Genomic DNA, 60948 nt, shown 5'->3' with positions numbered 1-60948 from the left:
TATCAGAATTGAGAATCTGATCAAACTTTATCGATAAAAATGCTGAAACTTGAGAAATCTAAAACGATCGAAAAAATTATATTTTAATTAAACTTTACTGAAAGCAATTTGAATTCTGAATTTAGGTTTTTATTTCAAATAGATACAAACATGTACCAGTTCATTTCAAAGTACAAATTAAGAATAAGTAAAGACAGTATTTTATAATTCAATTCCATTTATTTAAAATTCTTTCAATAACAAAAAATAAAATTTTTCTTTCAATTTATTAATCTATTGATTAACAACCATCATGGTCTTGTTTTTGAACCCAATTCAATGAAACTCCACATTGTTCAACCTTTTCGTTTATTTCATTGACTAATGTTTGAGCAGGAAATTCTGACTTTGTATAAATATAGAGGTACACTGAAAATAAGCATGTAAGTACATTTTTAAGATTCTCATTTTTTAAGCTTACGTCCAGCTCCTTGGTGTGTGAAAAATCCACAATCTAAGCAAGTCAACATTATTAAATAGTCAGGTGTGATTTTGATGATATCGTATGGGATTGGAATTTTTACTGCAAAAAAATTTTAAAACTATATATTTTCTTTTTATATCCCTATTTAAAAATACTAACGATCTGACACTAATGTTATGACTTTTCCTTTAATAGTAAAGTTACCAAATCCATCGTAAGCTCTATCGTGTCCAGAACTATAGAAAAAGATTCATGCTTATTTTTACAAAGAAAAATTAAATGCATCGAAAATACCTGATTACGACTTGAGTTGTGTTCACGTAAAAATAATCCGTGGATAAAGCCATGACGTTAACTTTAGTACATTTTGTATCTGCATCAAAAAAGTGTGAAATTCCACCATAAAGGTACCATATTCCCGTCATCTTTAAAATAGCTACTTAGTGAAATCTTATATTTTTTAGTTAATTTTATTTTTAACTTACCTTCTCGACAGGTAGAGGGTTAAATTCGTCTTTACAGCAATCAAAGGATGGACAGCCACCTTCAATTGATATTTGAGCTAAACTCAAATTAATCAAATAACTTAATGTTACAAGTTGTAAAAATTTCCCTATCATTGCGTTTGAATTAAAATAGAATTATTAGCTGTAAAACTTTACAAAATGTCACTATAAATAAAATTAATTTGCAATTAGCAAAACCTTTTATAGACTTTTATTGGGCTCAAACTTTTAATTCAAAGTCACGAATTTCAATAAAATTATTTTTATATATCCAAGGATAATTGCTTTATTGATAATTTTTATCGTTTTATTTAACACAATTTAAGTATTAAAATAAAATCGAAAACATTTTTCGCCCAAATATTGTAAACAATTCTAAACACAGTTCGATCTAAAAATGAACAAAAAGTTTAATTGCCCTTATTTACTTAAATAGACCATTATGATTTTGAATAAACGCACAAATTAAATATTTATATGCCACGGACTGATACCACAATCATGATTGATGCACGTTTGATTTAATTTAGACATCATCCCTTCCACAATTATCCCATTCAATATTCATTGTTTACTATAAGCTTAGTACTTTAGCTATTTGTATATATTTTGAAAAATAAGAAAGATTCAAATGAACCTAATTGAAATATTTAATGACATTTATTAATCAAAATAGAATGAAATTTTAAAAAATGATTTATTTAAAAAGGATTCTAATTTTAAATCTTTCTAGATAGAAAACAACCACATATGGCAATTGTATAAAGCAAATTTTTAATGAAAAGTAAACATAACAGTACGAAAGAAGTTCAAATCAATTTTTCATTCTCATTTTGTCATTGAGTTTAATAAATTTTAAATGAAATGATTTCCATTGAGAATTCACTTCTTTGTCTTAAGAGGCAAATAACATAAAATCCGCAAAATGGTAAACAGAAACTTCTTCGTCTCCACTTTTCCTCATTCCAACTCAAACGACATAATCGAGATTCGAAAAATATCAGAAACAATAAAGCATTATCTAACCACTCAAGAAATTTTCCTTCCTTAGTCACCCCTCATGTAAGACAACTTCTTTTTTCGTCACAGATTTGTCACTCGCTTTTGACAAGTTGAAAAAAATCGTTCCAGTGACGCTTTTTTTAATTCACATTTGATGGGATTTGAAATTATTGAAAATCATCCAGACAAAGTTTTGATAAATATATCTTTTTACTAAAAAATGTGCAATAAAAAGCGCAAAGTCAATAACATTTTATTGTCATGATATTTACTTATCTGCTTGTCTTTTTCTTTCTTATTCTCCTTCATAACAATGATGTTAGACACTCTTTATTGAAACAGTGGAGAAAACAGAAAGAATTGATAGATGAAAAAGTTTTATGTCGTTGAGATGTTATCAAATAATAGAAAAATAGTTTTTTATTGATATCTCATAAAAAATGAACAAAGTTTAGGATTTTTTTTTTTGCTTTGATAATGGAAATAGACATAATTTATTGATGCAGTTATTAAATGCATTTTCTTTTAATTAAATTCTCTTTTTATTCGCTTCATGTAATTACAGGTAATTGATTAATGGAAATTCAACCCCAATTATAGAATATTATAGTAAATTTCAAAGAACAACAAATGAAAATGACAGCTCATAAACGCTCTGTTTGCTTTTAATTAATATTATTGATTATGAATCCTTTTTCAATTGCTGTCTTTCATAGAATGAAAAGAATAAATTTCATGCTGATTTTACAAATCACTGAATATAATCGACAAAATTGAATGAAACAAAAAGTGAAAAAAGTTAATTTTAATGACTAAAGGTACATGATGTTTACAGTTCCACCTCCCTATTTTTATCATGAAAAAAAAAAATCTTGTTCTGCCTTTTGTTTTTCATTGTTGTGAAAAAAATCGTGGTTCTCTTTTATAAAAAAAAACTCGAGAATAATAGACGCACGCTTATCTGTGGTCACATTTCAAACACACAAACATTTGCTCTCGTTTATTGAGCTTCGTTGGCATTTTAAAAAAATTCTTTTCCAACAGCGAGTAAAAGAATTGAATTTTATAATTAAAATAATTTTTTTCGGCGAAATTGAGGGTGATTTTTTCAGTTTGCTTAATGATAAGGGCTTCAATTGAATGGTTTTATAAAATGTAATTAAAATATAACTTCGCATGTGTCCAATCTTTTTAATTTTAAAACTATAACTTACGAAAGAGATATGTAAGCTCGGCTACAATAATTAGCATACGAAATAACACTTAGCAATCGTTATAATTTACAATTTTATTCTCATTGAAATAATGACATAATCCATTTAACACAAGCATGCTCATCCGTGTATTAGCAATGAGTTTTATCAGCAAACACAGCAGGAAGTTTAAGAGACAGAAAAATGTCGAGTAATTTATTCACTGCGTAACAAAGAAATGGGAAATGGTCAAAATGATATGAAAAGAGAACTACAGAATAAGAGGAAAGAACCGAAACCCATATCATAAAGTCATTTAATTTACACTCAACAAAAAATGAGAAAGTTTAAAAAGGAAATTAAACGGAACAAAATTTTCCACTGTAAATTTTTAAAACAACACTCCCATTACCGGATGTGTCTCATGTATAAATATTTTCCTACGAGTGTCTAACGACAAACATTTTTTCTGAGATTGTGAAAAATGAATTTTTTTGAGGATAATAAATTTAACTCGTCCAGTCATACATGGTTTGCTGTAGCATTTTGTGTACGAGCAGTTAAGGGGATTATCGTGCGAAAAAATTGTTGCTGAATATTCAAATTTTTTATTCCTTTCCTCTTTTGCAATGTATCACCATGTGTAGCTACTGTTTAGCAAAAAAGTAAATATAAAGGCATTTACATTGAGCGGTCAAAAAATGCTTTAGGGGATCCCCAATGCCATTAATAATTTAAATTGAGTTTTATAAAATCATGGAACTTAATTGCCTTAAAAAGCAATTAATTTTTCCAAATAAATATTTCTCTTAGGTCATTTTGGTAACTCTTTTTTAGATTCGTGTGATATATTCGTTGACATAATATAACAAAGAATATCTTCATTTGATGCTTATATCTATTACTTAGTAGAGTTAAATTAAGTTCTTAAATATGTCTAAAAAATCTTCAAAAATAACTAAAATTCATTCGAAAATTCAGTGAAAATATCAGCAAATATCATTTCTCTAATTACTCCCAGTGGAATAATTTCATGTGGACTAACGATTAACTGCTACATCATCTAATTTCGTTTCCAACAAAACCCTTATACAATTCCACAAATACTTTTATATTATTGCAAACATAAGGAACTGAACAGTATGAAACAGTTCACCTGCTCACGCAATATCAATAAAGTTTTATGATATTGGAAAGTTCATGCCATTTTCTAGAAAATTACATCATCAATTTTCTTTTCTATCATCAACTGTGACCTTAACGCTAGTAACCAACAAAATTACTTTTTTCATCCTACATACAGTAATCTTTTCATCTACAAAATGCCCATGTAGTGACAAAATCATCGAAGCACCTGATCCAATAATTTTCTGTACTCATTCGTTGCAATATATCATAAACTAAACTCCCATACATCATAACATGTGTCTTTACAAACACAAAATCAAATGAACATTCATTCCAGACTAACTAAGCCTCTCAAATTGTAACAAATTGTCAACATTGTTACAAGCCATAAATTCTTCTAATGTCTCAACAATCATAATCATTTATTTCTATTTATTTTAACGTCCCCTCTATATGTGGAGCAGTAAGATCCAACAGAGAATAAATGAAAATCTTGATTAACTGTCAGGATTATCGAAACAAGAAATAAAATAACTAAAAAACCTTTACTTTAGAAATGTAAAGAGCAAATAAAGTTTAAATAGACACGTCAAAGAACTATTGAAAATATCAAAAGAAAGTAAGGTAGTCAATTGACATTAATTATGCATTCAATAAAAGTTTTATAAGAAAAGAAAATTCTCCTTTCTCCCTTTTTTAATTGATAAATTGACTTAAGTGATAATGGCAATTTCATGTAACATGAAACTTTTGTATCCTTTAAAATTTAATCATATAACCACATTGCATGTCCTTTTATTATCCACCACTCAAGATTGTCTTGACACTAGAAAAAGGGTCATAAGAAATTGAAAAAGAAATTAATTCTTATTAAAATGTAGGAGCATCATCAGCATTTATCCTTTTTCAGCTCATACAAATCCTTTCAGTATAAAGTAGTTAAATTTTAAATAGCCAAGTGAACCATTAAATCTGCATTAATTTTTTTCCTTTCTTTTTGTCTTATTTAAAATAACAATAAATCTTAATAAGTTCATAAATTAATGTCAGTTTGGGGAATGGCCCTTTTCTCATTTTTAATTCAATGCAGTTTTATTCCCTAATTGCGCATTAAAAATTGCGGAAAGTAAATAAGAAGACCGATGGAATCATCAGCAACAGTTTGAATTATTAAAATGATGAGGAGGTGGATGGAGAAAAGAAAGCAAAAGCAGCTCATTTACATAATCTGTTTTGAAGGATGATTTCATTAATAAATTTTTTAATGAATCTTTCCTTGAGGCTATTTAAAAGGTTAAGGATGTGCTTTATTTAGTATTTTAAGAATTTACCAATATATGGACAATAACTTAAGACTAAATCTTAAGCTGAATGAAATTTATTGAAGGTATTGTAGAAATTACTTAAATTTGTAAAAAATTTTATTTCACAGCACCACCTTTATGTCATTTTATGAAACTCAAGAGCAAGTTTTTAATAAACGTTAAACATATGTATCTATGTGAAACCCAAAATATTTCTATTTTTCCTTCAAGTTGAAATTCTATTGATTTTTGAATATAGTAACAAATGCTAAATTTGGAATTGGACATTGATAATCGAAAGCCAGCGATAGGGTCAGTTGTAGACGGTATCTGAAGAAGACCATGGATCAAAATTGACCTGTACGGCCATCGAAGTGAGTAAGAAAATGTTAAATTGGCATTCAAAATTCTTATAAACATAAAGATCAACATTGCATCCAATATTGTATTATATAAGTTATTTTTAAAAATAAACAGCCCATTAATAACAATTGTTAAAGAATAATATTCGATATGTTTAAATCATCTCTGCCCTTCATTATCACTCGATTTATTGTTGCATCTCTCATGTTCTACATAATCCCAAACATAAAAATAATATATTAGGAGATCTTTGCAACACATGTTGGACATTGTATGTATTTTTTTGTTCTCCTGCTCGACGCATGGTTAAAAATCACAACATGTGATGCCATATGAGTACCAACATGATCCAGACATTAAAATTTTCTATTTCTGCTAGTAAACTTTTTTTTCAGATTATTCTCTTCGTAAACAATAAAAAAGAATTCTTCAGTACAATGAAAGTAAACATAAAATTCTCATTGGATATGTTTTGTCTGTGATTTTTCAAAAATTGGTAACAAAAAAAGATAATTTACGATCGATGAGACATTTTTTTTTGTTTTACGTTGTCGACTCAAAGACTCGTCACTTAAGACAGCAAGAAAATAAAGTTATTGAGACATAATATTTTTGGCGCGAATACTCAATGAGTGTTCTGTCTACAAGTATGCAATTAAAATTTTCTCAAATCATCATTTTTATTTTATGTTCATATTTATTGCCTGCAATTGAGACAATAAAACTCATTCATTAAAAATTTTCTCTATTTAATTTAATTTGCAGTAATAAGAACAATCAATTTATTGTTACTTGTAGGATCATCTGAGAGAATGATGTGTGCGAGTAAGAGATATGATAATATGCTGACATTTGAGAATTTTTAGAGCAACTATTACGGTATTGAGTTTTTAAGCTAAAGAGATTATTGGACAGATAAAATTGATTTAATCATTCTAGATACCTTTATCAGGAATAATTATTAGAGAAACTCAGTTGTTATATTTTAGAGAAAGAAGAGAACATATTCACATGTGTGTTTAAGACTACCCGAATGCAACTCGAAAACTTTTGTTTACACTCTTTTTCCTTCTACATACATACAAACTTTTATACTGCCTCTTTTTTCTACTCACAAATTTTTTCAGTTTATAAAAGAAATTGAAATCGAATGGACGTATTTTTTCGATGTACATGTGTACACCGATCACTCATTGTTCGTAAGAAATAAAAATATAATTTTTTGTGTAAAAATAAAAAATTACAAAAGTACTCGTTCTTATCGAGTTACTTCAGCGCATTTTTGTCCCAGCGATCAGTAATTGATTTTTAAATCAGTTCCCTGTCTATAAAACAAGATCCAGTAGGATCCTTATAACTCCCAGATCCACAAAAACAAGATCCAGTAGGATCCAGGTTACTTCCAGATTCACAAAACAAGATCCAGTAGGATCCAGGTCACTTCCAGATCCACAAAAACAAGATCCAGTAGGATCCAGGTCACTTCCAGACCAATACAACAAGATCCAGTAGGATCCAGGTTACTTCCAGATTCACAAAACAAGATCCAGTAGGATCCAGGTCACTTCCAGATCCACAAAAACAAGATCCAGTAGGATCCAGGTCACTTCCAGACCAACAAAACAAGATCCAGTTAATTCTAAGTCACCATACTTGGAATTTAGGAATTTCATCATTTAACGAATTTTCATAATTTAAACCACATAACGGTCCAAAAAAATTCAAACATTGTTCAGCAAACACTGATAAAACATCGACAAACATTGAAAAACACTGTAAAACAATGAAAAAACGTGTTGTTGTTTTTGTTGTTGTTGTATATGAAAATGAAAAATTGTTAATTATAGTATTTATGCTTTGATTTGAAACTTTTAAATGCCCGGGGCGCCAATAACTTTATGGAACTGATCTTTTAAAACCATTCCGAGCTCTCTACGATGTCTAGTTTCCGAGATCTCGCGTTCCAGCCGACCGACCGACCGACCGACCGACCGACCGACCGAACAAAGTGTCTTATTAAGCTACCTTTTTGAAAAAAATTTCAAAAATGCGCTAAAAATTTAAACACTTGTCAAGCTGGATGAGACAAATCGTTGATTATCTTTCTGAAAAATACGCACAAAAATAATTCTTTTTTCAAAAGAGATTTTTGACATATATTGACGGTACAGTAAATCGCATCATCCCCATCGACAGTGTATTTAGTGACAAATTGCTTTTGCAAAAATTAAAAACATCTTGTGACAAAATTTTCCACTTCTTGAATAAAAAATTGACGTGAAAATCATTGTACAAAAAAAATTCAAATTAAATTTTAAGGTAAACATGAATAGTAAATGCTAAAGTATGGTGAAAATAGAAATAAATATTTAAAAAGAAACTACCTTTGAATTAAGTAAAGAAAAATGATTATAATACACCTTAAGGAACAGTTTATAAGTTGATAACACAAAATGCCATGAAAATTATTTATGTGAATACTTTGGAATATAAATTGGATACTGAAACCATGGATGAATGTGAAAAATGCATGAAAAATGTAAGTATTAAATAAATTTACTTATTTTGTCCTGGAAAAATATTCAAAATTATGATTGTCCAAACAATTTATGTTTGTTCTTCACACCTGAATTGCTCTTAAGTGATTTCTTATTAGTGATGCACATATTTTGGTTCGCGGTAAATAAACGTTCTATCAGAACATGTCAGGTTTTCCATCTTAAAAAGATCGAAACATTTTTGAGGCATTGCCTTCAAACTGTTTAGAAAATTTAAATTGATATAAAAAGGCATCGTGAGAAAGTACTAATTTTGCTCTCTTAATGTTACTTAATGTTTTTTTTTAAAAAAAATTACAACTGATAGTATAAATCATATGATTAAACGTAGGGTTTCTGAAAAACGGCATTTTTAAAAAACGGCCGTTTCCGTTTTTTTCTGAAAAACGGCCGTTAACGGGTCCGTTTTTTTAATGTAAGGGAAACAATACGTTGTATTCAAATTAAAGTCCTTTTTGATTTGCCAAAATATGTACATGAAAAATTTACTTCTAAAAGTATACCGCAGGCCCAAAAAATTGACGAATATTAATTTTCTTAGTTTAAATTATTATTTAAAAATTTTTTTGAGTCGAAAAAATAATAAAATTTTTGAAAATTTTCCAAAAATTCAGAGAAAAAGTCATATTAAAAAACGGAAAAACGGCTAGCAAAAAACGGCCGTTTTCCGTTTTTATTTTTTCGAAAAAACGGCCCGTTTTCCGTTTTCGTTAACGGCATCAGAAACCCTAATTTAAACGTAAACAAAATATTTTGGCTGATAGCTTTGAATCATTAATGATTAAAATAAAATAGATGATAATTCCACAAAACTCAAGTTCATAATTTCAAAGACTAAGTACTTATGAAGAAAAAGGTTTGAAAAAAATTGTTATTCAAGCAAAGTGAATGAGCATAATATAAAAAGTAATTGATGAATAAATGGATAGAATTACAAATGACTAAAGAAATTAATCAATAAAACATTTTTGAATAAATTACCGCTTCCTGTTCATTTCTTTTATCATTATTTAATATTGTAATTTTGCTGTTTTAAGCTAATGATTTCTTTAATTAATTTCAGAACGCAAAAGATTATGAAAATTCAAGTCACCAAAGATATCGAAAAGATAATCATCGTATCTATTGTCATCCTAGATTAGTTAAAGTTCTTTTAGTATTATTAGTTTTATCGTCAATTCCATTAACATTAGCAAATTCAATATGTAGACATCACGAATATTGGGACTCAAATTTAGATGAGTGTGTACCATGTACAAAATGTAATCGACATCAAATTGTCATCCGTCCATGTCAACGACATTTAGATACTATTTGTAGACCAATTAATTCAGTAGATATTGATTGGAATAAATCGTTGATCATTGCTACTGATAAGACAATAGCAAAAAAGGAGCATCATAGAATAATGAGTACAATGGAATCTCTATCAGCATCAGATGATGATGCATCACGAGATAAAGAAATGCTTTTGTGGGATTGGCAGTTAATAACTCTGATTTTAGCAATTACTGCATGTTTTCTATTTTTTGCTGTGACTGCAATCATTTCCATTAACTATGTTCGACAATGGCGAAAGATTAAGAAGCAATTCGATACTGGTGAGTTAAAATCTAAATTCTTTGTTGCATTGATTTTCTCATTTTATCTGTCAAAGCTACTGCATCAGTAAAATATATTTCTGTTAACTTGCTAAACGTGTTCCTCATCTTATTGTTTTCTTTGCTGATGCTTCTGATTTTTTTTCATCCTTCCACATGTTTTCAATTAACCATAAAAGGCCAAAAATGAAAATCTTTTTGTGGCTTTAATTTATTAAGAACTAAAAAATTTGGCAAAAATGTTAGCTTCTCAAATATCACGGAACGGATCAATTTACGCTCAAATAACATAAGCATTAAAAAAAGGTTTTACGATTTCTTTTCTTTTTCAGATATTGAGCAATTATCACAACAACTTATGTCAAGATTGGCAGTTCCTCCAACAGAGAGTTCCACAATTTTTATTGATGATCCGACGACAAGAAACAGCCGTTTTGGTGCTAGGCAAATCGAAGTACGTTGTGTTTATTTAGATGATATTTTAGGTAAGATTTTTGTGGTTTTGTGCGTCTAACTCATTTACAATAACCATTTCCTTTCAACTAGTCACTTTACATGCATAATTAATATTTCTTTTTCCCTTTATGCCTGCATGCTCGTTTGAATTTAATTTATGTGACAGAAATTCCAATAATGATCATAAATTGATAAACGAGGAATGATTTACTCCCTTATTCTATGCACGAATTACACACTTGCTATCTTCTTCCTTTACATCATTTTTTCACTTTTGTACTGTTTGACTCATGTTTAAGTGTAAATAATCGACACTTAACCAATCCATTCATAATTTAATTTAAGTTAACTAATATTTGAGTGGGGGACATTCCATTTAAACAATAGAAATTACGTATAAAGTGAACAGTCCCTTATGAGATTGACCATGCTCCTATTATTTATCAAGTTAAATAATTATAGAGCTTAAAGTGCTGAACTTGTCTATAAAGATTTTAAAATTGGTGTGAATTTGAAAATTAGATTGAAAATCATGAGATCACCAAATTTGATATTAACTTTTATTGTTCATTCTAAAAAAAGAAACTAAACAAAAAAAGATCTTTTTTACGATCTGTTTTAAGAAATTGCAAATGAATATTATAAGAAAAGTGTTTCAGTACTGTTTACATTTTTCTTAATACACATTTATTCATTTTCTTTTCTTTTTTCGCAAACTGTTCACTACGAACGGATGTTAATGGTTGTTGGTGCTATATTTGAATGAGAAATACGAAGGAGGGAAAATTGTTATTTTAAGTACAACAAAATCTTCTTCAATTTATCTCCTTGAAATAATTTCCTGGCAATTTAAAATAAAGAATACAGAAGATATATTAAAAAAATTACGTTTTTTATGGAATAAAAGATGTATGTAGATATTAGGAAGTATAGCAAATTAATTATCGTAAAAATTATTCATAGCTTACGGATCAGTTTCCTTGTTTTCAGAGCTCGAAGTCGAGTCGAGTCGACTCGAGTCGACAAGAAAAAACGAACTCGACTTCGAGTCGACTCAAGTCGAGTTCATTTTTTTTAGACGACTTCGAGTCGACTCGAGTCGAGTGTTTTTTTTCAAGTCGACTCGAAGTCGACTCCGAGTCGACTTCAATTCTCCAAGAAAAATAATTTTTTCTTAATCAAACTCATTTCTGTTTGCGCTTGTGAAGTATATATTTACATATAAAAAGATTGCAAAATCTACTTTTTTTGAAATTTTTAATTCTTTTCTGATTCTCTATGCAAGATACTTTCAAAAAATTAATGAAATATGAATTTCTCCAGCTTTTTACAGAAAGAAATTTAAAAAAGCTTATAAATCTCTTAATTTATTTTTTATTTGTTATTTTTATTATAATGTTTTAAAATTAAACAAGATAATCAATTAATGACTATTAGTTATTTATTTTTTGAAAGTGTTTTGCATGAAAAAAATCAAAAAAGAATAAATGAACTCGGAAAAATTTAATTTGGTAATTTTTTTGCATGTAAATATATACTTCACAAGCGCAAAAAGAAATGAGTTTGGTTAAGAAAAAATTATTTTTCTTGGAGACTTGAAGTCGACTCGGAGTCGACTTCGAGTCGACTTGAAAAAAAACACTCGACTTCGAGTCGACTTGAAAAAAAACACTCGACTCGAGTCGACTCGAAGTCGATTAAAAAAAATAAACTCGACTTGAGTCGACTTGAAGTTTAGCGTTTTTGAGTCGAGTCGAGTCGACTCAAGTCGACTTCAACCATATCGACTTCGAGCTCTGCTTGTTTTATAATAAACATATGGATCAATATTTTATATAAAGTTCAAAAAGTTTTCAGACATATTGCGTATTATTCGCAAAATTTGAGGCAAAATTGATTTTGATGAGTCAGTACAGATATTACGGATTTTTCGAGAATGAACAAATTTACAAAAGATTTAATGAATTTATCGATTCTTCGTGCGTCATTAAAAGGAGAGAAATAAATTTTTGAGTTTTTGGCTAAAGTCGATAGCTTATATAGTAATATGATGTCAAATCAAATGTGCCAAATTAAGGTGTCACTAAAAGGTCTTACTTTGATAGTGTGAATGCATATGGGATTTGTTTTTATATTTGCATGAGGCATTGGAAATAATTTGAATAGTAAAATATGCTAAATTTGGAAATGGAATTCAATTCAAATGAATTTTGTTTATTGATAATATATTTATTTACAGCTGGAAAGGAATCACTAAACAATTCAGTGGGGAAAAAGCAACCAACGATAAAAAATATGCCGACTGGAAATGTGTACATAGAGGAATAGATGATTTGGAACATATTAACTTTAAATAAAAGTTCTCAGGAAAAAGAAGAGTTATCGATATGCAATAAATTAGTGATTGTTGAAGTCTATGCATCTAGTAGCTTAATTAAAAAATTTCCATATAACAATCAGAATGCTTAAGTAGTGTGTCACCAAAAATTTGTAAATATTTCATTTTGTTAAATATGTGTCTAATTTATAAATGCGCTTCTTAATGTTCAGAAATATAATTTGGTTTCATTATAGTAAAAAAATAAAAATCAAAGAAGCAGATTAGATAAATCGATTTTTTAATTCGGGTTTAAGGATATATCAGAGCTTGAAGTCGACTCGATTTTTATATGTATTTGAGTCAACTCAATCCGGGTTTTCAATGTAAAATACGTGTCTACTCTAGGATATGTTGTAAATGAAATAAAATTTCCTTAGTTGTAAAGCTCTACTCTAATCATTAGCCAATCTTTCATTTAGTTTGTTAAATTAATGATATTTTGCAAACGGGTTAAAATCGGTCCAAAAAGAATATTATATTTTAATTTTTTTAAAAAAATTTGTTTTTCATTTTGAACTGTTTTTAGCTTAATTTTACTTAAATTTTAATTTTTTTCTCTTCTCGTTAACATCTGGGTTTTATTTTTCAGGCAAACATTGTTTAGAAACAAAAAACAATAAAAAAAAAAAACAGAAAAATGAAATAAAAATAGAAAGACATGGATACAGTGCATCATTATGGTGTTTTGATTTAATTTTTCTGTACATTTAATTACACGCAAAATTATGAAAAAACCTCATAACAGGCTAGGAAAATAAGATAATTAATTTTCTAACATACCTACCTAGCTGCTCATATTATCTGTTCATTATTAACTTTTAATTCAAAAAGAAATAATTATGGCAGAGATAGATCTAAATAAGTTTGAAGCAAATAGAATCATACATTATATAAATATATATTAGTCATTGAATTTTATTTTTTGATAACAAAACATCCCACTTGAGACTAATTCCTTAGAAATTCTCTCAAGAGAACTTTGGAGTATAAGAAAATATTCTTAAGAAAGCAACAAATATTCGAATCTGTTTTCAGATGAAAGCGGCAAACTTGTCGGTAGTTTTCAAAAAGCGACGATCATTTCAATTCAATTTAATGATGAGAACTCATAATTTTTATTACTGTTATTCTTTGATCTACTTATTTTACCTAAAAATATTACTCTGATTTTCATGTGAAGGTTTTTATGACTCATTGGTCATAAACATTTGTACATTGTAATAACTTTAATGTTTATAGATCAGATAAAAGTTAAATCGAATTTAAAAAACAATTTAATTTTCAGTTCTTATATCAGTTGGTTTTTAAAACTGCGTCACACTTGAGCAACTATCACACAACGCACAAACACAGGTTGCTCATCACTGAAAATGTTTTGTCTCGTGTTCAAAGCTAACTTCGTTTTTTTCAATCCATTAATATTTGATCAATTCAAGAATATCATGTATGTGAATGTTAACTTATTTGAATTGAATTGCTTTAAATTACGTGTGCTTAAGTCTTAAAAATCACAAAATGTGCTGAAAAGCTAAAAACCGTTAAAAAATATTTGAAATTCCGTCGACTCCTAAAAAACGGTCGAAAAATTTCAAAATGGTATAATTCAAATTTAAAAATAATAACAACAACTAAAATCATAATTTCTAAAACAATTTAATTTAGCTAACAAATATGTCAGACTTGTAAGTAAAATAGCACTCATCATTTTCCTAATTATTTTTCCTTTACCTGATTTAATAATATCATTTTAGTTCATCAATTTTGCCGAATAATCAAAAAGTTTTCGAAAGAGACGATAAATGGAGGAAAATATTTGAAAAATATGAAAATTGTGGAGATTGTGAAGATGATGGCTATGATATCCGCGATTTAATTGCATGTGGAGAGGTCGAAGATGAAGAATTAGAGGACTTATTTGTAAATGAAGATGAAGCCATAGAAAGTAGCGATGAGCATAGTAATTTTAAAGAAAATGACCGAGAACTGATGGCTTACAGCAGTAAACCCAAAACGCTTCAAGATTTGGAAAGAATTTATGATCCTGAATTCATACAAGGTCTTAAAAGAGCCTTTAATAAACGATGTACAGAATTAGATGAAATGAATTTGACTTTTTGGAAACGGTAAGTTGTCATTCATCTTAAAAATTATTCATAACTAAATAGATTTATATATTTAGTTCGAAAACTCATGAAGGATTCAATGAAAGCAACATAAGGACACCAAATTTTGAAGCATCATCGAGGAGTTTTTTTCGTTCATCAGAACAAGTTTGTGAAAGTGGTAAAAAATCAAGTCCAAATCTTTTTAAGATGCCACATCCAAGAACTTTCAATGGCAACAATTTTCAATTTGGAAACTTTGCACAAAATATGGACCAAACAAGTAATTTTGAGACAAGCCAACAGTTTCCTTTTCAAATTAATGATCTAATGAATGGAAGTCAAAAAATCAATATAAGGATTCGTGAAATGCATTACGATCTTTCTGTTGATGGCAGGGATATAACTGAATTTTTTATTCCGAATTGTAACAGCACATATAAAAATGCTATACCTGCTCTAGGAAATTTAACAATCAATAGTACACTTAATAACGCTGAAAGCTTACAGAAAACGGAAGTGCTTCGTCCAGCAATCAGGTACGATGTTGATGTAATAAGACCTGAATCCACTCAAAAAGTAGTGGAGACTCCTGAATTGGATTTATCAAATGCTGATTCTTTAAACAGTTCAGTAATCGATAATTTTGAAGGAATTAATCTTAGTAATTCTTCTCGTGAGCGATATCCATCAAAAGCAAAGAAAACGAGTAAAAGAAAAACAAACAGAAAAAAGCCAAAAAATAGAAGACACAAGTCGAAACATATAGATGTTAAATCCGAAAGTAATCACAAGGAAACTGCAATCATTGATAAATTGATTCCAGTCTCAGAAAAATTAGAACTATCTTATTCGGATGTTGTTAAGCTGTCACCAAAAAATGATTTAAAGCAAACAAAAAATATTAAGACTAAATATGATTCGAAAAATCAAATTGAACCACTAAAGACTAGGAAAAATAATCACATTGTTATTGATCAAGATACATCAACAGAAGACTTACCTTCTTATGAAGCAGCAAAAGAAAAAAGTCAAAAACCTAAAGATTTGACAGTGACAGAAAGTTTGGTAAAAAGTCAAGAAAATGATAAGTTAAAAAATAGGAAAAAAATTAAAGACGAGCCTCAAATATCAGAGAAATCTAAAAAATCCTCTAAATCAAAGACTTTAAATAAAAAAGCAGTGGAATTGATAAATAACGAGATTCCTAATAATAATCAAGTTGATAGTCGTGAGAAACAGAAAGTTCAACAAAAATCAAAAGACATTGATAAAGTCAAAGAGAACAAAAAGGAACAGCAACATAAAGCATCAAGCAAAACTGAAAGTAAAACGACTAAGGAACTTAGGAGTGAAAAACAAAGAAATGAATCTGATCTTCAATATGATAAAAATGGAGTTCCCTTCCGAAATATTGGAGGTTTTATTGTACATTATGAAGAAAATGACAGTGACAGTAATTCATCAGAAGATGATACCGAATTTTTTAGGCGTATTCATGCAGAAATTCGTGAGAAGAAAAATTGTAAAAAGTAAGTTATTATGTATATGTTTTTGATTACTATAAGTCTGGACACTAAAATATTTTTAGGAAGTTTATTTCACTTAATTTTAAAAGCATGAAAAAAAAAAATAAAACTTAATGTACGTTTAATTTAAAAAATCTTAAAAACCTGAAAGAATCTTGTAAACCAGCAAATATTAATCTCTAGTATATTTTAATTTAGTGAATTTATTTAACATCATTGTTAGTTCACAAAGTATGGTTTAACGTACTCCACCAGGCCATAGAATATTCTGTGGACAAAAAATTATATAGTTAATACACTGCAGTTTTCTCAGATTTTAATTCAATATTTTACATGCAGAAGTTCATGCAACTACATCTACGTGATTCCATTTTTTTGGAATCCAAATTTATAAGTTCTATTGCCATTTAAAAACCTTGCGATCATGACTGTAGGTCCTAAACATCCACTAACTCCATATTCAGTTTCTAAATTATCAAAAGGCATATAACCAGGTTTGCATTGACATTTGATAGATCCAGGTCCTTTGTGATCTTTATCTCGTTCCAGCCATTGACCATTTCCACATGGTCCTCTCGAATAAAGCTTAAAGCATCCACCTTTAAACTCTACAAAAGGCGACTCACACATTGATTTAGGAGAATCATCTTCTTTTAGACATGATTGATCTAAAGTTTTAATTATGCCAGAACATCCACACATGCCATTATGAGATACTCCATCTAAACTGACTTTAACTGTAAAGTCAAAAACAACAACTTGTTGAGGCGAACAGGGTCCTTTTGACCCAATCCGATAGCATGTTTGTTCTTGTGGGAAATAAAGGAAATTCTTTTCACAAGGATTTTTTATGCATTCATTTTCGTTTGATACAACCTCGCCATCAACACATGGACCCTTAGTCCATTTTCTATAGCATAAACCATCTTGCATTTTTACATATCCTGATTTACATTGACAAGTCGCATATCTTTCATTTTGAGAATTTAAAGTAAACTCAAATCCATGATTTGGACACGGCCCTAAATAGAAAGAGCATTTATAATAAATATTGGTTGATATATGGTAATTAAGTTTTGTACCTGATGATCCGAGTTCATAACATTGATTTGTTTCATTATGATATTGAACTAGTGAAGATTCGCAACCACAAGATTGTGTAGGCAAGAATAAACTTCCAATTGGACAATTTCCTTTTGAAAAATGTTTATGGCACGTTTTGGTTTCACGGTTATAAAATTTGGCAAGCGCACCTTTTGATGAGCACTGCGAAGATATATATGTACAATTTGCAGTTATGGATATAAAAAAGATTGTTACCATGCACTTTGGAATAGAGTTTTCATCAGTGTATAACAGCTTTCCGTTGAGGCACGGTCCTTGAGTTAATGCATCATGGCACTCATTTTTCTCTGGATAAAATAGCTGATTTGGCGGACAGGATTTTAATTTCTTACATTCACCATAGCGTTGACTAGTTCTGATAAATCATTAATTAAGTACTTAACTTTCTTTTTAATTATTGATACTTACTTGAAATTTTTATCGTTGGTTATCGGGTTTACATAATGACCCTCATCGCACGGACCACGATCAAATATTTTGTAACATGGTGAGGATGAGTTATTATTTAATTGTACTGTACCTGGAGGGCAAGAGCATTCGCCATAACCTGTCATTCCATTCTTTATAGGACTTAATTCCATTGTTTCAGGACATGGAAATCCTAAAGTGAATATTTTGAAACAACCTTTAAGAGGAGAATAATAAAGATGTTGCCATCCATTTGACATTCGCGCACAAGGATTTACATTTGGATCGGACCAACTAGGAGGTGATATTGCGAGTCCATTGACTGACCTTCTTTGGTAAATAGTTGCTATTAATAATATCAATTTTAAACATGTATGCATCACAGATCTGCAATAAAATATTAATTAATGAATAAAGCAATTTCCCGGAATGTTCTGAATTTCATATAAAAGAAAATGTCCAAGACATATCGTGAATATGTTATAAATACATAACATTGAAACAGAAAACGAGTTATCCAAGGTAATGTTTGATCAATGAAACGCACTGCTAACCCAGTTCGAACAGCTTCACTTTTTTTTTCATACCTCATTCTTCGTTTTCTTTTAACCATGCGAAACCATAATGCAGACAATTTTTATTTATTTTTTTTTTCTCCATTCAACTGCTGCTTTTATGTGATGCAGCTACGCATTGGATAAATAAATTTTGGTAATTTCTGTAGAATGAACTTAATATGATTGTTGATACTTTTTGAAATCTCATGCAGATTATGTTGCAATTCAAAGTATTCATAATGATTTCAAGAGTCAACAATCATAAATAAATATGTTGAAATGAATCTCAAGCTTTGTTACGCATTAAATTGAGTTTAATTGAGAAAGTGATTTCTTTGAAAGAAGAGGAAAAGACAATGCACAATTTGTGACATAATTGCTATTATGAAATATCACAGATCATTAAATATATTTTGTTTGAATGCTGCATGAAAAATTTAGAATGATCAACCATAAATCATTTTAGGATCACTAAGAATGTAAAAATTGCAAGAAGATCTTAAGATTAATCTTTTTGACTGTTATTCTCATATTAACAAAACTGCGTAACAATTTTGCCTTTCTCACATTAATTTCTTTCTCGGTCTCTGTGGCATTGAGTCGTTGCAAAAAGAAGAAACCCAATGAAGCGTAAATTAAAACAAAAGAAAAACATTTATAAAGAATTGAAGGTCAAAGAGTGAGGACAAAAAGTACGATTCTATTGCATAATGTAATTTTTATGTTGCAAAAAAATTAAATGTGTTAAATCAATTGCACAACTCATCTTTTTAACACTGTTCAAGGAGAATTAAATTTTTAACAACTGTACAGTGCCGTGACTTTAAAATGAATCATTTTATTGGAAAATTCCAGCTTCCGAGTACAGAACTTATTAAGAAATATTGGTTTTTGTGAATGACAAGTCAACATTTTCAAGGATTGACAGTTTATTTTATAAATGTTAATAGAAATGTTTAGAAACAATTTGGCATTAATCTGTATGCGAAGCACATTTTCAAAGAACTCAAAAAGTTTGTTTTTCAATTCTTTTCCTGTTGATTTTTAAAATTTAATATTTCAATCAGTTTCAATCATTTGAAATAAGATACCTTATGTTTCATTGAACAAAAATCATATGATGCAATCCAATAAAAGTAATGAAATATGGAGAAATGTAAACATTTATTAATTCCACATTTTGCTTGCATCTGTCGATTAAACACTCATTTTATCTCGGAATTAAATTTTAAAAAGAGTTTCTGAGTATTAAGCAAGTAAATTATAAAATCTTTTTGCTTTAAAATTGCAATCTGGCAGAAGATGTTTTAAAACTGCAGGTAGAAATAATTAAAATTGGATAATTTTTAAGCACGTTTGATTGCAACACAAGAGAGTACTGATGAATTGATGGTAAATTAGAAAACTTCCGAAGCTGTATCTTTTAATCCTCTGTTTCAAATATACAGAGTGCATTTTAGTGAATGATAAAGTCACACATAAAACACTAATCAAAAAGAAAAGTTTATTCAAATAAGTTAGTCTTACTGAATGCATTAAGGAAAAGAAAATTTCTCAAATTATCATTGGCAATGTGTTGCTCACTTTTTGATAATTTATTCACTTTCTGCGCCGCTTAGAGCATCCATAACTTATGTAAGAAATTAATCTCTTCGCCAGCTGATTATGACCCGAAAAGAGTGATATTTGACAGCATTGATTATTAAACATTAGTTTTATGTAATTTAATTCATGTTAAAACCAAACAATAGAAATAAAATACACAGAGACTGTGGTCATAAACATCATCATCAATCGCAAAGTCACCATTTTTCAGCTGCATTTTTTATTAGCTCATTATAATAGACTCTCATATATTAGACACTTCGGAAACCATAATAATCTATTACATATGAGCAGCACATCATTGCTAGCTAGTCATTAAACTTTTAAACATTTTTGATGTCTATGTAACTCGAAGCGCCGAAAAATCTTTCAAGCGATAAATCATAAAAATGACATAAAATAAAAAGTAGCATAAACCAGCAATTAATTGCCTCAACATTTAAATGATCTCTTAAATAAATTAGTTAACAGTTTGACAGTTTATGGTTAACTAGACTGTAAATTCACTTTCCATTTTAATATTAATAGACATCACCCGCGCTAATTAATTCTAATAATTCAATAACTTTTGTTCATATTTCACTTTCAATTTAAAATATCACAAACAGTACTACTGTGCAGGCATAAAATAGTATTTGAGAAGTTTGCACGATTTATGTCATTATATAATGTGTTGGGATTGCAAATATATGTTGGCAAAGGTCATGAAGAAAAAAAAAGCAGCAGCACTCACATTTTTCTTTATTATTCGATTCTTTTTTCTCGTCTACTCTTTTATTTACGACATTTGTTCTCACTTCACCATATGAATTACGTTAACAATCGTATTAATTCACTTCTGTCATTGCTAATAAGACTAAATGTTATAGACCTCATGAAAGCAATAATTAGCACACTGTTAAAAGCATTTTGCAATAAAATTCAATTAATATCGCGATCTTCTCTAAAGTTTTCATGAAAATTGAGTCTATAGTCCAATGAAATGGTAACAATACACGACCTAGCGTTTCGACTGGAGGCAAGCAACTAAACTTGAATGGAACTTGTTGATGATCGAATCGTTTGTTGTGATCTAAAATACAGCAAAGAAGAAAGAAAAAAATATATATAGGTATATGAAATACAAAGAGAGATATTTTGTACAGCTGAGAGCAAAATGAGAGACTTAAACTGGTTTATGGCATAATAAATGTAAACTGATTGCATTATGGAGGCGCCAGTCAAAACATAACTACACATACAATCAAAAGCATGCAGCATAAATACCAAGATCAGAGATTATGTTGACAATGTAAAGGTATAAGCTCCATGTGTTCACTTTTGTTTTGTTTTGATTCGCCTTAAGTCTGGTAGTTGGAATATTATGCTTGGCACTCTTCTATCACAAATTAACAGTTACATACTTTGTGCGTATTGACTCTTAATTGGGGTTTTATAAATGAATTGACCAAAAATTAAACAAAATATTTGTTTGGTTTGTTTTTCTTTAGGTATGCCTGCTCAGTTGTATGAATGAAAAATTGCGATGAGAATGTAGAATGAAAATAAAATAAAGTTTTTTATTTGTCCGTCTATTTCCGGCAATTATTGAACATACTTCGTGTCATAATATCATCTGATATTTATATTTGTAATTGTATCGTCTATAATCATGATAATCACGTGAAAAAAGTATATCTTATTTTGCTAGCTCACTCGATCATTTGTTATGTATGAATCGTCATATGCTTTCATGTATCGTTTTTCATATACAATCGAGAAGTCAAGCGATCAACAGGTATTTTTAGTAGTACAACAAAAATTAATAATAGATGTAGCGGTGCTTCTTATTCATGATTTAAATTCAATCTGAACAGTCATTCACCAACAGAACTTCAAAGGTTGAGGTTTAACATTGTGCTTCATCCTGTAAATTCGTAATACAAAAATTAGTGAAAATCAGGTTTAGCAAGTATCTACAGAATAAAATAAACAGTCGTAATGGTGATCACCGGAGAAAATAAAAATGGAACTATAAATAATGATAAGCCACGTACTATAGAAGATTCTTTAAGTCAATTAAGTGATGAAAAGCTTTTGGGAAATTTTGACGACATCTATCAAATGATGCCATTGACCGCAGATACCACTTGTGGAATTTCTTTTCTAAAAGGACCAATACTACAGAAGTAAATAACAAGAAATGCATAAATTAAATATTAAAATTGACTGATTGTGTCTCTGTGTATAATGAATTTAGATTTGCAAATAAGAAAGTCTTGGTGCTTATTTATGGAGTACTTAGTCTAGTCTTTGCATCAGCTGGATCATATTTCAATGCAACTATTACGACAATTGAAAAACGCTATAAAATTCCATCAAAGAATATGGGAATTATTTCTGTAGGTAACGATATTAGTTCCTTGTTTCTTTCGGCTTTTATAGCATATTATGGCGGAAAACGGCACAGACCGCGTTGGATTGCGTTTGGACTTATTGCAATAGTTATTTATTGCATTATGACTGCAGCACCCCATTTTTTATATGGACCTGGAATTGAAAGTTTGTCATTGACTGCTGAATATAGAGGATCAAAAAATCAACAAGAAAACCAAGAGGCATTACTTCTAGAAAATCGTAAAATGTTGTGTCGCAAAAACTGTAAGTGAGTTATAATCCTGTCATGCATGATTAATATGATTCATAAAATTTTACAGCGACTGATGGCATTATTGCAGAGTGTCAAAATGATGGTGGAAATTTAATGCCGCAAATTTTACTTTTTGTTGCACAATTAATAGCCGGTGTAGGTCAAACACTTTGCTCCACTCTGGGTATATCTTATATGGACGATAATATTAAAAAGTCAAAAACTCCGGCGTTAATGAGTAAGTTTGTTCATTAATCTACAGATTGTGCATTGTAATTGCAATCATTATCTTCTCAACAGGTATCTCATTTTTCATGAGATTGTTAGGGCCCGCTATAGGATATTCTCTAGCAAGTTTTTGTTTAAAAATTTACATTGCTCCACATTTGACACCAGTCATTAATAATAAGGATCCTCGATGGATAGGTGCTTGGTTTATTGGATGGATTGTTTTTGCTATTGTACTAATGATTTTTGCACTTGCTGTAAGTATGCTACCAAAAGAATTACCACGAGCTGCTGTACGAAAACGAATTGAAGAAGAAAAAATTAAGCGTGGTTTGAAGCAAGTGGATAAAGCATCTGTTGGAGATACTGAAGCATCCATTAGTGATATGATTGTGACTTTTAAAAGATTGTTCAAAAATAAGGTATTCATGTTAATGAATATTGGTGGAATCCTTCACTTATTTGGGTAATTAAAAATTGCTAACTAAAGTTCATAATTATTGTTAATCATTGCCGTAGCCTTGACCTTGAATGACTTAGATCATTTTACGACAATTAATATGAATATTCATTTGTTTTTAATCCTTAGCTTCCTTCCATTCTGGATTTATACCCCGAAGCTAATAGAAACACTTTATCATCAAACAGCTTCTGCATCAAGTTTTTACACGGGGACATTAGCTATTGTATTTTCTGGTATTGGAGTTCTTATTGGAGGTGTATTTATCTCGAAGTTTAAACCGTCTGCAAGATTTCTTGCCATGTGGCATATTATTGCGGGAACACTTTGTTTTATGGGAATCATTTCATATGCATTTATTGGATGTGAAGAAAGTGAGAAATCAATGAGCATACATCAGAACTCGATAACTCCATCGTGTAATAAAGATTGCAATTGCGAATTTGTAAAATATTCACCAGTTTGTGGAGATGATAAATTGACATATATTTCTGCATGCCATGCAGGTTGCAATCTTGTCAATGTAAAAAATGGCACAAAGCAATTTAGTGAATGTTCATGCGTGAATTCCAGAAAAGAAAGCTTCTACTCACCATTCTCACATAATCTAGATTCATTGAAAGAAGACATAAATGAGCAAAATACAATTCCAGGACCTTGTACTGTAAATTGTCAACAAGAATTATTCATATTTTTGGCTGTTATGTGTGCAATGAAATTCATCGGAGCCACTGGTAGAACAAGCAATTTTTTGGTGTCCATTAGATGTATTGACGAAAAAGATAAATCAGTTGCGATTGGACTTGGAGCGACTTTAGTTCATTTGTTTGCATTCATACCGTCACCTATATTGTTCGGATATTTACTTGACAAGTAAGTGTATATTATGATGAATGGTCACAATTATTTACTAAACTAATTCATAACATTATTAGATCGTGTTTAGTGTTTGGAAAAACGTGTAGTGGAACTGGCAATTGTTGGATTTACGATGGCCAAACGTTGAGATATTTAATGAATTTTTCAGCTGCTCTCTTTATCGGTTTAGGGACTCTCGTTGATGTTGGAGTTTGGCATTATGTCAAAGATTTGAGAATATTTGATGACGACGACGAAGATGAGAAAAATGGAATTACCACAATTAGATTATAATTAGCATACGATTAATTAAATTTAATCTGATTATCACAAAGATCTATTACTAGTTCCTGAATATTTTTAAAGCTTTTAAAGTTAGTAATTAGTGTTTGATAAATTATTATTTTTGCACACTTTAAATCAGAAATTTTCATCTCTATATTGTGTGCATCATTTAGGTGGGAACAGATAAAAAGTGATATTGCTTATCGTCTACATGACAAGCCAATGACAAGTGAAAATTTTCATACAATAATATATTCATAGTTTGTTTTTGTTAAGCAAAAAAATCTTCAAGGTTTTTAATTTAATGATAGTATTATTTTATACTTTTTTACTGCGTTTCTGATAATAAAAGTGCCTAGCTATTCAAGTTTTTGACAATATTAGAAAATAAATCAAATTTAGCTTTTTTATTTACTATCAATTTCCATTCATATTTTGCATGTGATCATCACTCAATTGTATTCAAAACATTCGAAACCAATTATTGAATCAACATGTGACTGACTATATTGATCAACTGTCAATTTTTAAAAAAAAATGTTTTGTTTAAATGCTCTAAGCAAAAACTACATTTTAGTGACCAATCCTTGAACATTTGTGCTTAAAAGAGCTGTCGGCTATAAAAAAGAAATGTTTAAAAAGTTCGATGAAAAAGAGAGTGTTTCAGGCACTACACAACTGAAAAGTTCAGTCCAGAAGGCAATTAGAACAAAGCTAATTGAGACATATCCACACATTGAAGATTATATTGAGAGTATTCTTCCAAAAAAGGATGCTTTCAAAATAGTAAAATGGTAAACAAATGAAACATGTAAAATATTTTAAGTAGAAATTAATAAATCGGAATTATTTTCAGTCATGATCACATTGAGTTGCTGATTAATTCCGCTGGTGAGCAGTTGTTTTTTAGAAGCAGAGAAGGAAACTGGCAAGTATTTTAAAAAATTCACTATTGACAACAGGAACTAAATTTTTTTTTTTTGGCCTCAGGATGCCAACATTACGATTGTTCCACAGATTTCCTGTATTTCTACCAAAGCAACAAGTCGACAAAGGAGCTATTCGTTTTGTCCTTAGCGGTGCTAATATAATGTGTCCTGGATTAACATCAAAAGGAGCTTTTATGACTTCTGTAGATAAAGGAACTGCTGTAGCAATTATGGCCGAAGGAAAAGAAAATTGTTTGGCAATTGGAATTACTACTCTCTCCACTGATGACATGTAAGTTACCACTGTCTTCTTTATGAAGCATATAAGTTATACATTTTTTCATTTACAGAGCCAAAGTCAATAAAGGAATTGGTGTAGAAAATTGTCATTATCTCAATGATGGATTGTGGAATATGAAGCCAGTGAAATAAATAAAACTTGATATATAAAGCATACGTTTCTGAAATAAAATTATGATTTAATTATTTTTTGAAATACCTAATTGAATTGTGAGTTGTAAAATGATAAGGACGAAGATTATTGGATAAAATATTCTTTAATCATTTGAACTAATCTATTGTCCAGCACCTTTATATATATAATTTACAAGATTATCAATATTTAATTTTAAAAGATGCCTTCTTCAACTTCAGTTTCAGATCCCGAATCTTTAGCTGTAGAAGTGTCTGAATCTTCATTGGACGAATTTTCAAAAGACTGAAAATCAGTTAATTCGGATCCGTCACTTCTGATTGTTTCATAAAAACTTGTAATTGTTGCGGTATCTGAAAAAAAATTGTCATCGTCAGTTTTATTTAATTTATCGCTCCAGTTGAGACTTTCAACAGCCGATTTAAACGACGTGACTGAAATTGTGTCATCTTCCTGTTTAATTTTATCCATTACATTAGCCTCGTTCTTGGAGCTTTCTGAGTACAAATTAATTGAAGATTGAACATCCTGAATTATTTTTTCATTTATTCCCGCTACTTCTAAATCTTTTTGATCGATTCGTTGTTCAAGAGCACGAATTCCTAATCTGTTTGCATTATGATTGATATTCCATAGTTTAGGCATAAACTGTGGTTGCATTGTATCCAAAAAATGTTGTCGAAAAATTTTCTCTAGCTCAATAAGTCCATCGTTTTTCTTATAAAAATCAACAACTAACTCTCCATGTGATGTTTTGTGCTCAATTTGTGGTTCGGATTCATTTACTATTTCATTGAGAAAATCTGTCGTTAATGTTTTATCGGGATATGCGGCCTGCACAATTTTTTCTAATTCTGTTCTTCTCTGTTCGGGAATTTTGATCTTTTGATTTAAAAGAGCTCTTGCCGATCGCTGAATATATCTAAATTTCTTTAAATCATCTTCATTATGTGGAAGTTCATAAATTGGTGCGTCACATTTAGCCTCCAACATTCTTTTTATTTTAATATCGCTCATATTTGAAATTTGATGGCAATGAAAGCACAGCAAACAAATGTCATGACTAGATTTTTCCTTCATAACTATTGGAAAGTATCTCCGATATTCGTGTGGTACAACATTCTTTCTGATAAGCTCGTCTTCTCTACCACAAACAACACATTTATTTTCTTTCTTTGCTTGATAATATTCGCCAACTTCACCAACTGGCATTCCAGCTGGTTTAAAATTCAATCGTACTGTAAATGTTGGCTCACTTTCAACTAATGTACCAAGTCCTTTAGAAACATACCTAATATAAATCATATGATTAATTTAATTTTTTTAAAAATAATTTAAGAAATTACCATTCAGCTTTCTTTCGGTCACATGTGCAAAGTAGTGTACTGTCTGGTGCTTGAAGGAAACAATTATCATAGAGATTTGTAGACTTTGTATAAGAACGCTTTAAAACTTTGCTCATCCTGCGAATAAATGTCATTTAAATTTTGCTATCTCTTGTTAATATATTATATTGATCTTACTCTTTCTTTCGATTAAATAATTTCTTTTCAATTCCATTTTCATTTGCTGGATCAAGATTTGATTGTGCCAGTTTGTTTTTGAAGTTGATATCAGTGTATGTGTCGCAGAATTGTGAAATTTTTGATGGATTATTCATATTTGGACGGACAATATTGTATAAATTCTTGAAAATTTCAACAGCAACAAATGAATCCTTGGCTGCATAGTCAATTTGAGCTTTTGAAAGAATTGGACTTTCCCAATCACTGCAAGTTATCCTCCAATTTTTATCCAGCTCAATATTTAATATGGATTTAGACAATTTTGCTAATCCTTCTGCTTTATGATTAGCTAGTAAAGCTAAAAATCTTATATCAAAAGTTCCATTCACTTTTATTGCATAGTCTTGGAACAATTTATTGGAATCATCAACGGATGCAATTCCAACTTTCATGATTTCTGGATCTTGTAAAATCTCTCGTAGCTCTAAAGGAATTTTATTAAATTTGCACACACGAAATAATGCACAAAGTCCTTTATCAGAGCATAATTGGATTAATGCTACTTTTCTTCTTTGATTATTTACAGTCACCCATTCACAATCAAACCCCAAAACATTGAAAGATTTACAGTGCCTACAAATAAAGAGTATTTAAAAAAAATTTAAATAAATATTACATTTAAACTCACTCTTTGAGGATATTGACGATGCCAGCACAATCCTCTGGATCATTTACGATATGTACACTGAAACTCCTTCGTTGTACTTTCGCAATATCATACAAAATTACATCTTTTGCCTTAATCAATTTATTTACAATTGTTTTTCGGTTCTTTATTAACAAAAATGTACAAACTCCAACACCTGCCGCCGTTAATAGTAGCTTAGTCACTTTATCACTCTTATTGGTTGTCATTTTACACCTTTAATTTCATAAGTGTTATTAATTTCAATTTTCTTAGTCAGAGCTTATTTAAGTACCTATCTGAAAATTTTTGTAAACAAACATTTATTTAACCGTTATTTTTATTTCGACTTTCGACGAGCACATGCAATGATAATGCGCACGTGGTACTTGGTGTGAATATTAAAATATCAAAACAATCAAGATTATTTTTGTTTTTGCGGATTATTAAAAATATAATGGCTAAACAAGACATTTTATGTAGAATATGTGTCAAGGAAAAATCACCAATGATACCAATACTTGAGGATAATGCATTGATTATTCAAGAAAAGTTACTTAAACTATTAAAAATAAAGGTACAAAAATAATATTCATAGTATAATCATAAATTAATAATTTTTAATGTTTCTAGGTATCCGAAAGATCTCAATTACCAAATAGAATTTGCCTCGAATGCTTATCCAAGCTTAATAATTTTAATGAGTTTTTCATACAATCAAATGAAAATCAAGTCATTCTACAAGTATTATTTAATGAAAAGCCTGAACCTAGTGAAATAGTTTCTCCAAAAATCACTAATTCCATCACAAAGTCTGAAATATCAACTCAAACTGATCCATCTGAACGATATTTTATTATCGAGGAATTAACATCAGACGATAATGAGCAACGACAAATTTCAATAGTTACAGAAGATGAAGTGTCACAAGAAGTTAGAGACGAGGAGAATTTTGATGTGACAATAGGAACTGACAATTCATTTATAATCAAAGATGAAAATCACATAGTTAAGGATTTAAATATCGACTCTTTAAATACGTCAAAAAAGCGGAATAGATATGATAGATTTGATTGCTATTTGTGTGATCAACAATTGACTGGAAATTTCTTATTTTTAAAGCATTTTGCTAGCAGTCATCCGAAGCAAGAATTACGGTATCAGTGCTTTGTCTGTAAAGCATTTGTTAAGAAATATCGTTCATATACGAGACATCTTGAAAGTCACGATGAAAAGAGATTTGAGTGAGTAATCTTTGATTTTTCAATAAATTAATCATTTGCCTGATTACTGTTTATTCCTACACAGGTGTGACATCTGTAATCTTAAATTTAGCCAAAAAATCACCCTCATCACCCACCTTAGTTCTCATTCTACTGTTAAAAAATTCGAATGTACCGAATGCAACCTTAGCTTTAAACAAAATTCATCATTATTTAAGCACAGAAAGCAAAAGCATTCGAATGAAGTTCCAACATGCGAGCAATGTAATCGATCGTTCGTAAATAAACTGACTTTTGAGCAGCATTTGAAAAGCAAACATAATCAAGAAACAAAAGACGTTGCCTGTGATGATTGCAAAAAGAGATTTGCATCAAAATCTGCTCTTGCTTACCATAAACTTTCAAATCATTCGAAAAATGATCAGGAAATTAAATGTGAAAATTGTTTTGAGGAGTTTAAGAACAAAATTATCCTTGCTCGACATAAAAAGAAATGTGTAAAATAATGCCATAAAAGCAAAAATTATCAAAAAGTTAATTAAATCACATCTTATCAATTAAAAATAACGTTTCAGGAAGCCATGACCGGGTGTTTGAAGAAATACATTGAAACAGCAAAATAGACAAGAATCATCAAAATGCTGATGTAAAGCTTTCAATATGTGAAGGTCGGTTAAATAATGTGTCTCTGATGATTTTATATTTTCATTTAAAATAGAACAAGTTATTGAATATTTGATCAGTTACTTAGATTGACTATCATTGAAAGGATTCCTAAAGCTCTGTAGTGTTAGAAAAAATGAAGCTATTAAGTATCTCATTTTTCTGTTCCATTTTTTTATTATATTCAAATTGCAATGCATCATCTGATGGTCTTTTAGACATCTTGATTGATGTAGGAAAAAAAGTCAATGTGCTATTCTCGTAAGTCTATCTTAAATTTAATTTTTTTTCATATCTTTTTTGAATTATTTATAATTTCACAAAACAGACCGAATGTTTTTGAAGCGTTCAGTTACAAATTGGAAAGCATGGCAGATATTGTTAACCATCCTAAATATCAGAAAGATCGTCCAACTGTTGTCTATATTCATGGATGGTTAGAAAATGGTGAATTTCAAGAAAGTGTTATGGCTGTAAGGAGTGCATATCGCGTAAGAAACGATCATAATATTCTTGTTATTGACTGGAGCCTTTTTTCAAAATGGATGTACCCTGTTCCTTACAAATCATCAATATCTAAACTAAAGAATATTTGCGAAATGATAGGAGAGCAATTGGAACTTATTCGTACACGTGGATGTGATTGTTATAAAAATATTTATCTCGTTGGACATTCACTTGGAGGACAGTGTGCTGGTTTAGTTGGAAGAACTGTTAAAAAATTATCAAAGGGACAATATATTATTCCAAGAATATTTGCACTCGATCCCGCCGGACCAGGATTTGAATTTGATAAAATTGTAGGTGTAAGAGGTTTTGATAGCATAAGTAAAAATGACGCCAAATATGTTCAAGTCATTCATACGAATGGTGGAAATTTAGGAGTTAAAAAATCTGTCGGTCATTGTGATTTTTTCGTCAATGGAGGAAGTAAACAGCCAGGATGTTTGACTCCAATTTGTAATCACCAAAATTCGTGGGTATATTTTCAAGAAAGTGTACGAGACGAACAAAGTTTCATGGCTAGAAAATGCGATGCGTATCATGATTTCTTAAATGGCTACTGTGATAAAAATGATATTCGGTTTATGGGATACTCTAGCAATGAGACTTATCCAATGGGTACATACTGTTTGAGGACTCATCCTAGTAAATACGGTACTTCTTTAGGGAAAGATGCATTATCAAATGCACATTTCACTCTAACATATCAAGATGGAAGTGTCAGTAGCGGATCATTCCCTTTTTCATTTGAGTTTAAGATTTTGAATAATAACGATCTTATCAAGCAAAAGAATTCAATTAATAACAATATATGAAATGTGGCTAAATATTTTTGTAAATCCATTAAATAACATCAATAAATACATTTTAAATGAACATAATATTTTGAACGGCTTTATTTGATTATTTTTTGAACTAACTTTGTGTGCTGATAGAATTTTTTTAAATTAGACTATCGGAATAAATTATCGATAATTTGACACATTTCCTGATTGAAGAAGAAATGGGTTATTTGTTCCAGCAGAAACTTTTATGTTGAAATTATTTTGAACTAGATTTTGATATCCGTACGAACGATTTGGCTGAAAAGGAACCACCTTTTTAAGAGGAGCTGTTGGGATACTTTGAATTAACTGGTGCCTTTACGCTGAATTGACTCAACATTGGACGGCCTTTTATCGCACCATTTTTAGCTACTAGCTTGGGTCCACGAAAGTTCTTAGAGTATTTTTTAACTGTAAGATTTTCCATGTGTGCTGTTGCTTCATTGGCTACTCTTTGGATGAAAACTTGATTGTTAGCATGAACAATCTTTGCAAACCGTTAAAAATTCTTTTACCAAAAAGAATATATTTTAAAAAATTTGAAAACCGTTACACGTGAGTATCCATATGTCTGAGTATCCATCTTAATGGAATCGGGCCGATTACTAAAAAATTGGAGTAGACATTGAGCTTTGTATTAATTGCATATGTGAATAAATTTGAAAAAAGTGTATTTAAGAAAAGTTTTTAGATTAATAGGTTTTAAAAATGATTCCTTTATTTAAGAAAAATCTGATCCTAATTTAAACATTTTCTCTAGGAAGAGCATTAATTCTTCTTTTTAATGTATTCATATTTGAAGAGTTGATCATAGATTTTAATGTTTCGAATTTTTGTGTTCCAAGATGATTATTTTTAAGCATTTGTGTCAAAAGGGCATCTAGTACTTTTTCTTTGTGCATTAAAGATAAATCACTAATATTTACTAAACCCATTACGGCATTAAAATTGCTTTCATCACCACTATAAGTTTTTTCAACTAGTCTTGGTAGAACAGTTGTAAAAGCACCAGGATATGTTTTAGATAATAGCAAAACTTGATCTGAATTTCCCCTTCTCAGCTCTTCTCCCAAGGTTTTCATAGCTTCATTTATGATGGAGTATTGCTCGGTGTTATAATACAGAAATCTTTCAGGAAATTCATCAGTATCTAAGGTAACATCACCATCCTCAACATGATGTTTTATCCAGTATGCAATTTCAACAATTGCTGGATTTCTCATGTCTCGTCTTCTCTTCATTTCATCATATAATGTTGAGAATCCTCGCATCTGATCTGATTTTTGATCAAGGCTCCTTAATAGTTCGACTAATTTAACCATGTTCTTAAAATTGGTATCATAAGCTGATCTGACAATTTCTTCTAATGCTTTAGATTCATTAATTCCTTCAATTAATCTTTTAGCGTCTTCATTTCGGCCGGCTCTAATTAAATCAGCAACAGATCTAATGATTCCATTTAGAGCATTTTCCTTAGCTTTTGCGACTGACACAAATGGCACATAATCGATTTGACGATAATGCTGCAAAACTTGATCGACTCGATCTATTGGAGAGTCATTTTCACTAGAACCTCTCAATTCACTCTCGCTTTCACTTGAATTTTCTAATGATGAAACTAAAGCAATGCAGTATATTATAAATATTATTGCTCGCATTTTGATTTCCAATCTAATTTTATTGTCCAACTGGATTTGAACGACTGACTTAAATTAAATCTTTACTTGATTTTATAAAGCTTACACATTAAATCAGCTACAGGAAATATTATTTTTAAATTTTGCAAAATTTCGCATTATCGCATATTGAACTGTGTTGTCAACAAACAGTTAATCTAGTCATTTTTTTATGCAAATGATGCTGAAATTTATTTATTTTTCAATGATTGTTGTGTTATAGGAAAATAATCTCATTTTATAGGATGAACAAATTTTCTTAATGAACGACGTTTTAAATAATTTTATAAAAATTTTAACGACATAGCCATGTGACAAAACTTGAACCAATTTCAAACTGTCAATTTTTCAAATAGGTTTGGGTTTTTGAAAAGTGGATACAAAGTTGTTAACCCCCTGTTTGATAGGGGAAATCAACATGTTTAAATTCACAAAATTGAAATATTTAAATAATCTTAATAAATCACTTGGAAGTAACAATGAAGTGCTTAAAAATATATCCAGAAGCCTTAAAACGACAAGTACAAAGCATTTTACAAACGGTAAGTAAATGACAAGCATTGAAAATACTTCAATTATCAATTTTAACATATTTTAGATGAAATCAAAACATCAAAATACACAACTTTTGAAGAAATGACTGCAATTAGGAGAATTGAGGCACAGAAGTCACTGCTGGTTCAAGTAAATTCTGAAAATTCACATAAGGAGTTGTGTAGTTATTGCTCACAATTTGGAAAACTAAAATCATCGTTTTATTATAATTTATCAGAAGAACTAAATTTTATATTATTGGAATTTGACGAGATTTCCGGTTGTAATGAAGCATTAAGAAGTTCTAGCTTTAATGAAGACAATCCAGCAATTCCAGTCATATCTCCTTTTTTGTGGTTTAAAGCAAGAGATACAAATAAACCGAAAAGTGTTAATCAAAATAAGGAAATGCCCCATTTGATACATCAAACGATCAAGTGTCTGGACGAGAATAAATTGTATGATATCTTATCATCGGCAGAATCTATTGATGATCAAATATTGATTTTACATAGATTAACACAATTAAATGACCTCGGATTAAGAATAAGATATTTAGCAGGTCATCAGCTTGAAATGGCATTAAATGGAATGTTTCCAAATATTCAGGCTTGTCTGTTTGGATCTTCTGTCAATGGATTTGGTAAATTAGGATGTGATTTGGATTTGATACTACGATTAAATGATAATTATAAAACCATTTCCGGATCAAGATTAATTTATCATACTAAAATGAGTCGATTAAATGGTAGATCCCAAACTCAACGTCAAATGGAAGTAATTGGTGATCTCATGCATATATTTCTTCCTGCAATCAATAATGTTCGAAAAATTTTAAATGCAAGAGTTCCAATTATAAAATATAATCACGAGTGCTTAGATCTTGATATTGATTTTTCAATGAGCAATATGACTGGATTTTATATGAGCGAACTCCTTTATTTGTACGGAGAGATTGATGAACGTGTGAGACCTTTAGTATTTTGCTTGAGAAAATGGGCAAGTCTTGTTGGTCTAACGAATTCTTCGACTCCAGGAAGATGGATTACAAATTTTTCATTGACTGTGATGGTCTTGTTCTTCCTTCAAAATATCAAAAAACCAATATTGCCATCAATGAGTGTATTAATAAAATCAGCAACACCAAATGACATACGAGTAACGGAAGATAACATAAATTGTACATTTTTAAGGGATCTTAACAAATTGTCATTTAAAACTGAGAATGTGGAATCACTTCATCATCTTTTGCTTCAATTTTTTGAGTTTTATTCGACATTTAATTTCCAACAGAATGGTATTTCATTAATCGAAGGACGACCAATAACAAAACCCGATCATTCAGCAATTTGGATCACAAATCCTCTTGAACCATTATTAAATGTTAGTAAAAATGTTAGTTATGAAGAATTAGAAAAGCTTAAAATGGAGACGAGAAATGCAGCGTGGATTTTAGAGTCAACAATTGAAAAAAATAAAGATCCATCGTCATGGGGTTTAATGAGTCTTTTCCAGTCAAAGAAACGAATAGTAAAGCCAGAAATGTTTTTCAAATCAAGACTTGTCGATGTAACAGATTTATTTAAAGATGACAGTATAAAGGATTACGATAAAATATCGTACAAAAATACAGCAATCAAATCAACGGTTAAACAAATTCAAAAAACAACTCAGCGTGAAATTTCAAAATTTATGAAGAATATCTAGTTGCCTATTATAGGTAAAATGTAAATAAAATAGACATCCGATAAAAATAAAAATCATCAAAATGATAACATTCTCATTTTAAATCATTTTTTTTTAAAACAAATGGATGTAGTTGTTTTTCCGACTTTTCCACCAAATTGAAATGTCTGAGATGGAATAACTTCAACTTTGGTAAAGTACTCACAAAAATTTTTTACTAGTTCCTCTTCACAAAAATTACAGGATGTTATGATGAATAGTCCATTATCTTCTAAAAGATTGCTAACATTTTCTGCATAGATTTTTTTCTTGACTGCTGAATCTTCCATTAGTCCAATAGCATCAAAAGTTCCTTTATCATGGCAAATCTTAAAAGTTCCTAAAGATGCTACTTTGTCAGAAAGGAGATCAATGACTTCATATTTTATACAATCGCAGTCTTTATCTTTAGCTATTTGCCTTGCTAGTTCAACACTGTTTTCGCTATAATCACATCCAGTAAGATTCTTAAAATCTTCATCAAACAATTCCAAAAGCATAGCTCCATTTCCTGTACCTAATAATAATAATAATAATAATTATGTAGTTATTAATTTATATAGCAAGCATTAAATCAAACCTAAATCAATGATTGAAGACTCTTTTGGGATATTATGTTTTTTAAGCCACTTAATAATTCTTGTTTGTGAACTTTCATCAAACCAAATCTCGCCTATGTCACCATTATCAGTATAATTCTTAATTTCCGTTTCATATGCTGTATCCCAGTATTCCTTAGTTCCCAATTTGGATGGATTTAAATGACTCGTATCCTCTGCCATGTTAATTGTGGTTTTGTTTACTTTTTACAATACACCAGTGCTTCTCAAACTTGAAATAACAGCCAACCAATCTTGATTTGAAAAATTACTGTTATTAATATCATGATTTTGATATAAATTATAACTTAATAGCAGCTTTGAAGCACTAATGAGCTCTTGCTTAGCATAAATATTATTTAATTAAGTATTAATGCAGAATATGAATTTTTTTTTTGAATCTAGACCACTTTCCATGCAACACACAGAAAAAAACATGCTTAATATTCCCGCTGTATACAGTTTCAGAACCATATTTAGGTTAGTTTTAATGAGAATAAAGAAATGTTTAGTTTCTTTAATAAAAATATAATTAAAGGTTTTAAAGTATGTAAGAATACAGATAGAAGTAAAAAGTATGGAATAGCATCCGATACATTAAAAGTTTTATATGAAAAGATAGAAGTGAAGCTTAAAATTAAAGATTTTCAATTATTTTATGGCGATGCTTTGTTAAATGAAGAATATTTCAAAACTGTCCCAAATCAATCAACCATAATTATAGTTGAAAATGGAGAAACATACAAGACTGGTAAATAAACTAAATTAACATGATCCAGTTAAGAAATTTAATTAAATTTTATATTCATTTCAGAATTTGATGTCATTTTTGATTTATTTCGTAAAACTTATCATGAGACATTTAATGCTCGTGACTTAATCAAAAATTTCATTATTAATCATAAAAATGAAAACTTAATTAAAACTGTGATAAAAGTACAAAATGAAATGGACGAGAAGACAAAAATTTCCGACAGAGAAAAACATCCAGAATGGTTTTCAAATGTAGATAATAAAAAGAATATTACAAAAGAAGCAATTATGAGAACAAAAGCTAAAGATCGTATTAAAGGATATTTCTATAAGACAAAGGATGAACTTACAAAATCGCGAATTTATCAAGTAAATACAGAAGGACGAAAAATCATTGATGATTTATTAACAGATTTCTTTACCTTCCTCTCAGGAGTTGATTTTTTTGAATGCCTTTTCGATCGTACACATCCTGTGAAACTACCTTCTTCAAAAATATCAGATGAAATTGATGCTAAAGCTTTTGTAAAAAGGAGAAAAGTAGATGCGGATACAAAACTGAAGATAAAGAAAAGTAAAATTTTTGAGAAATATCTGGTATCGCTTTGCAATGATGCAGGATTATTTAATTGTCATGGAACGTGGAATTCTGATAATTGCACTTATGAACATAATATAAATCCATATTCTACACGTGAAGCTTTGATTCTCTTCCAAATATTTAATCTTGACCATCAAATTGAGATTTCAAGAAATATATTTCCATCAATTTTAAAGAATATTGAAAAGCTATGTACAGAAAAGAACCTTAAATGTAAGGAACATGCTAAAAACTTTATAAGCATATCCATCATTACATATTTCCTGGAGATTTTCACTGTTAAGAATCTTAAACTGGTACACATAGTATGTCATGACAAAGGCAGTCATGATTTGGAGACAAAAGGAAGACTGTTGTGCCAAGATTGCAACGAAATGAAATTAATTAAAAAAGTTAAAATGAAAATATCATAAACCGTCAAAAAATATTTGAAATTATTATCGGAAAATATTCTTTTTGAAATCCCTGACAAGTCATTTCGTGGGCTGAGCATAAAAAAGCATTTATTCAATCTTATTCCATTTAAGACATTCGTATTGAAAGCTAGTGCATTTAAACTAATTAATAATGGCAAGCATTTTTGATGGAGTTGAGCAAGGTGCACCGATCGAAGTATTTGCATTAAACAAAGGATTTTTGGAGGATTCTTGCAGTGACAAAGTTAATTTAGGAGTAGGAGGTAAATTTAAATTGATTACATCATAATATTATTAATAAGTATTTCAAATAAAAAGTAGTTTAAATGATTTTAATGATCTACATCCTGTAATTATGCTGAAATTAAGCAAATTTTTCGGCGTCTCTTATCTGAAGGTTACATGAAGGTTATAGATTTTTTTTTTTTTCTAAATGATTTCAATGAAATCTCAGAAATTATAATTATTTCATCAATACATATGATTTGACTATAACCATTTTTTACTCTTAATAAGATTAGATAACGCGAATAGATTTTTCCACTTAACAACAAAAACGAATGTGTAACAGATAAATTGTTTTCCATGATTGACGACATTATGAACAATTTACACGATTTCGTTAAATTAAATAATATTATTTGCACGAAACTTTGCAACTTGCATTGATTTCTATCCGATTTCATTTCAACATAACAATCACGAGGAGGATTAAGAAATCTAAATTGAAATGATTAGTGCATTTCCGGTTACAAAGATAATAAACGATCATTGACCTTAACAGATTATTTATTTGAAGTATTTATTTTTATCCATCAAACTTGTGAGATAAAAAAAAAAATTGTTGAGCAAATATGATGATAGAAACCAAACGTGCCAAATTGTAACAATGAATACAATGATTTTATATTGGAATTCCCTGTCTGAATGCTCAACAATAATTTCTTTAGCTTAACTAAATATTATCTATGAATGAAATATCTGATAATACATTTATTTCTTCTTTCGTAGCTTATCGCACTGAGGAAGGCAAACCATGGGTTTTGCCTGTAGTAAAGAAAGCTGAAAAGGCAATTATTGAAGATGCAACTTTAAATCATGAATATTTGCCTGTTCTTGGATTGGATACTTATTCATCAGCTGCAACTGGATTATTACTTGGCGAGGATTCAATTCAAATTAAAAATAAAAATGCTTTTGGTGTACAAACATTGTCAGGAACAGGAGCTTTGCGTTTAGGAGCTGAATTTCTTGCTCAAGTAATGGGTAGACGAACTTTTTATTATTCTAATCCAACATGGGAAAATCATCAAAAAGTGTTCCTTAGTGCTGGATTTACAGATGGACATTATTACAGATATTGGGATGCACAATTACGTGGTATTGATTTTGATGGACTTATATCGGACTTAAAAAAGGCACCTGAGAATTCGGTTATTATCCTTCACGCGTGCGCCCACAATCCCACAGGTAGTGATCCTACCAAGGAACAATGGGTCAAAATCGCTGATGTTATTGAAGAAAAGAAACTATTTCCATTCTTTGACTCAGCTTATCAAGGATTTGCTTCTGGAGATCCGGTACATGATGCTTTTGCTGTTCGATATTTTGTCGAGAGAGGTTTTGAACTTTTCTGTGCACAATCATTTGCTAAAAACTTTGGATTGTATAATGAACGTATTGGAAATTTAACTGTCGTTCAAAGAAATCCAGCAACAACTGCAGCAATTCAATCTCGAATGACTTTACTTGTTCGTTTCATGTATTCAAATCCACCAGCTTTTGGAGGTCGTATTGTTGGAAAAGTACTTAATAATCCAGAATTAAGACAAGAATGGATGGAATCAATAAAATCCATGTCATCAAGAATCAACAAAATGCGCACTTTGTTGAGAAATGAACTTGAAAAATTAGGAACACCAGGAACATGGGAACACATCACAAATCAAATTGGCATGTTTTCTTACACAGGTCTTACAGAAGAACAAGTCAAAATTATGATCGAGAAATATCATATTTATTTACTTGCTAGTGGGCGTATAAATATGTGTGGACTAAATGAAAAAAATGTCAAATATGTTGCAAATGCAATATATGAATCTATTTTGGCTACAAAGCCGTAAATTATTTTAAAAGTTTCAACTGAATAAAAATTTATGAAAAAATTTATTTTATTTTAAAGAATTTCTGTGAATCCCTTACACTTAAATGAATTATATTGAGTTTTAAAAAAATAAATATACTGTATTCCTAAATATATAAAATTTAATAATCTTTGTTAAATAGATGAGACTTAGAATGTTGGCATTTTAGCATATAAATAATAAATAAATCGTTTTTTGAGCAATTATAAATTTAAATTTTATTAATATATTATATATTGCATAAATGTAGGGGGATGTAGGGCTTTACATATTAGTAAATTTAAATTTGATTAATAAATTTAAACTACCTGGCGTAAAACAAATGTGATTTGTCCTCAATTAATGCCATGATATGATTTCTTCATAAAACTTTATGACAATTTGTGGACAAACCACATTTGCTTCACTTGCAGGCACTATGCTTACTTTAAAGCAATCCTGGTATTTCATAAGAAATTTTAGCTGTCCGTCATCCTTCGATGCTCCTATTATTTTTTCTGGAATTAAATTCGTGTCAAATCCTTCTGGCACTTTATTAGGATTATTAATCGATTTTGCTTTTTTGTTCTTTCTTCCTCTTCGTTTTATTGTCTTTTTCTCATCGTCCATTTTCTTCTTAGCTTCTTTTTCCTCATATGCAGCAATTAATTCAGGATCAATATTCTCGACCGGTTCCCAAGTGTTGTCATAATGGGAGTATCCCTTCCATTTTACCCAGTATTCTACCTTAAAATAAATAATGAAAAACATTTTTATACAAATTATTATAAAAATCACTTTTACTTACTCTTTCATTTTGGAAAGTCTTGTCAATTAATTCTTCCATCTCAAAATGGTCATCATTAATCGGGACCATTGAGCCTTCGGTTGTACTATCAGCTTCTTCGCGAATTTCCTCCTTCACTATTACAAAAATAAAAAAAAAATATTTAATTAAGTAAAAGTCAGATTGCTAATTTATACCAAATTATGGAGGGAATGACATGTGATTGAATGAATTTAACGATATCTGTTATGATGCAAAACAAAAAGTGGTGGATTTTCTAAAAAATATCCTTAGTCCTTGATAATTATGTATGAATCATAAATAATTTTAATCTTTATAAAGAATGAAATAAAAGTACTAATAAGAAGATTTATTTTTTGACAGCATCGCCAAGATGTGCACAATGGAAAGAAAAACTCTAATTATATTTTAATATCTATAGAGAGAGATACCCTCCATTTAATGATTGAAAGAAATCTGACAGTCCCCAGACGTAAAAAAATTTATAATTTAATTTTTTATTAAAACTTTTTGCTGCTATTTTGGAGATACATGCCAACAGGATAAATAAATGGAAAATGAATAAACAATTGTAACGGGTGCTGTTAATGGAAAATTAATTTTCTAACTTTAGAAAATTGAAAGCTGATAATTGAACAATTAGGAAGGGATAGTTGTCTTATGAGAGTTAATTAAATATATTTATATCGCACACTAATAGGCAAAATCAATTTAATGCAAATTATTTTAATTTTGAGTTATCATGTAAAGTTAATAGACAATCCTACAGTAAACTCATCATATACTGTATATGACAGCAATCAAATACAATTTTTCTTCTTAGTTGACATGCTTGCTTTACTTTTACATTTTAACAGTTAAAATAATTTTGAAAATTGGACGTACTAGATTTTTTTCTTTATTTGTGTCTTTGCTAAATGTAAAGATAGAAATATAAATATGCTAAATTAAATAAGTGACTTATTTCATGTTTGCTGAAGGGATTGCATTTATTAAATAATTAAAAATATATATGAAGATTTTTGATGAAGCAAGAAAAATCTTTTATGCAAGAAAAACCTTTCAGAATTAAAGTCACAAAAAATCCAGAAAACAAGATCTAAACGACTTCACTTCACGACACAATGAGTAACATCCAGTAAAATTTATGTCATTTTTTTTAACCAAAAAGAAGAATCCGGGAAGATCCATATTACTTCCTAAAGAAGCTTAAATGCCTTAAAGAGGAGAAATAATTTTCTTAATTATTTTACACTATTTAACACTTTTTATTAACTTAATTTATGGATGTCGCATTTTTTTACTTATTTATCATTTCTTTGAATTTTAATTCGCTTAAATTTAATTACTTTATTGATTCAATTGCTTAACCGCTTAGCTATACTTACTCTATTTCTAATCCTTGGTTTCAACTTGTTTAATTACTTTAACTATCAACTGTATAATCTACACGACTATTGATGAAAATTGCAATGAAATGTGACTGCAAAGGGTCTGTAACTATTATTTTTGTTCTCAAAAACTGACAAAATATTTTGTAAATTTCTGCTTCATGTCCATGTCCGTCCATGTTACTTTAATCCTCAATTTTTCAAGTTATATTTCAATACTTTTAAAGTTAATTTAATCAAAGAAATATGAATTTACATCACAATTTTAACTGACCAGGCATAAACTATTTTTGATAAGCTTTACTAAAGATTAAAAATTGATATTTTTATTGCTTCATGCTCATATTCTCTTTAACTTTTCCATCACAGAGCAGAATGTTTTTCACAGATATATTTTGCGCCGACAAAGCATTTTTTTACAAGAACCAAAGGAATAAAAATGAAACTGGAGATGAAGAAGAATTTATAAAAAGCTCTTTGTTGCATTGTTAATGTAATCTACCAAAACTTTTTCCTTCTTGCTTTAAAATAACACAAAAGGTTTTTTTTTTGCGAATTAGGATTTTCATCCTCCGCTAAATAGCATTACTTTGAACAGTAAACACATAAAGGAAGTAGAAAAACTTTTCATCTTTTCATTGCCATTAAAGTACCGTTTTACCTTCATCCCATTTTTGATGTCACACGTTCATCTTTTCTTTCTTTTGTATAACGTGATATTTTTCAATTTACCGCCTTTTCTCACTCAATTTAAATGTGTATTCTTATACAGTCTCGAACTCAAAACTGTAATGACATTTACATGTTATATCTATATATTGGAACACCTCCAACTTCACGCATATATGTAGCTAAAATTGAACTTTTTTGAAGTTAGTGATGTGAATTTATATGTTATGTATTTAAGTTTCTAAATAAATATAGACTAAAATGCTGCATCAAATAATCTTAAGCATATAGCTGGAATTGCCTATAAAATCATTAAGTAATTAAATATTAAAACGAATTTGAATCCTTTCCGCTTACATTAATCGAAAATCTTTTATCAAAAAATACGTTAATATTATATACATATATATTGGTAACTGATAGCACCATATCGCTGTTTACCTCATACTCACACTTAAACTGTGTAAATAGTATCTTTGCTTCAGTACTTATTAAGCATTCGAAGCATGTAAAAGGCAGCAAGTTTAATTCAGAAGATTTTTCAATTATTTTTGAAGCTAAAAAGAGTAATTTTTTAAGTAATAGAAGGTAAGAGGTTGTAGCTAGTTGGTTGCATACATTAAGTAATCAAATATTCGGAAAGTTTACTTTGTCTAAAAATATATGACATATTATCCTAAGTTTTGTTGTCAAAAAAGAAATATTTACAATATAGTACCATTAATGTATCAATATTTGGACATATGTGCTGTAATATTAGAATCGAAGACATTTGACATGATGTAAAATGACATATATTGGAAGTTTCTCTTGCAAATGTCTTGATATTTTATTTCAAAAGCATGCAAACTAGTCAAACATTTTTGCTAGGCTCAGTTACCTCAATATGCTCGAAAAGAGTTAGAACAAATTTTAACATACGACTCATATTGAGACACAAGCTTTGAAGCAATTTTATTTTATTTTTTATCGCACAAGTTCCACCTATCATCTGTTATCAAAGTTCAATTTTCTGATAAAATTTGTAAAAATAATGACATTTATATATTTTTTCCAGGTGCGACATTTCTAGAATTAAAAAGAAGTAAACACTTGATTCAGTGAAATTAAGCAGAAATAAAAATGAGGCTGTTGATTAATTTCCTATTATTAATACTGATAATAGCCGTAATCGATTGCAAAAATGTAGAAGAAGATTATGACGCAGTAAATGAGGAAGAAGCCGGTGTGATTCCATTTACTCATTTTTGTAAATTTGAAATACCAATGGTAAATCACTCAACGATTGATGATGAAGATTTTTGTGATTGCGACGTTGTCTCAAGTCCAATGATTGGTAAACCTGTAGTCAAAATAAACTGTGAAATGAGCAATAACGTCATTAATCTAACAAACAAAGTGTTTCAAGCACAAAAGCTACCCATCAACACCGTCACATTGATACTCTCGTATCAACATTTTCAGGAAGTACCCGATTTTGTTGGAGAACATTTAAAACATCTCGACCTGTCAAATAATTTGATTACAATCATAAAAGATGAAAATTTTATTCATGTCACGTCCCTTGAGCATTTAGATTTGAGCTACAATTCAATTTCGGAGATTCAATCCAATGCATTTCAACAATTGCAACTTTTGCACTATCTTGATCTAAGCAGTAATCGAATTGTTCAACTGCCATTGAATGTTTTTACACCGCTTAATACACTTGAGACATTAAAGCTATCATCGAATGAGGAACTGGGAAGAAATATTGTACGTGATGCTTTCAATTTATCCTCAGCATCAATTTATCAACTTTTTGGTATCACAACGAAACTTAATAGTCTAGTAATGACTCATTGTGAGCTAACTGCAGTAAATCTAAGTGAAGGTGCTGACTTGAAGCGCATCAATTTGAGTTTTAACAACATTACTGACTTTTCAACGATTGAGTTACCAGATAATGTTGAAAGTCTAGAGTTATCCGGAAATCCAATACTTTATTTTACGGCAACATCATTACCATCGCTTTTATTGCTTGAGGAATTAATTTTAGAAGATCTTCCATTTCTCACAGAAGTGAGTGATTTTTCACTTTATGGATTTCCAAAGCTTCGTCATTTGACATTTGAAGGATCAAGAAATTTATCGTATATAAAAGGCTCTGCTTTTTACGAGGACTCATCCAATGAAAATCTTGACACACAACTGAAAATATTCAACCTTCGTGGGTGCAATTTAAAAAGTCTCCATATTTCACTTGAACCAATAATCAATCAATTGGCTGAATTTCATATTGATGGAAATCCATTCGATTGTAGCTGTGATATTAAATGGGTAAAATATATTGAAATTGTAACAAACTTACAGTGTCATAGACCCGAAACACTTAATGGAAAACTTTTAAGAGAAATACCTGATAAGAGGCTGAAATGTGAGAATTTCTTCATGAATAAGCTTATTAATACAATGATACTACTATTTCTTTTGATGGCATGTTCATTGGCAATATGGTTTTTCTTGAGAAGATTAAATCCAACGCGTAGAAACAAATTTCAAAAAGTTGGACCCGAATCACCTTATCAACGAGTCACAATAGAGCCAAATCGAGCAGAATATTCACTGTACTAAGACAAAAGTACTTTTAAATGCGAATGATTTACTTAAAATTATTAGAATGTTTGCTCACATGACTTATAGAATTTCGTCTAGTCATAAAATATTGTAAATTATAAGTTTAATAGCAATTCTTCTATTTTATATTATCAGCTACTTATTATGATTATATTTATTTATTTAAATTAGATAGATTTAGTTCAATAAAAGTTTAAAAAAATTTTACATTTTTTTTTTTTCATTTTCCAACGACAGAACATGCAAATTGATTCCTGAAACAGCATTAGTGACTACTTTAAGAAGGGTATAATTTCGTTCAGGAACCATTCATGCGAAATATTAAGATGCTCATTATCAATCTGCAAGAATATTATTTGTCAATTTCTCATCATATTTCTTAATCCAAGCTTGTTGGATTTATAAATTTCACTATCTGTAAGACTTTGTGTAACAGTATCGGACTTTGGTTGGTAAAATCCAAACCATTGTGTTTCAATTGGAGTAACAAATTCGTCGCGTAAAAATTTTACCAAAATAAACTTATTAAGCTGTTGGAGTCAATAAATGTAATCCTTGTTGATGTTTTTCTCATTATTAATGTCAGCAATAAATGTGTTGTATTTTATATAGTTTTGAACGTTAATCGGATCATGCCAATAAGTAGCTTGGGCAATATGATTTTGTGCACAATCAGTGTATGCATACATACTAAAAAATTTCCTCAATAATCGACAAGGTGAAATTGAAATATTTGGAAATATTGAACAATTTGGAATACCATAAATGCCTTGATGCTGGCCTCCGAACGATATAAAATTAATAACCTTTGCAAAAGGACAACGTTGAATTAGTCCACGCCTAAAAATATTTAAGTTGTAAGTATTTATAAATAATAAGTTAGACTTTAAAAATTTACATAAATTGCCCTCCTTGACTCAATCCAATTGCATGAAAACCATCTTTTAAGCTTTCATCTCGAGATATTTCTTTACATACTTTATCGATTTGCTTCAATGGATGAATAAAAATATCGATCCTTTCTCATTCAAAATATTTTTTTTTAAAAAACCATGGATCGACATCTTGACGACACGACATCCAAATATTTATTCACGAAATTACTCTCGTACACTTTGAGAATTGCAGTGGGAATTGATAATCTTTTAACCTTTCATGTGTTAAAATGCAACACTTAAAATATTCAGATTATTTTTATAAAAACAAAATTACATGCTTAATAGAAATTTTGTAATCTATTCAGGTATATTAAAAATGTAAGAGATTATCATTAAGGGTTGATTCTCGTTAGGAATATGATATTCTATCTTATGAAGCTAATTAATTTACAGTGTAAAATTAGATTACATGAAATTTTGTTCATTTTAATATAATTATTTAACAAGTATATCTACGATGGCGATAATACAAGCGTAAAGGAATATATTCAAAGTATCGTTACCGCAATAAATAATTTAATTAAAAGAATACAAAATGTGGTCTAATATAATTATTACAAGATCATTATTATCACCCTAATATTCATGCAAATAACATCATTAGAATATAATTTTCAGTAAAAACCATTATAACCAAGCCTATAATGTAACCACAAAAGGTCATCATAAATAGATAAGTGTAAGTAAAGTAATTAACCCAATTTTCAAACCAATAAGTTTCATCATGTTGATACTACTTATAATCTACAAATAATCTCCTTTTTTCACCCCATCTTTTGATTGCTGAATTGTGAATCACACAGTGCGTTGGAGAAAAAAAGATGGAACTGGGAAAACACACAATAATAAATATCATCATCATCATCATCATCATACTGTCAGCACATTTTTAGTCTGAATATTATTGTTATTATTTTTACGATTGTTTTTATTATCAATTTTATTTTTTTTATTTTCTTTTTCTTGGCTTGAATAGGAATAAGGAAGCAGCATGTAGAATTTAGTTTTAACTTTATAAGCGCATTTGTGGTGTTTAATGATTTCATGGGTAAATAAGTCAACATGATATGACACTCAATTTATGAGAATCAAAATGCGCTAAACAGAAGAGTAGCGTTTATGCCTTTACCATTAGCATTATTGCTATTATTTGCGATCAATAAATTTAATCTTCTTTAATGGCAGAAAATTATTTCGAGGAGGAGACGAAAAAAGAAAAATCATCCTTCATCGTCTCAAGAAGTTGAAGAATAAGAAGCAAAAATTTATAAATTTCTATAAGCTGATGAAAATGCTTTTCTTTTCCTTATGAAATAAGTTGAAAATTTTTTATCTCAATTTTGTTATTTTTGATGGTGTTGTTGTTATAACCCCTAAAGAAGTATAGCAAGTGGGTATTTTAGATAGAAGAAATTGATTTTTCCCATAAGGAAAATTAATAAAATAGTTTTTCTTTCTCAACTACCTAAACTTTCCTTCCTATATCATGACATATATATACAGCACGAGGGAGAAGAAAAGAGACGGAAAACGGAAGATGATAGATTTTATCTTTTAAGATGATTAAAATTGTATGGTTTAGAAGAAGTGGAAAATTTCTCCATTAATATTCTCATCCCCACATTCGCCCGATTCTTATACAATGCGCTACTGCATGAATGAATGAAAAAGTTTTCTTTCCCTTTCGAATGTGCAAGTAAACAAGTTGGATTGTTTTTAAATATTTTAGAAGCATATCTTGTTTGAAATAGCTAGATCTCGAAGATGACTCGGATTTGGTTTGGAACGGTTAAACTAAGTCTAAACGAACCTGAATAAAACTCGAGCTCGACTTCGAGCTCTAGGAATAAGTAAATTCTTCAAATGATATAACAATTAATATGTATTAGCCAGACAAAACTCACTCTTTTACTCAATTTATAAAACTCTAGATACAGAAAGTAACACAATTTTTGCAATAGGATTTCTTTTAGCAAAGAGGAGTAAAGGATTATCTTTCAATTTCTCCACATTTCTATTCTCTATCATTTTTTTTCATTCTCTCTAGTCTAGCTTGATAAAGGCATGTCCTTTCAGATCAGATTTCTTCTTAAACTTCTACATACATCTATCCATATAAACACACACATTGTTCCAGATGACTGAAACATGTCGCAAAGATTGAGAAAAAGTTTTCCCCTTACTTGAAAATTTTTATATTTATTGTGAACCGAAATTCTTTGGTCAATTATGTGGACATCCACACACATTCTTATATGTATATCCTTCCTTAAAAAATTGTACGTACTCATATATGAGATAGAGATATTTGATGTACTGATAATAATAAAGAAGTTTATGTGATTCCGGATGAGGAATTGAATAAGGAGAGGAGCACGTCTGAGGAAGAACAAATTTTTTAGCCTAAACCGAATTTTTTTTATAACATTTGATAAAAAATATCATGAGTATCATAATGACGGTTCGTATGGATGAAGAGAAGAAAAATTGCTTCATAAATTTATGGATGGACTCTTTTGCTGGCTCTTTATGACTCAATATTTCTTTAGCCCTATTCATGCATTTATATAAACCACAAATTTTCAACTCATACATGATTTGAACCCACAAAGATGCATGAAACTATAAAGAAAATTGTCTGGTAAGTAAAAATTTAGGAAGCCTGAACAACTTTTTTTGTTTCCTTTATTAAATTAGATTATCATAGATTTTAATAAGTCATTAACATGCCAAGATATTACTATACTAATTTCATTATAGTAACTCCAGCTGAACAATTTTTTCACCTATCATAATTTATAGTGTCATCATCATGGTAATTGTTATGCTGCCTTATAAAAAATTATTTAAAATTTAGCCTCTGACTCTTTCCATATAAATTAAGATCTTACGCTAATTTGACAAATGATGGAAGACGACGTTTACTGACTTATAAAAATAGAATGGCCATAGTTGAATGAAGATGAGAAGAAAATTATTTTTATACTCATTTTCCGGCAAAAAATAAGAATAATGCTGAGTAAGCAATGGAAATTCGTTATATGAATGTTGTGTGAAGCAATAGAGTAAGCATTCCATGAGTGTTTTAGAACATTGCCACTAAATGATTTTTTTAGTACAAAAAGCATTGAAAGCCTTTTTGAAAACAAACTTCAAAAGTCATTCAGATACTTTTTTTGAATGAGGCACTTGCCAGGACTTTTTGAGTGCAATTGCATGCCACGCTGGATTAAATTTTTCTTTTATAATTTTGAATGCGGCATAGTTTATAGAATGTAAATTAATGTTGTCATTTTGTCACAAAGCTTGAATATTTAATTTGAAGAATAAAGAGTTAATTAGTGCCTACACAAATCCTTTAAAGAATTTCTTAAAGAGAATATTTTTAAGGCACAATCATTACTATTGGGACTTCTTGACGCTTCATTACATGCTACACAATACAACATATTGAATTGAATTTATGTTTATTGCATCATTATTGATACAACTTAGGCAGAATAAACTGTGAAGGAAAAAAGAGCAAAAAGTTCATACGATGAAAATTGCTCATAACATACATACATTCTTAGTATAGTTTTTCCAAGTAATTGTTATCTATGTATGTATATGGAAATTCAAGTAGGGGATCTTTAATACCACATAAGTAGTATGTGCTAGAAAAGTATGAAATTATTATGGCTGAAGGAACTTTTTGTAAGATTTCGTTGATATTATCAATAAGTGGAATTGGCTACAATAGCTTCACAAGTTTCAATATTATTTAATCATCAACATTCGCCAATATACTTAAGGAATTTTTGTACAAAAATCAATTAGGAGCAGAAATTTACTTTCTTCTCATTTTGCAATAAGCTCCATTCTGTTTCCTCCCCCTCAATTTACTCTCAATATGAAAATCAATTGCCATACCTGATATTACAAAGCATGCGAACAATAGGATATCAGTAAGCACTCACAGTTTGTGTGTATATATTAGGGTAGTCAAGTGTTTGATCGCATTAATCGACATCTTGTGGATTGTATTGTGTGTATTTTATTTACCTATTTACTTCTTATTCATACAGACTATTGTGCTTGAGATAAAAAAGAAATGAAATTCGATTCAATTTAATTGAGAGCATCGTTGTATGTGCAAACATTTAAGATTAATTTTTTTGGCACTTACATAATAATGGAATGAAGATAAAAATTTAAAAAATAATTGTTTCTAGATGAGAAACAAGCCTTGTTTACTTAATTTAGTCAATGAAATTCATTGAGTAGCAATTTATCATGCTACATTATCAATTCATCTCGTGTGACAATTGAATGAAATTAAAATAACAATAATATTATATTATACTTTTTTATCTTAAGGCGTCAAAATGCTTGCTGACACATGAAATGTTTCTATTTTCTTTTTATAATACGTTCATCCATATACATATATATACGCCTTGTGTCGGCTTTTATTGGCGTCGTTATATGAAACCCACAATAATACACATCTATCGTTGCTGCTGCTGTGGCGATGCTGATAATAAAAAGAAAATCTAACAATTGAGATTTCTTGTTATGTCGCATGAAAGGGCGTCGATGCATCATAAAAAAATAAGAAGCTAAAGTAAAGAATAAAAGTAAGCAAAACTTGATACGTTACGAAAAGCGTGTGTAGCGTGACTTTGCGATTATCGCTGGTTTAACAGAAGAAAAAAAAATTGTAATCACCTGCTCCATTTCATCATACAAGCACAAGTAAAAGCAATGATTCGCTTCATTAAATGATTTCGTGATTTACTGCAATGTGATGCGATTTCTTTTATTTCTTCGTTTCTCTTGATGTGGCGAATGAACAGCTATAAATTTTACGACGTCCTACGTTGAAAGAAGTTTTTCATTCTTGTACTTTTTTTTAGCTGATCTCGTTAAGCGTATGCTGATATGATTTTCTCATTTTTTCCTTTGACGCGTAAAACTTTTGCTTCATATTTAAGTTAAGATGCTGCAGGCAGTAAAATCAATCAGTATAAGTGATGGAAAAGGCATTTTACAGTCCAATAAATGCGCCACTTTAAGTAGTTTTGAACAATTTTCTGAAACTTTATTCACATTTTGACAATCACAAGAAAGTGAGTGAAAACGTAAAGGAGAAAAAGTTTTATTTATGATCATCTCAGCTGACATGCAATTCGTTGACTTGTGTATTTACTTTAGATTTTTTGATGACAAAAAGAAGAAAGAATTTTGTAGCAAAGAATGAAGAAATTTTCATCATTGGATAATCTGTAGAATTATTTCACATTTACAATGAATGGATCTTTTGAGAGATTTTCTGCTTTATATTTCTTGACACATTTCTTGATTAAGTGAAATTGAGAGTGAAAAATACGTAAGAATGAAAAGATTTGTTTCTTTGGGACAAAATGTTGTTTGGAATTATTACAATGCAAAATGTTTCAAGAGTTTTTCTTATTTTCTGCATTTTCTTTTAATCTTATGCCACAACTTATTACTATTTTGTGTAAGATAATCCTTTGAGAAGCTTACAAGAAATTGTGTAATGAAAAGTTTTATTCAGTTAATTTAAGAAAATGGAAAAATTCATGCCAAAACCTTGAAATTGTAAAATAAGCATCTTGAAGTTTAATCCCACACTTGTTTTTGGTCCAAGTTTTTAATATTTTTCCATAAGAAACCTAAATGAATTATATTGCACCACTATAAATCACTTTGTCCGACAATTTATCAGCTTTATTACTGGTGCGACCGTATAAGGTCAACAATACCAATAAATCGAATAGTAAAGTTCATAAAATAAGAGATTTTGTTTACAGTCTAAGCATTAACTATACTAAAGTAACTTTATAGTGAATTTTACCAAATTTTAATCAAATAGGTTTGTCAGTTTCATCTTTTCAATTATTCTAACAATAAAGTTGAACATCATAGCGAGTAGTCTTTTATAAATTCATTTGCAAATTTTGAAGCCTCACCACAATTCAATATTCAGAAAAAAATACAATTAATCATTTTTGTATTCATCAAAAAGAATTTTTAATTTGCCACCGAGCCGACCAACATTTTTCTCTTTTGATGAACAGAGTTGATATGATGAAGATTAGCTCTTTGAGCTTATTTATTTTAAATACTAAATGTATTACTAAAATTATTTTTTGCCGAATATCTCACATACCTAGACAATGAAAAAACCTAACATGTGTTTTGCAAAAAAATTCAACTCTGATTTTATTAACATTTGAAATAAACCATTCATTTATCCATATGTACACATACTCACACATTCGGTACGTGTCATAAATTTCACATATCACATGGATACTGAAATAAAACATGTACAAAAAGTCTTTTTTTATTCATTTCTCTCCCTCGATTCAATTAATCAAACTTGAAGTGTCTGAAATTTTTTTGTTTGCTTAAAGTCTGGAAGCTTTTAGTTTAGAGAGGGATTTATGGTAAAAAAAATATTAAACACTGTGTTTTAAAATATTCATTTCTTTGAGCATTTCGCGCCTTAAAAATATTTAAATTACTAATGTTTTTATAATTTACTCAAGTATTTTGACATTAGAAATTGATTTCTTGCTAATCGTTGTCTGCTCCTTGCTGCTTCTGTTGCGTTTCATATAAAAAATGTATCGAGATATTTTAAGTCATTTGTCACTTTAGTTTCTTGGGGGGAAAATGAAAGACTGCTGTTTTGAACTGCAAAAACCATTTGCACATGTGTGTAATCTACACTAAGTGACTTTATGTGACTATATAGTTGAAAAATGAGACACTTGCTGGATAAAAAACATTATTTACAAGAATCTAAATTCTCGTGGATTTTTAAAAATCTGCAGTTACTTCTTTGAATACTTTTATTTCTAATATTGACCACGATGCCCCAAAGTATAAATGATCAATAAGATCAAAAAAGAAAGCAATTCAGGTCACTCTTTAATCTCTTTCTTTCTTTTAATAAACTCATAATGACATCATGGTGACTAAACAGCATGAATATAATCTACATTCAGTCTAGAATTCTAAATTAATTTCCAATTTTTCTTTCTAGAGATTCGGTGTGGCTTTAATTAACGCTATAAGAGCGCAAAAAAGGGAGAAAGAGACAAGTAGCTCACGCTCTAGCATCTCTCGCAGCAGGTGAGCCTTAAAAATTTTTTTTGCGCAATTTATCATCTCATTTCGTTGGAAAAAATTTCTTCTCAGCCATTAATTATGTTGAAACCAGTTGGAAATTTTCCTGGCTTGAAAATGATGATTGTAATTATGAAAATGATGGAAGATAATTAAATGGTAAGTCTGGGTAAATCAACTTTTTTACTTTTACTATACCTACTTTTTGATAAAGTTTTCATCATCATAATGATAAAATGAATTATTACTTTTAAATTTAAGCGTTATGTCCAGCATCCCAAAAATATTCTTTTACTTTTCGTAATGTGAGTCAATAATGAAAGTGATGAAAAGATTGTGTCAAAATATAAAGAACCAATTTTCTGTGAGGAAAATAGTGAGGATGGGGATGCTGAAATTGAAGACACGAAACTCATTTGTCTGACAAGTTTTGCGATTAATTTTCGTCGAGTGAATTTTATTTGAGGAACAAGAATAAACGAATTAATATTAATCTTCAACTCGACTTTGAGAAGGAAATTAAATATTCCAAGTTTGTTTGAGTTGATTAGTCTTTACTTCTTTGATTCTTCATTTCTGTCATTTTCAAAGATATTTCTATAAAAGTTATTGTTTGAGTATGAATTTTTTGGAATAAGGAGATCATCTATTTTTCAAACTGGGAAATTTAAAACTTACACTGCTTCTCTGTCTAATTAAAACCATTAATTTCTCTATATATCTTTAACAAGTCATGAGAAGCCCCTTTACCATGAATATTTTTTGCAAAAAAAAATCTTGCTTTCTTTGTTTACTTTTCTTTAACTCTGTTTCCGTTGACTGGAAGTGATGTACACTTCATTCACATCTGGTAGAATATGTGTGACACAAACATGAAGAAGCAGAAGGAACAGCAGAGTAAAAAAATTAATTTCACTTTCTATATCGTACAGAAAAATAACAATGAAAAGGAAAAATAAGAGAATAACGAGATATGATGATGATGATGGCATAACATCATGTATGTATCACGCATACAACAGCATACAGCGTTGGCATCTCCATCAACATTCTTGTCAGACTCGTTAATTTTAATTATGACTAATTTGTTAAACAAATGGCTAATAAATTTCTTCAGTCGTTTTTTTTTACTTTTTTGCCTGCCTTGTTGTTTTTCTTGTCTCTCGCCTTTCATTCCATGTGACTTTACTTTACATATTACATGACTAAATCTATATTGTAAAATGTATATCGTTGCTATTATTTTAAAATGTTGATTTGAATATCTTGTGCAGTTTGAAAAAGTCGACTTGAGTTGCCTAAACTTCATATAAAATTTTAGTCTAACTTGAGCTGTTAGCATCTTGGCGAGGCTTGTCATTACTTAATATGAATCACTACTTTAACTCTAACTTGATCGGATTTGGTCATTGGCGGTTAAAAATGCGCTTACAAGATGAATATTTTGGAGGAATAGTTTCTGTTTCTGGTTACAACCATACTTTCAATTTGAGTGCAGGAATGTTATTGTTATTTTATTTTCCTTCTTTTCTTTTCTTCCTCCTTCATTCATTTTGTTATTCTTCATCGACTCTTCATCGGCTATAATCCCAAATTCAGCTTTTATTTATTTCAATTAATTATAGGTTTCAATTCGATATATTTTGTTGTGTTTTGTTATAGAACGAAAGTATGTGTGGATGTGCGAGGAAATAAAATATATAAAAAGTAGGGAAGAATGAAATGATGATGATCCCCAAACATGTTGGAATTAAAATTAAAATCAATTTTTATTCTTCTCTTTATTCCTTCTTTTCTTCTGTTCTATGTGGTTTTGCTCTGAATCTCGTTATGAAATCTGAAACGATATAAATGCGGCAACAAACCCGTAATTAGCTGCAAGAATATTGCTTGTTAGAATTCTTTAAATGAGAAACCACAAATGAATTGATGAAGACTAGATGGAATAGAGAAAAAACTGAATTGGATGGTTATTGATGTTAGGAAAGTAGGAAATTTCATAGGAAATGTCTTGCTTCTTCTTCAGCTTAGAACTATGGTTATAAGAATAGCAGACATCTGAGTACATTATTTTTAGATAGATCCATCTGTCCTAACCACTTCTCATTCATTCAGCATTATTTAATATCCAAACAAATGGGATGAAAATAGGAGAGAAATTTTCATCAATTTGAAATGTCTATAATTATTAAATTGATATTTTTAGTCATATCATTTTACCAATTTCATTCTGCTTCCATTCTGCTGCTTCCTTTCCTTCAATTTTCATTACCCTTCTTCTTTACCCTAAATTCATCATCTAAAAATAAACGGAATTATATATTATGTGGTTATTAAAAAAAGAGAGCAGCAGAAGTTCTTTCTTTATTCAGCATAAGAAACTTGAGCTCAAATTTCTTGTAAATTTATTTTTTATTGCTTTTTAGAAGCCATCATGAGATGAAATATCATTTTGATGACTTGATAAATGAGGATCTAATTTGAGGCAAACATTTTTTAGGCTTCATTTCTTTTAAGTATATGATGATGAATTTTTTGATTATCATTGTTATTAAGTTCCATTTCGTGATTTTCATATTCATGAAGATTATTGATCACTTACGATTTGTGTATAGATGACATTATTTTAAATGACAAATTTCGCCCATTTTCATGCAGACAGTAAGTAAACGCCAACGCATAAAGACAGAAAAATCTCGGATATATCATGCTAGTCAACAATATTCATTAAATTAGCCATATCGCAGTTATTGAAGATGATTGAGAAGTATTTTCATCTAAGATGACATGTGTATGATGAATGTTCATTCAGCAAATCATATTAGCTCTATTTGTTAGTTATTCACCAGAAAAATTTATGAATGGCTTTATTTTATTATTAAGAAAGAAGATTTTTATGAGCAAAATGAGAATAATTTTTTTGTCAAATGTCAAAATTTCTGTCACATCTTATTACTCATGTTTTCATCTTCCAATTTCATTCTGCCTGCTAAATATTCTGCGTTGTTTCTTTATTCTAAATGTTACACACATTTGGAAGACATAACGAAATGAGAAAATTGGATTAAGTGAATTGAAATCAAATGTTGATATCAAGTTACTGTGTCAACTGCCTTTTCCATATGACACATAAAGAATATATCAATTTCTAATGTACTGTAATGTACATTTCTACAGAATTTTATGTCCATATTTCATTGTTCGCAATAATTAATTTAGACAATTTTTGAGAATGATAATAAGGTGACGTAAATTAACAATGATGACATTTCACATGTTATCAATTTTTGTATGAAAACACACACGCTTAATGTTTATACTGTTAAATTTACAGAATTAAAGATAAGTCAGAATTAAAAAAAGGAGAATAAGAAGAAAGTACAAACATGAGAAAGAGAGAAAAATTAATAACTTTATATTTACACAAAAAATATTTACTTTTCAGCTTAGAAAATTATTTATTTAAGAACGAGGCAGAAATTGTCTAACAAAAATTTTTAGTTGACTCAGACGTGGATGTATTGTATCTCTTGACTTAGACATATGATATTACAGATGTGGATTGTTATTCTTGCTTGTTAAGAGTATCGATTTTATATTTTCTGAAGTGTGTAGCATGTGTGATTGAAATTAATAAAATTTTGTATGTAAAGACTACATGAAGAATATTGAAGAGATTATAAGTGAGATGACTGTTGACTCTAATGGAATAAAAATGTAATTTTCGTTAAGTAATGAATTTATTGACAGAAATATCAATCCTTGAATTTCTGATGTTTATACAAACAGAATGATTTAGTTAGTGGAAATTTGAAAGATAGCTACATAAAATTTCATGATTAGAAACATAAGTTGACTTCAACTTCATGTCTTCTGATTCTGACATATTCCTAAAATACAAGGTTCGTTGGGAGAAATGTTTTAAATTATATCCTTAAGTATTGAAACATTTCCAAATTCAGTCATGATTTTCAGACCGAATAACATTAATCTATAGTTTTGATTATTTAATTGAATTCTTCAATTGCAATTTTGATTCAACAAATTCAAACTTCAAATTTAACTTGATATGTATCAATATAAGTTTAGATTCATCTCTATCTCTTATTTCAATTGAAAATTAAACAAAATGTTACAAATCGAAAGTCTGATTGCTATCATTATCAGAACAATTTGTTTGATTTTGTAAGAGAGTAAGCTTTAGATGAAGAGTAATTCTCAAGATTAATTTTATCTAACTAAAATAAAATTGAAATATTTAGCAATAAATCAACATTCTTGAATTCTTTTCACTTTTCAATAGAAAATCAAACATTTTTCAAACCAATATTTTTTCTATTTTACAGCTATAAGAACGTCCATTCATTTGATTATCTATTATGGTTGAAGTGAGATACTGTGAAAGAACTATCGTTAATGAAATTCCCATAAATTTCAATGCTCTTTTAAAAGTATCAAACTCGGAATTGAATAAAAAATCGACATGAATTCAATTTACACGCTTTTAAATTTTTAGACTGTGATGGAATTTTTTACGCTTCCATGAGGAATGTTTGCTCAATCGAAAGAATAAAAAAAGAAAGAAAGGAATAGAGAATACAATTCTAGAATTGAAATTCGTGCATCTGATAAAGAAATCTTGAATTTTCATTGTTATTATAATTTTATTATTTGAAATTTAAAGATTTTTCGTCTCAACAATAGACATCGAGAAATTTCATTCTTTTTTCAAATTTATGTCTGAATTCTAAATAAAAAGGATTCCTTGACTAACTGATGTCCTTTATTTTCGTAAAATTTTCATCAATTTTTTATTCTTTGTGATTTGAAAGAATTTTTCTTAGAGATGATTGAGTGTGAAGAGAAAGGATTATCACTTTTGAGGAATAAGTTGACAAACCAGCGTCAATTGACCAAAAAAGTAAAGGAGATTCAATTTCAATAATTAAAATATTCAAAAAATTCCTTCAAAATTTGAAGATTTGGTTTAAAAATTTCCTATAAGCATTAAAGCAAATGATTTTAAAATTGGAAATTTTTCCCAGAACTGCCGCAAAAGTTTTCTCAACAAGAGAATAAATAATCGAATAAATAACAACATCAATTTAACATTTTTTTCCATGTTCTTTCTTTTTTCAAAGAAAATTTTGCCAAAAGCGGTTCTGCTTTATTTTGGATATTTTTCATTCCTATTCGTAAGGGAAATAAGCAAATATAAATGTAATAAAAGAAAAATTTTATGATGGAAATTTTTCTCTTTTTTCGTTACATGATAAATCGAATTCAACATAAAACAATAAACTTTCTGTTTGTACCTTCTCTGGAGAGATCATCATTCAAAATCCTTTCCACATTCAATATTCAAATTGGATTTTCATATTCTTTTCCATCCCTTCTTCCGTTTTTCTTATAAATATGTATTATAAACTTTATTATTGCTGTGCTTTTCAGTGTATCCATAGGTTTTTTTGAATTTTCAAATTGTCTGACTCTGATGAAAGCTTTTGCAGAAGAAATAAATGCGCTTTATTTCAATAATTGGATAATTTACATTCTTGTTTAAACTCTCATTCCTATTTATCTCTAAGGATGATGAAAATGATGAAGTATACCAAAAGATGTTCGAATACGCAACAAGTGAATTCATCGAAAATATGAGGATGGTTCACGAGTACAAACATCCAAAATATGTTTCTCATACTTTTGACATTTTGAGCTTTTCAAATTTTTTTTATCAACTTTAATTTAAGGTCAGATAAAAAGGATGATTTTAGGACGACTACTTAATATTATCTGTTGTCGATACCGTTATTTCTTAATAATTCTATTCCAAAGTTTAATATTTCAACCCTTATCAAAATTTACTGGTCATGAACTTTGCGTTTTGCTCTAAGGTTATTTTTCCGTAAAAATGATTAAAAAGCAGAATTTATTGATGGACTGAGCTGCCCTCAATATTTATTCTATAAATATTTATACTCATTGGCTTAAATCTAATTCATTTATATGTACTACAAAACGATATAAAAATAGTCTATGATTATTTTATCAACCGCGAAATACCAAAATCTTTTTATTAGTGGCTTAAAATCACAATTCATTATGCTTCATGTATTCACAAAGTAAAAAAATAAATCGCTGATAGCATAACAGCGGAAAAAATAAGCAAATGTAATGCATCTGTTTACAAAACAAAAAAAAAATCTACAATTCGATGTGACATGCAACATTATCGTGACATTTCTATGCAAAAGTTTTGAGCGCACCGAGGAAAGAAAATTTTTGTATTGGCAATAAATTTATATGCGAACAAAATTGTAATAATGTATAATCATGTACATGCTGAAATTGGAAAATTGATGTAATTCTTTGAAAAAATATTTGAAAGCAACGAAAGAATTATAGAAATTCAAATTTTTATTGCATCTTTTGTCATTGAATTTGTTTCCCAAAAGCAAACAAGAATCTGATATTGGGTTCCATGATTAAGTTATCATTTATAGCGCATTTAATAGTTGTAAAAAATTGTTTTCGATATTTCAACTCTACAACATTATTCAATTTAGAAGAATAAGGTCAAACTGAAGCTTAATCTCCAAAATTGTCCAAAAAAAATTTCCATTGAAATTTAAAAGTAGAGATACAAAGAAATTTGCATTTTTTTGCAATGTGATTTTCATCTCGCGATATGATATGCATGAGACAACAACAGCAGTAACAACAAAAGTTGTAGCAAAATCAAAAAAATCAGCAACAGCAGTTGGCAATGGCATCAAAAATGCACATTCATAAATTTCATGTTTCATTGTTTTCCATGCAAATTTTGTTATGTTTTTTTCTTCTCATCTTTAGCGATGCTATTTACTTTACTGGTTGATGCTGCTCACTTTGTCTTAATGTTCCTGGAAAAATACAAAATAAATTCTTCTTACTGATAAACCATTACGATTAATATATAGAGACACAAATGGAATGCGCTTAGACCATATATATTTGAAGTCCGTGAAATTATTTTTTGTTCATACAAAAACCGAACTTGATGCTGCTGCAGCTTCTGCTTCTGAAAATTTCCATTATGGAGTATTCTTAACATGATTGTATTTATATTTTGTATGAATGTATGATTTCCCTCGTGATCCCATGCATTCACGATTTTCTTTTTCATTTTCTTATGATTAAATTCGATTTGATTTTTATGTGCGCTGACTGTGCCATCGCAAAGCTGCTTTCCATTCTCTCTCATACAACTCTCATATATTGGATAGCTATTGCAACATTCACATTGAGATGATTCTTCGTTCTTATTCTTCCATTTTTGCATAACGAGATCACGATGTAATACAATATTATATGTATGGTATGGATTGTTATCATTTCTTTTATAATATCATGCGATACTCCTGTTATGAAAATGGACCAGTAAAAATTATCCTATGAATGTAAGTACAAAGCG

At 29.4% G+C, this 60948-nt stretch overlaps 15 protein-coding genes across 20 annotated transcripts; 10 read left to right on the top strand and 5 right to left on the bottom strand.

Annotated features, from left to right (window-relative positions):
* Positions 1-271: 271 nt before the first annotated feature.
* LOC139087811 (uncharacterized) lies at positions 272-2315 on the bottom strand. The gene is made up of 6 exons (XM_070636731.1): positions 2244-2315; positions 949-1076; positions 758-888; positions 623-699; positions 461-562; positions 272-408 (listed from the first exon to the last, which is right to left on the bottom strand). Exons 1-6 carry the CDS (start codon positions 2278-2280, stop codon positions 281-283), a joined length of 603 nt encoding a protein of 200 aa, XP_070492832.1. The 5' UTR covers positions 2281-2315; the 3' UTR covers positions 272-280.
* A 4780-nt stretch (positions 2316-7095) lies between these two features.
* LOC139087805 (tumor necrosis factor receptor superfamily member wengen-like) lies at positions 7096-13356 on the top strand. Of its 3 annotated transcripts, none has more exons than XM_070636720.1 (5): positions 7096-7158; positions 8036-8498; positions 9581-10118; positions 10451-10603; positions 12814-13356. In XM_070636720.1, exons 2-5 carry the CDS (start codon positions 8418-8420, stop codon positions 12900-12902), a joined length of 861 nt encoding a protein of 286 aa, XP_070492821.1. In that variant the 5' UTR covers positions 7096-7158; positions 8036-8417; the 3' UTR covers positions 12903-13356. The 3 variants fall into 3 exon arrangements, with proteins under 3 accessions (XP_070492821.1, XP_070492822.1, XP_070492824.1); XM_070636721.1 differs by having other exon boundaries at positions 7100-7158; positions 8279-8498; XM_070636723.1 differs by lacking the exon at positions 7096-7158 and having other exon boundaries at positions 7173-8498; positions 10451-10572.
* A 288-nt stretch (positions 13357-13644) lies between these two features.
* LOC139087787 (splicing regulatory glutamine/lysine-rich protein 1-like) lies at positions 13645-16699 on the top strand. The gene is made up of 3 exons (XM_070636695.1): positions 13645-14636; positions 14706-15077; positions 15134-16699. The coding sequence occupies exons 1-3, from the start codon at positions 14626-14628 to the stop codon at positions 16590-16592; spliced, it is 1842 nt and encodes a 613-aa protein (XP_070492796.1). The 5' UTR covers positions 13645-14625; the 3' UTR covers positions 16593-16699.
* Positions 16700-16719: 20 nt separating this feature from the next.
* Positions 16720-25110, top strand: LOC139087783 (solute carrier organic anion transporter family member 74D-like). 2 transcript variants are annotated; one of them, XM_070636691.1, is made up of 7 exons: positions 16720-21391; positions 21953-22448; positions 22520-22920; positions 22977-23147; positions 23210-23603; positions 23727-24470; positions 24533-25110. In XM_070636691.1, exons 2-7 carry the CDS (start codon positions 22261-22263, stop codon positions 24747-24749), a joined length of 2115 nt encoding a protein of 704 aa, XP_070492792.1. In that variant the 5' UTR covers positions 16720-21391; positions 21953-22260; the 3' UTR covers positions 24750-25110. The 2 variants fall into 2 exon arrangements, with proteins under 2 accessions (XP_070492792.1, XP_070492791.1); XM_070636690.1 differs by having other exon boundaries at positions 16720-22448.
* LOC139087793 (uncharacterized) lies at positions 16769-21331 on the bottom strand. Of its 2 annotated transcripts, none has more exons than XM_070636703.1 (6): positions 21014-21331; positions 18119-18505; positions 17906-18065; positions 17668-17851; positions 16919-17607; positions 16769-16853 (listed from the first exon to the last, which is right to left on the bottom strand). In XM_070636703.1, exons 2-5 carry the CDS (start codon positions 18496-18498, stop codon positions 16943-16945), a joined length of 1389 nt encoding a protein of 462 aa, XP_070492804.1. In that variant the 5' UTR covers positions 18499-18505; positions 21014-21331; the 3' UTR covers positions 16769-16853; positions 16919-16942. The 2 variants fall into 2 exon arrangements, with proteins under 2 accessions (XP_070492804.1, XP_070492805.1); XM_070636704.1 differs by having other exon boundaries at positions 17001-17607.
* A 203-nt stretch (positions 25111-25313) lies between the features above and the next one.
* MCTS1 (malignant T-cell-amplified sequence 1 homolog) lies at positions 25314-26172 on the top strand. The gene is made up of 4 exons (XM_070636734.1): positions 25314-25534; positions 25597-25668; positions 25731-25961; positions 26020-26172. Exons 1-4 carry the CDS (start codon positions 25371-25373, stop codon positions 26099-26101), a joined length of 549 nt encoding a protein of 182 aa, XP_070492835.1. The 5' UTR covers positions 25314-25370; the 3' UTR covers positions 26102-26172.
* A 35-nt stretch (positions 26173-26207) lies between these two features.
* LOC139087785 (exonuclease 3'-5' domain-containing protein 2-like) lies at positions 26208-28722 on the bottom strand. Its single transcript, XM_070636693.1, has 4 exons — positions 28296-28722; positions 27626-28240; positions 27449-27565; positions 26208-27393 (listed from the first exon to the last, which is right to left on the bottom strand). The coding sequence occupies exons 1-4, from the start codon at positions 28520-28522 to the stop codon at positions 26298-26300; spliced, it is 2055 nt and encodes a 684-aa protein (XP_070492794.1). The 5' UTR covers positions 28523-28722; the 3' UTR covers positions 26208-26297.
* On the top strand, positions 28695-30039 carry LOC139087796 (zinc finger protein 809-like). The gene is made up of 3 exons (XM_070636707.1): positions 28695-28869; positions 28926-29536; positions 29601-30039. The coding sequence occupies exons 1-3, from the start codon at positions 28750-28752 to the stop codon at positions 30019-30021; spliced, it is 1152 nt and encodes a 383-aa protein (XP_070492808.1). The 5' UTR covers positions 28695-28749; the 3' UTR covers positions 30022-30039.
* Positions 30040-30091: 52 nt separating this feature from the next.
* LOC139087797 (phospholipase A1-like) lies at positions 30092-31563 on the top strand. Of its 2 annotated transcripts, XM_070636709.1 has the most exons (3): positions 30092-30183; positions 30397-30439; positions 30507-31563. In XM_070636709.1, the coding sequence occupies exon 3, from the start codon at positions 30547-30549 to the stop codon at positions 31495-31497; it is 951 nt and encodes a 316-aa protein (XP_070492810.1). In that variant the 5' UTR covers positions 30092-30183; positions 30397-30439; positions 30507-30546; the 3' UTR covers positions 31498-31563. The 2 variants fall into 2 exon arrangements, with proteins under 2 accessions (XP_070492810.1, XP_070492809.1); XM_070636708.1 differs by lacking the exon at positions 30092-30183 and having other exon boundaries at positions 30311-30439.
* A 664-nt stretch (positions 31564-32227) lies between these two features.
* On the bottom strand, positions 32228-36283 carry LOC139087792 (uncharacterized). The gene is made up of 3 exons (XM_070636702.1): positions 36022-36283; positions 35608-35958; positions 32228-33124 (listed from the first exon to the last, which is right to left on the bottom strand). Exons 1-3 carry the CDS (start codon positions 36221-36223, stop codon positions 32250-32252), a joined length of 1428 nt encoding a protein of 475 aa, XP_070492803.1. The 5' UTR covers positions 36224-36283; the 3' UTR covers positions 32228-32249.
* Positions 33591-35488, top strand: LOC139087788 (poly(A) RNA polymerase, mitochondrial-like). Its single transcript, XM_070636696.1, has 2 exons — positions 33591-33724; positions 33781-35488. The coding sequence occupies exons 1-2, from the start codon at positions 33601-33603 to the stop codon at positions 35421-35423; spliced, it is 1767 nt and encodes a 588-aa protein (XP_070492797.1). The 5' UTR covers positions 33591-33600; the 3' UTR covers positions 35424-35488.
* Positions 36087-37412, top strand: Drep4 (DNA fragmentation factor-related protein 4). The gene is made up of 3 exons (XM_070636732.1): positions 36087-36791; positions 36855-37162; positions 37227-37412. Exons 1-3 carry the CDS (start codon positions 36545-36547, stop codon positions 37269-37271), a joined length of 600 nt encoding a protein of 199 aa, XP_070492833.1. The 5' UTR covers positions 36087-36544; the 3' UTR covers positions 37272-37412.
* Positions 37413-37833: 421 nt separating this feature from the next.
* Got1 (Glutamate oxaloacetate transaminase 1) lies at positions 37834-39994 on the top strand. The gene is made up of 2 exons (XM_070636705.1): positions 37834-38073; positions 38822-39994. Exons 1-2 carry the CDS (start codon positions 37962-37964, stop codon positions 39931-39933), a joined length of 1224 nt encoding a protein of 407 aa, XP_070492806.1. The 5' UTR covers positions 37834-37961; the 3' UTR covers positions 39934-39994.
* A 205-nt stretch (positions 39995-40199) lies between these two features.
* LOC139087815 (chromobox protein homolog 3-like) lies at positions 40200-42666 on the bottom strand. The gene is made up of 3 exons (XM_070636735.1): positions 42130-42666; positions 40742-40857; positions 40200-40680 (listed from the first exon to the last, which is right to left on the bottom strand). Coding segments are annotated over exons 1-3 (504 nt in total). The 5' UTR covers positions 42131-42666; the 3' UTR covers positions 40200-40293.
* A 607-nt stretch (positions 42667-43273) lies between these two features.
* Positions 43274-45624, top strand: LOC139087928 (leucine-rich repeat and immunoglobulin-like domain-containing nogo receptor-interacting protein 1). Its single transcript, XM_070636899.1, has 2 exons — positions 43274-43389; positions 43859-45624. Exon 2 carries the CDS (start codon positions 43924-43926, stop codon positions 45412-45414), a length of 1491 nt encoding a protein of 496 aa, XP_070493000.1. The 5' UTR covers positions 43274-43389; positions 43859-43923; the 3' UTR covers positions 45415-45624.
* The last annotated feature ends 15324 nt before the right edge of the window (positions 45625-60948 follow it).

This window comes from Chironomus tepperi, unplaced genomic scaffold, assembly GCF_022539635.2.
Source record: "Chironomus tepperi strain 1889 unplaced genomic scaffold, CSIRO-AGI_Ctep_v1 contig_137, whole genome shotgun sequence".
In the NCBI taxonomy this organism is placed as follows: domain Eukaryota; kingdom Metazoa; phylum Arthropoda; class Insecta; order Diptera; family Chironomidae; genus Chironomus; species Chironomus tepperi.
The sequence above is the reverse complement of the archived record's forward strand: the minus strand, read 5'-3'. Positions and strand labels throughout refer to the sequence as shown.

Coding starts and splice junctions, on each gene's coding strand:
- LOC139087811 (XM_070636731.1), bottom strand. CDS start 2,280: ATGAAGGAGAATAAGAAAGAAAAAGACAAGCAGATAA. Junction 1,077..2,243: donor AGAAAAAGACAAGCAGATAA/GTAAATATCATG, acceptor ACGCAATGATAG/GGAAATTTTTACAACTTGTA. Junction 700..757: donor ACAACTCAAGTCGTAATCAG/GTATTTTCGATG, acceptor CTTTTTCTATAG/TTCTGGACACGATAGAGCTT.
- LOC139087805 (XM_070636720.1), top strand. CDS start 8,418: ATGAAAATTATTTATGTGAATACTTTGGAATATAAATTGGATACTGAA. Junction 8,499..9,580: donor GTGAAAAATGCATGAAAAAT/GTAAGTATTAAA, acceptor AATTAATTTCAG/AACGCAAAAGATTATGAAAA. Junction 10,604..12,813: donor TTATTTAGATGATATTTTAG/GTAAGATTTTTG, acceptor ATTTATTTACAG/CTGGAAAGGAATCACTAAAC.
- LOC139087787 (XM_070636695.1), top strand. Junction 15,078..15,133: donor AATTTGACTTTTTGGAAACG/GTAAGTTGTCAT, acceptor TTATATATTTAG/TTCGAAAACTCATGAAGGAT.
- LOC139087793 (XM_070636703.1), bottom strand. CDS start 18,498: ATGCATACATGTTTAAAATTGATATTATTAATAGCAACTATTTACCAA. Junction 18,066..18,118: donor ACCAACGATAAAAATTTCAA/GTAAGTATCAAT, acceptor ATGATTTATCAG/AACTAGTCAACGCTATGGTG. Junction 17,852..17,905: donor ACTCTATTCCAAAGTGCATG/GTAACAATCTTT, acceptor ATATCTTCGCAG/TGCTCATCAAAAGGTGCGCT.
- LOC139087783 (XM_070636691.1), top strand. CDS start 22,261: ATGGTGATCACCGGAGAAAATAAAAATGGAACTATAAATAATGATAAG. Junction 23,148..23,209: donor AAAAACTCCGGCGTTAATGA/GTAAGTTTGTTC, acceptor TCTTCTCAACAG/GTATCTCATTTTTCATGAGA. Junction 23,604..23,726: donor GGAATCCTTCACTTATTTGG/GTAATTAAAAAT, acceptor TTTAATCCTTAG/CTTCCTTCCATTCTGGATTT.
- MCTS1 (XM_070636734.1), top strand. CDS start 25,371: ATGTTTAAAAAGTTCGATGAAAAAGAGAGTGTTTCAGGCACTACACAA. Junction 25,535..25,596: donor GCTTTCAAAATAGTAAAATG/GTAAACAAATGA, acceptor AATTATTTTCAG/TCATGATCACATTGAGTTGC. Junction 25,962..26,019: donor ACTCTCTCCACTGATGACAT/GTAAGTTACCAC, acceptor TTTCATTTACAG/AGCCAAAGTCAATAAAGGAA.
- LOC139087785 (XM_070636693.1), bottom strand. CDS start 28,522: ATGACAACCAATAAGAGTGATAAAGTGACTAAGCTACTATTAACGGCG. Junction 28,241..28,295: donor ATCGTCAATATCCTCAAAGA/GTGAGTTTAAAT, acceptor CTTTATTTGTAG/GCACTGTAAATCTTTCAATG. Junction 27,394..27,448: donor GACCGAAAGAAAGCTGAATG/GTAATTTCTTAA, acceptor GATTTATATTAG/GTATGTTTCTAAAGGACTTG.
- LOC139087796 (XM_070636707.1), top strand. CDS start 28,750: ATGGCTAAACAAGACATTTTATGTAGAATATGTGTCAAGGAAAAATCA. Junction 28,870..28,925: donor TTAAACTATTAAAAATAAAG/GTACAAAAATAA, acceptor TAATGTTTCTAG/GTATCCGAAAGATCTCAATT. Junction 29,537..29,600: donor CACGATGAAAAGAGATTTGA/GTGAGTAATCTT, acceptor ATTCCTACACAG/GTGTGACATCTGTAATCTTA.
- LOC139087797 (XM_070636708.1), top strand. CDS start 30,315: ATGAAGCTATTAAGTATCTCATTTTTCTGTTCCATTTTTTTATTATAT. Junction 30,440..30,506: donor AAAGTCAATGTGCTATTCTC/GTAAGTCTATCT, acceptor TTCACAAAACAG/ACCGAATGTTTTTGAAGCGT.
- LOC139087788 (XM_070636696.1), top strand. CDS start 33,601: ATGTTTAAATTCACAAAATTGAAATATTTAAATAATCTTAATAAATCA. Junction 33,725..33,780: donor TACAAAGCATTTTACAAACG/GTAAGTAAATGA, acceptor AACATATTTTAG/ATGAAATCAAAACATCAAAA.
- LOC139087792 (XM_070636702.1), bottom strand. CDS start 36,223: ATGGCAGAGGATACGAGTCATTTAAATCCATCCAAATTGGGAACTAAG. Junction 35,959..36,021: donor GTCTTCAATCATTGATTTAG/GTTTGATTTAAT, acceptor TATTATTATTAG/GTACAGGAAATGGAGCTATG. Junction 33,125..35,607: donor GGAACTAGTAAAAAATTTTT/GTGAGTACTTTA, acceptor GCATTGCTTTAG/TTTCATCATTAGAAAATTCA.
- Drep4 (XM_070636732.1), top strand. CDS start 36,545: ATGTTTAGTTTCTTTAATAAAAATATAATTAAAGGTTTTAAAGTATGT. Junction 36,792..36,854: donor TGGAGAAACATACAAGACTG/GTAAATAAACTA, acceptor TATTCATTTCAG/AATTTGATGTCATTTTTGAT. Junction 37,163..37,226: donor CAAAATCGCGAATTTATCAA/GTAAATACAGAA, acceptor CCTTCCTCTCAG/GAGTTGATTTTTTTGAATGC.
- Got1 (XM_070636705.1), top strand. CDS start 37,962: ATGGCAAGCATTTTTGATGGAGTTGAGCAAGGTGCACCGATCGAAGTA. Junction 38,074..38,821: donor AGTTAATTTAGGAGTAGGAG/GTAAATTTAAAT, acceptor CTTCTTTCGTAG/CTTATCGCACTGAGGAAGGC.
- LOC139087815 (XM_070636735.1), bottom strand. Junction 40,681..40,741: donor AGACTTTCCAAAATGAAAGA/GTAAGTAAAAGT, acceptor ATTTATTTTAAG/GTAGAATACTGGGTAAAATG.
- LOC139087928 (XM_070636899.1), top strand. CDS start 43,924: ATGAGGCTGTTGATTAATTTCCTATTATTAATACTGATAATAGCCGTA.